This window comes from Nicotiana sylvestris, chromosome 7, assembly GCF_000393655.2.
Source record: "Nicotiana sylvestris chromosome 7, ASM39365v2, whole genome shotgun sequence".
Taxonomy (NCBI): Eukaryota; Viridiplantae; Streptophyta; class Magnoliopsida; order Solanales; family Solanaceae; genus Nicotiana; species Nicotiana sylvestris.
In genome coordinates, this window is record NC_091063.1 from 145407026 (window position 1) to 145479114 (window position 72089).

Below are 72089 nucleotides of genomic sequence, written 5' to 3' on the forward strand. Positions count from 1 at the left end.
CAATAGACTTAGTAGAGTTTGGAGGATCGTTGTGGAGACGTCCGTATTATCTTCCAGAGGCTATGAAGTTTAGGAACAAATTTCACATGTATTATTTTTCGTCGTGCGATTTTGTTCTCTCATTTCTAATTGAACTCTTCTACTCTTGTTCTCTCGCAGACGACGAGAACATGGACTGCATCTTCAGCTGAGCAGTAGCCAGAACCCCTAACAGTAGCTTCTACGAGGGGCAGAGGTCTAGGACGAGGCCGTGATATAGGGCGAGGCAGGGGAAGGGCTCAGCCTATAGCTCGAGCAGCAGCACTAGTAGCAGAGCCTCATGTGGAGTTTGATGATGAGGTTCCAGCCCAGACTGTTCCTGTCAGACCAACTTAGGTCCTGGAGGGGTCCAAAGCCACCCTAGTGCTTCAGGATGCTTTGGTCCGTCTAGTGGGCCTTATGGAGAGTGTTGCTCAAACCGGCACATTTCCTGTGACTCCAGCCATCTCTCAGGCTGGGGGAGGAGTCCAGACTCCCACTACTCACATTCCGGAGCAGATGGTGGATCGGGTCTAACCCTACACCACTATAGAGTGGCAACAGCGGTCGATGCAGCTTTTACCCGAGAAGGTCGGGATCGAATCCACATGGAGCTAATACAATGTTTAGAGTTGGATTTCTATCTAATCTAGTAGTGTGTAGTGCTCTTGATTACACTTCTAATCATGTCTGTTTTTTTGTTACTTCTAATTTTATACTAATGATGTGCGAAATTAAGCTAAGTATATATGTTTGTATGGTTTTCTAAATGGGTAAAGAGGCACTGGGGAAGTGACTTACTCCTAGGTGAGTATCTAATGGGATCTAGAACTTAGGGCAATAATGTTATAGTTGGGATCATGCTATAGCCAATGCACGAAGCTACTCCCTCTACACCTCTCGGTAGTAAGAGTGACTTTGCCCTAATTGGCTTTCTCAAGCCCAATTGGATGTTCAATTTGTGCAAGCAATGTTGGCTCAAGTCGGGTATTACTATCTCTAGGTTTAACCCTTTAATTTGGGCTACCAATATCTTGAATACACCCCAATTCCTTGTTGGCTTGAAATTCCTAGATTTAGTCTCTCTTTCTCAAGAAGAGCCTAAGTCAAAACGGCACAAATTAGTGTTTGCAACCACTAATTCAACATAAAAAGTATAAATCAGGCCAAATAACAATCACCCATACACATCTAAGCCCTAAAATAAAAGACCCATTAAATACCCACAATAGGGTTGAGCCACAACCCTAGCTAATGGGTTTAGCTACTCATAATTGAAGAAGAAATCATAGATTGAGATGAAGAATAAGCCATAAATTGTAATTACAAGATAAGATACTAAGATTAATTGCTAAGTAAGCTACAAAATTACTCAAAATGGGAAAAAGTCGTCGTTCACATGCTCACTCCTGATAAGATGACCTAAAATCTGAAAAGAAAGTATTTATGCACACCTAAATTTTTCAGACAAAAATGCCCCTGACGGGGGTAACACTGATAGCAGAAAATGGACTGCTGAAGCGGTGAGGCTATCGCGGCCGCAGTAAATCAACTGCGGACCGCGATCTTTATCTTTTGGCTCAACTGCAGGTTCTCTGAACTTCTTCTTCGCGGACAGCAATAAACTGACTGCTATCGAAGTGGAGGCACCACGGTCACATAAAATCACTGCGGACCGTGGTAGCTTGAATTCCAAAAATGCCAACTCTCTGAATCCTTGCCACCGCGGACCGTGGTGAGTCTACTGCGGCTGTGTGGATTTTATGCTGTAGTGGTGCTTTGACTTGGTTTTGAACTTGTGCAGGTTTCACTCCTTTTTTGAGCCGGTTATGACATCCTTAATTGTCCCTTTTTGACCAAACACTGCAAGCAAGCACAACAAGTTAGATTTTGGGGAATACTTGTACACATTTTAGTCCAAAACTCAAGCAAAAAGGAGCATAAACTAGACTAGAATCCCTAGTTATCAACTCCCACAAACTTAAGCTTTTGTTTGTCCTCAAGCAAATAAAGTAATTCCCACATCCTCAAGATAAAAGAAAGGAAATTCGGTTGTTCTAAAGTAACCTCATCAAGAATCAATAGGGACTAACAATTACCCTCAACTCGAATGCATTATCAACAATACACAACCTTTTAGTACCATGGCTATAGTGCTACACAAAAGCATCAAGGTTTGACTCAACTCATCAAGGAAACTCTTTCTGTTAAATTGGTCGCTGTGGAACCCAAACTCATACTCCTCAACTCTCCATAAGCAAACCTCACTTTTAGATTGTAGCACTCAGAACGAGAATTGTGGGAAACACACTCATCTCTCTCAAAGGAAGGTCAAAAGTTCGGCTCTAAGTACCATAGTTTGCCCCTTATGTGAGTCACCACTAATGTAAGCTTACTCAACTCAAGATCATATAGGAATTTTGTGGGAATATAATGAAGGCTTTTGGTTCAGGGTAGGATATATTGGTCTAAGAAGGTTTCATCTTCCCTTAAGCACTTCATTTTCTTTATTTTGGCACACATTTTCTTGACTCTTTGAGTCATTTACTTCTTCTTTAGGGGCTAGAGAGATACACTGTCACTCTTTCTTGTTCATTCCAATTCTCTGTCTCCTTTGTAATCTCTCCATGCCTTTCATCTTTTGCTTTTGTTGAAACCCTTCATTTCTTCTACATTGTTCATTTTCTTTTTGAATCTTTGGCTTCTTTCTTTTTCTTTTTCTTTTTCTTTGCCTTTCCTTTTCTTCATTTTGTACCTTTTATCTCTTTTGCCTTCCTCGTCTCTCCCCCCAAACTTATATTTTTTCCTTGTGCTAAGGAAAGATAGGGTGCCAAGAGAGGATCATTTTAGAAGGGATAAAGGTTTGTATCATGGTTATTGAAAGAATAAGGGCTAAGGCTCAACGGCGTTGACTAGGGATAACATCATTGGTAGGCTATAGATGTTTTCAAGTTTCAATTGGAATCAAGGAGAGCCTATAATCACTTCTCAAGCCGAGATACACTTAGGATTTCACTTAGACAAACATTCAGGGCAAGTTTTAGACCCATTGGCACGGGACTTGGACTTGTAAATCAATACCTCACCACACAATTTATAGGATTGCTAAAGAAACAGAGTCAGGGGCCCACAACAACCTTAGCTAAGATTTAAGCAACATAAATGGTTTCGAGAAACCACTTGATGATTGTTTAGCTAACACAAGAGTCTCAAGGTCACAACTATTACCATCCTATACACAACAATTTATTTTTAACCATAAGGTCAAAGGTAAATATGTTAGGACCAAGTGAAGCTTTTCCTGAGGCACCATTGCTTACTAACTACTATTTACACAAAAATCGAAAACAAACCCAGACTCAAACCCTTAAGAAGGTTGTCATGCCATCCATCATCGGGAAGAGCCACCCAGTTCACACAAACTCCACATTTGGAAAGAACCGTGGCATTAAGAAAACCAAAGGCTTATTGATCATTGAAACTTGAATACTAAGAACCTATGAACCAAAAAGAAGCTATAAAATGAAATAAGAAGCTATACTATTAAGGAAATTGCAAAAAAAGCTATGAAGTAAAATGCAGAAAGTACTGAATATGTAAAAAAGGGGGGTTTGGATGAATATACATAAGAAGGAATGAATATATACATGAGAGTAACTTTTATACAGACCAAACTAGAATCAATAACAAAAAGTAAAATAAAAAGTAAAGTTATATACATATAAAAAATGAAAAATAAGCATAAATAAAGAAAATAGTGTCATAATTACAGTCCAGCTATCAATTCAAAAATCAAAGTAGGGACACCCCCTCAAATGAAAGCTAGCATTGTCCTCAATGCTAACTAACCAAAAATAAGCTCAAAAAGAAAGATAGAGAGTGAAGAAAACTCCTTATGGATCCTCCGTCTGCATGGGGTCCTATGGTAGCATGGGATCATGTGGCTGTGCACCTAGATCAGCTGTCCCGGGAGCCTGTGGTTGGGCAGCTGGATCAGCTGTCTCGGGAGCCTGTGGCTGCTCAGAAGCAACACCCTCCGTCTTTGCCAACTCAATCTCAACATCGTCCACAAAGGGGATCCTCCTCCTCCTCTTTGGAGCTCTCTCAAGATCCTGCTCTGGAACTTGCTCTGTCTCAGTTGTTGGAGGATGATCATGCAATAGCAGCTCCAAAGGCAAATGATCAGTTGCCTTCATCTTCTCCACTTCGCCCCTCAATTATTTGACCGACTCCTTCGATGCCCGTGTATTCTTCAGCTTTGTTTGTGTATTTGCTCAACTTCTTCAGTGTTTTCCTTTGTTCAGCAAAAGCATCCATTATCAGCTTTTGGTTACAAGGAGCTTCTTTTAGTTGCCGAGAAGCTCCTTGAGAGTCTCTTCTACCAAAGCTGGCACATGTGGCTGTGAGGGCACTAACTGCGCTGCCATTGAACTAGAAAGTACAGACAACTTAAAAGTTGCTGCCTAGACCCAGTTGTTGATACTGGAGAGTGTTTGGTTTAATCTGTGGGCAATCAATGGTTTTTCTGAGGAGGATGGAATATATAGAGTGGAGGTATATAGTCCGGAGGCAATCTCTGGTGTGGTTGTGGGAGGCTGAGAATAAATGACTACTACTACTGGCTTTTCGGACTGGCCAATAGAAGTAGTGACTTTGCCTTTAGGATCTTTGGCTTTGGGGTTGTCATCAGCCTTGAGGCTATACCAGGAAAAGGGAATCTTGGGTTTTACCTTCACGTCAAAGTTCCTTTTCTCCACATTCTGGTCTTCCAAATACATTGTAAGAACATTTAGGAAGGGATATGATATGTCACCCTCATTGACCACCCTAGTGTTCACCCTAGACATGACATTCTCGACATTGATCGGGAACATCACCATAATAGAAGCCACTAATCGCCCGGGAGACCAACATGGAGTTTTCATGGGTAGCGGGATCCAGCCTGCTGCATACAAAAGTCTCTCACCCCTTCGTCTTAAAATTTAGAGTTTTCATAAAATTGCAACTCCTGATGTCAACCATGCTGGGGTGGTGCCCGAGAGAGCCAAATATGATGCTAACCATGGACGGGATGCCTATCAAGTGAATATTTCTACAAGTACAATGATTCATCTTTCTCAGGAAAGCCAAGGTACTCATTGATTGTCTTCCTATCGAACTTCAGTTTCAAGTTCCACACTTTAGTCACTTTGGTATCCTTCTTGATGTGGGAAGCATTGGCGTAAAACTCTTTGACTAAGTGCTCGTTTGCCTCTAATACCCTGTTGGTGAAGTAATCCCACCCCACTCATTCATTGAATTACTGTTTCACATTGGGGTTATGTGGCAGGAGATCCATCTCTATGAACTGGCGCTCTGGACACACCTCGGGGTTTCTAGTTCTTTCCACACCCCTGGTTGGGGAACACCCCTTCCCTCTTCATCTGGTACCCCAGCATCTACATCCTGTCTTGGTGACGAAGGTGTAGGTGAGGTTGAATCTGCACTATCACTGCTCTCAGCTGAGCCCTCAGACGGCTCAGAAGAAATCTGAACTAAAGCATGAGCACTAGGAGAGGCCGAAGGTGTAGGTAAATCTCTCAAACGATGCCTCTCCGGTAAGTTAGGTACATACTCCGGCACTAAATCAGACTCAAATGCCTCCCGGGATGGAAAGTACTCACTTCCCTCAGAATGGGAAGCAGCTCTATCTGCAGCTTTGATGAGTTTTCTAGTTTCCCCAATTGCTTTTTGAGCTACTGGGGTCAATTTGATCATGCCTCGTCCCCTACCCTAGGAGGACTCTACTCTACCCTTTTGTTTGTCACGACCTCCTATGGATTTAACCATTGTCTACAAGTATATCAGGTGAACTTATTAGTGCAAAGACTGGAAGAAGCAGTGTAGAAAAATAGTAGATAGTGTACATCAAAATTGTAGACCGCGGTCTGTGAAAAATACACTGCCGCTGCGAAGGCTGCACCGTAGACTGCAAAAAATCAACCACGAATCGCGGAGAGGTAGGACTCAAATTACCCACTCTCTAATTAAATGGCACTGCGGCCCGCAAAAAATGGAGTGTAACCGCGATAAGTGCACCGCGGACCGCAAAAAATGCCACTGCGGAACGCGGTTATCAAGACTTGAAAATCTCTCAAAATATAGGTGATCGTGGACCGCGGAAAAACTACTGCGGACCGCAAAGGTCAAATTTGGGCTCAACAATGAGGGTTTCCAATTTTTCGTCCATTTTAGCATTAATCAACATATTATCAACCCACTATGTAGTTAATCACCATTTCTGATGAATTAAAACCTAATCTAATTAACATTATAGAACCCTAAGGTAAAAATTTTAAAAAAAGGAAGAAGAAGAAGTAATAACTATCAAATTAAAAGAAAATAAAAACAAAATTAAGAACTAAGGATAGATTTGAATTACCTGAAGTGAGATGCAATACAGATGAAGCTTAGTTCTTCTGTTGTGCAAATTAGTGCGTGAGTGAACTACCGTCTATAGTGATTGAGAGTGCAAAGGGAGAAAAGTGTAAAAGGGGGCCTGAGGTCCTATTTATAGACAAGCCCTGGGAACCATTAATTCTTACCTACCACAGTCATGGTAAATGCACCGCGGAGCGCGATTGTGTAACTCACAAGGGTTGTTGCTTTGAGACCACCGCGGACCGTAAAAAATGCTTCGCGACAGCGGTAACCCATTGCGGTCCGCAAAAAATACACCGCGACAGCGGTCCAAACTTCAGAGAGCCTCCACTTTTGACCTTTTAGCATTGTGGACCGCAATCAAATTCTTCCCCCGCGATAAGGCCACCGCGGACCGCGAAAAATGGAGCACGATCGCAGTCCAAACGTCAGAGAGTGACATATTATTCCAGCTTAGTCCTTCACTTCATCAAACATCCCTATACATATCTCACAACCAGTTAGTTTAAAAGCAAATCCTATACTAAGAAGAAAATCAAAGAAAAACACATGGGTTGCCTCCCAAGAAGCGCCTGATTTAACGTCGCGGCATGACGCATGTTACCATCAATCATTTGAGATGATTATTACCACCACGTGACTGTCATCAAACTTTCCAAGATAGTGCTTGACTCTGTGTTCATTAACTCCGAAGATCTCACCATTTTTGTTTTTCGAATTAAGAGCACCAAACAGAATCACAAGCACCACCTCAAAAGGTCCACTACATTTTGGTTTAAGCTTACCCGGAAACAGTCGTAATCGGGAATTGAACAAGAGCACCAAATCACCCACTTTAAACTCTTTGCCACGGGCATACTTGTTACGAAGGTACTTAATCTTGTCCTTATACAAGGGCGAACTAGAGTAGGCATGAAACCGGAATTCATCAAGCTCATTAAGTTGCTCCACCCGAAGATTTGTTGTCACATCCCATTCAAGATTTAACTTCCTCAAAGACCACATGGCCTTGTTCTCTAACTCGATCGGTAGATGGCAAGCTTTCCCAAACACCAACCGGTACGGAGACATACCAATCAGAGTCTTATAAGTAGTCCTATAAGCCCAAAGAGCATCATCTAATTTCTTTGACCAATCGGTCCTATTTGCATTGACCGTCTTTGACAATATACTCTTGATATCCCGGCTGGAGACTTCAACTTGCCCACTAGCTTGAGGATGGTAAGGGGTAGAAACCTTGTGATTGACACCATACTTTGCAAGCAAAGTGTCAAATGACTTATTGCAAAAATGAAACCCTCCATCACTAATGATTGCTTTAGGAGTACCAAACCGAGTAAAGATACTCTTTTTAAGAAAGGCCACAACACTCCGGGCCTCGTTGTTGGGTAAAGCCACGGCCTCAACCCACTTTGAAACATAATCAACAACCACACGGATATACGTGTTGCCACAAGAGCTTACAAACGAACTCATGAAATCAATTCCCTACACATCAAATATGTCAAACTCGAGGATAGTGGTAAGAGGCATCTCATCCTTCTTTGAAATTTCACCCGCTCTTTGACATTCATCACATCTCTTCACTAGTTCACCTGCATCCTTGTAAAATGTGGGCCAATAAAAACCACAACTCAACACCTTTGAAGTTGACCTCGCCCCACCATGATGACCACCGTAGGGAGAGGAATGACAAGCATCCAGAATACTCAATTGATCCTCCTCCGGAGCACATCTCCAGATCATACCATCATTACAGATTTTGAACAAATACGGCTCATCCCAGTAGTAGTCCAAGCTATCCTGTTTAAGCTTCTTCCTTTGGTTAGAAGATAGCTCATACAGAAAAATACCGGTTACAAGGAAATTGGCAACATCCGCAAACCAAGGCATACTATTCACCGACACAGAGAAGTTTCTCATCAAGAAATGAATCATTAATCTCGAGGCCATCACGAGGCCTCCCCTCCTCTTCCAAGCAGGACAAGTGGTCCGCCACTTGGTTTTCACACCCTTTTCGATCCACAATCTCCAAATCAAACTCTTGAAGCAATAAGACCCATCTCATCAACCGAGATTTGGAATCATTCTTCGTCATCAAGTAGCAAAGTGCGGCATGGTCGGTATGAACTATCACCTTGGCACCCATGAGATAAGGCCTAAACTTCTCCATTGCGAACATAATAGCCAACAACTCTTTTTCTATCACCGTGTAATTCACTTGAGCATCATTGATTGTTTTGCTTGCATAATACACCGGGTGAAACATCTTATTCACTCTTTGACCCAAAATCGCTCCTACCGCAACATTGCTTGCATTACACATGAGCTCAAAAGATAAGCTCTAATTGGGTGCGGTAATAATGAGAGTGGTTATCAATTTGTACTTGAGGATTTCAAAAGTTTTCATACATTCTTCATTGAACATGAACTTGGCATATTTTTCTAATAACTTTCGCAAGGGATTTACTACCTTAGAAAAGTCTTTGATGAATCTTCAGTAGAACCCCGCATGCCCAAGAGAACCTCTTACCCCCTTGACTGAAGTAGGAGGAGGAAGCTTTGAGATCACTTCAATTTTAACCTTGGCCACCTCTATGCCTTGCTTTGAGATCTTATGGCTGAGGACAATTCCTTCTTTGACCATAAAGTAACATTTTTCCCAGTTAAGCACAAAATTGGTCTCTTCACACCGGGCCAATACCCTGTCAAGATTCTTCAAACGAGTCACCCACAATATTGAAGTCGTCCATGAACACCTCCAAAATATCTTCCACTATGTCGGTAAATATGGCCATCATACTCTGCTAGAATGTATTCGGTGCATTACACAACCCAAATGACATCCTAGAAAAGGCAAAGGTACCATACGGACATGTGAAGGTGATTTTCTCCTGATCTTCCGGAGCAATCAAGATTTGGTTGTACCTAGATTACCCATCCAAGAAATAGTAGAAGGCACGCCCAGCAAGTCTATCTAGCATATGGTCAAGAAAAGGCAATGGAAAGTGATCCTTGTGGGTCACTTTATTCAGCTTGTGGTAGTCCATGCACAACCTCCATACGGTGACAGTCCTAGTGGGAATCAACTCATTTTGTGCATTGGTAACCACAGTCATATCACCCTTCTTTGTTACATATTGCAAAGACGAAGTCCAAGAACTATCCGAGATAGGATACACAACCCTTGCATCCAACCACTTGATCACCTCCTTTTTCACAACTTCTTGCATAGCCTCATTCAACCTCCTCTGATGTTCCACAGAGGGCTTGGCATCTTCATCAAGAATAATATTTTGCATGCAAAAGGCTGGGCTTATCCCCCAGATATCAGCTAAAGTCCATCCAATTGCCTTCTTCCATTTTTGGAGCACCGTCAATGTAGCATCTACCTACATGTTAGTAAGACAAGAGGAAAGAATAACTAGAAAAGTTGCACTAGGGCCTAAGAATTCATACCTGAGATGTGGAGGTAATGGCTTCAACTCCAACACGGGAGGTTCCTCGATTGAGGGCTTTGTTGGTGGAGTCTTCCTATTCTCAAGATCCAAAGAGAGATTCCGAGGCTCATAATAGTAAGAGCCCATTTCGTGTAAAGCATTGACACACTCCACTCGGCTTTCATCCTCATTTTCATCAAGGTTCAAAAATACCGCTTCTAGAGGGTCCTCCACATTGATCATTGCACTAGTATCATCAACTATCACTGCCGTGACAAAATCCACAAAAGAGCACACTTCAGTACTGTTGGGCTGCTTTATTGACTTGCACACATTAAAGACCACTTTTTCATCACCCACCCGGAAGGTATGTTCCCCTGCTTCCACATCAACTAAGGCCTTCTCAATTGCAAGGAAAGGTCTTCCCAATATGATCGAAACCTCATAATCAACCTTACAATCCAAGATCACAAAATTAGTGGGCAAAATGAACTTGTCCACCCGAACAAGAATATCATCTACAATACCAAGAGGCCTCTTCATAGTTCTATCCGCCATTTGTAACCTCATTGAAGTAGCCCTCGGTTGCCCAATACCCAAAGTTTTGAACATGGAGTAAGGAATCAAATTGATATTTGCACCCAAATCGCACAATGTCTTTGCAAAATTAGCGCTCCCAATGGTACAGGGAATGGTGAAAGTGACAGGATCTTCAAGATTTGGAGCCATCGAGTGCACAATTTCACTTACTTGGTGAGTCATTTTGATGGTCTCACAATCCATGGATCTCTTTTTTATCACCAAGTCTTTCATGAAATTGGCGTAACCCGGCATTTGCTCAAGAGCTTCCACCAAAGGAATATTGATTGATAAGCTCTTCATCATGTCAATAAATTTTCTAAATTGGTTCTCATTCATTTGCTTCGTAAGCCTTTGAGGGTAAGGTGGAGGAGGCCTTGGCAAGGGAGCCTTAGCCTTGGGCACTACCATTTTTGGCATGTCTATTACGTATTCCCTAGACGGGTTCACATCATCTTGGGTCTCCACCTCTTCATCATGAACATCAATCCTCACTTCCATATTCACATTCTCTTCTCTCACTTGCTCATCAACTGAAGGAACATCATCATCTTGCACTTGAATCTCATCATTCACAATTTCCTTTTGCTTGGAGGTTTCACATCACCACCTCGACCACTTCTAGTAATCACTGCCATAGCATGCCCGATGTTGTTCACACCCTTTAGGTTTACTACCGTATCACTAGGTAGAGCCCCCTTAGGGTGAGTATTCAAAGACTATGAAATCTTGCCAAGTTGAACCTCCAAATTCCGGATTGAAGTATTATGGGATGCCAATTGGGCATCGGAGTCGGCGTTCTTCTTCATCATTTGTTCAAACATCATCTCGATCTTTCCCATCTCATTATTTGACTTGTTAGGACCTTGGGACGGAAATGGACGTGGGTTGTTTGGTTGTTGATACATCGAAAGCCTTTGAAATCCTTGCCCCTGATTCCCCTGATTGCCATTGTTCCAACCCCCTCGGTTGTTGTTTCCTCCTCAATTGTTGTTGTTGCCACTCTAGTTACCCTAATTGTTTTGGTTGCCCCAATTTTAGATTGTTGTTCTTCCAGTTGCTATTGACTTGTTGGCTTTGATTCCCCCAATTTCCTTGGGATCTCCATTGTTGTTGTTGATTAGGAGCATTGCCCCTTTGTCCTTGGTAATTGTTCATATATTGAACTTCTTCATTTTGCCCATCATAGCTCTCATCTTGATTGAAACCACCACTACCTTGGTCATATTGATATGGAATACCTTGACCTTGTTGACCTCTTTGTTGCCTCTTGTTGACCAACATGTTGATACCTTCCATAGCATTTACTTGTCTAGGAGATTGAACCTATTACAATTGAGCTTTCGCTAACTGGTTCATTGTGATAGTTAACTCTACTATTGCCTGGACATGATCATGGAGCTCTTTGTGCAAGTGGATGATAGTGGGGTCACCCTGTGGCATATTGGCTCGACTTTGCCAAACTGAGGAAGTATCTGCCATCTCATCCAATATCTCACATGCTTGATCATATGGTGTGTTCATAAAATTTCCCCCTGCTAGCTGGTTTACCACACACTGATTGGTTGTGTTAATGCCATGGTAGAATGTCTGTTGAATCATTACTTCGGTTATGTCATTGTTCGGACATTCTTTTACCATTGTCTGATATCTCTCCCAAATCTCATTAAGTGGTTCACTAGGTTCCTCTTTGATGGCCAAAATCTCATCTCTCAAGGTTTCCATATGCCCCGGCGAGAAAAACTTTGCTATAAACTTGTCCCCCAACGCATCCTAAGGAGTGATGGAATGGTTGGGAAACCTTTCAAGCCAGTCCAAAGCTTTCCCTCTAAGTGAAAAAGGGAAAAATCTCAACTGAAGTGCATCCTCTAACACATTTGTTTTCTTGCTTCCCCAATAGGTATCCACGAAGCCTTTAAGATAAGTAAGCATTCTGATGGGGAACACCTGTGAAATATCCTCACTGCTCCAACAAAGTCAACATCATATTTGTAATTTAGAAATTGCCCGCCTGGATCCAGGGTAGGACAATTGCAGTAGCATATCCTTGATTTGAAAGCACCCGAGGAGCCACTCTTGGAGGTGGCGGGGGAGGGTCTGGAACATTATCATTGGCCTGGCGGCCTCTCCTTTGAGCTTGAGGCACTATAGGTACCTCATCATCAATATTGTCATCTACCTCCTCCCCTGGCAATGATGCCAAAAAGTGATCGGGTCCAACCCTACACCAGTACAGAGTGGCAAGAGCAGTCGATGCAGCTTTTACCCGAGAAGGTCGGGATCGAATCCACAGGGAGATAATACAATGTTTGGAGTTGGATTTCTATCTAATCTAGCATTATGTAGTGCTCTTGATTACACTTCCAATCATATTTGTTTGTTTGTTACTTCTAATTTTACACTAATGATGTGCGAAATTAAACTAAGTATATATATTTGTAGGGTTTTCTAAATGGGTAAAGAGGCACTGGAGAAGTGACTTACTCCTAGGTAAGTATCTAACGGGATCTAGAACTTAGGGAAATAATGTTATAGTTGGGATCATGTTATAGCCAATGCATGAAGCTACTCACTCTACACCTATCGGTAGTAAGAGTGACTTTGCCCTAATTGGTTTTCTCAAGCCCAATTGGATGTTCAATTTGTGCAAGCAATGTTGGCTCAAGTCGGGTATTACTATCTCTAGGTTTAACCCTTTAATTAGGGCTATCAATCTCTTGAATACACCCCAATTCCTTGTTGGCCTGAAATTCCTAGACTTAGTCTCTCTTTCTCAAGAAGAACCTAAGTCAAAACGGCACAAATTAGTGTTTGCAACCAATAATTCAACATAGAAAGCATAAATCAGGCCAAATAACAATCACCCATAAACATCTAAGCCCTAAAATAAAAAACCCATTAAACACCCACACTAAGGTTGATCCACAACCCTAGCTAATGGGTTTAGATACCCATAATTGAAGAAGAAATCATAGATTGAGATGAAGAATAAGCCATAAATTGTAATTACAAGATAAGATACTAAGATTAATTGCTAAGTAAGCTACAACATTACTCAAAATGGGAAAAAGTCGTCGCTTACGTGCTCATTACTGATAAGATGACCTAAAAATCTAAAAAGAAAGTATTTATACACAACTAAATTTTTTGGACAAAAATGCCCCTAACGGAGGTACCGCTAACAACAGAAAATGGACTGCTACAGCGGTGAGGCTACCGCGACCGCGGTCTTCAGATTTTGGGTAAACAGCAGGTTCTCTGAACTTCTTCTCCGCGGACCGCGATAAACTGACCGCTGTCGCGGTGGAGGCATCGCGGTCGCATAAAATCACCGCGGACCGTGGTAGCTTGAATTCCAAAAATGCCAACTCTCTGAATGCTTGCCACTGCAGATCGCGATAAAAGGACCGTGGTCGCGGTGAGTCTTCTGCGGCTGCGGTGGATTTTATGCTGTAGCGCTTCTTTGACTTGGTTTTGAACTTGTGTAGGTTCCACTCCTTTTTTGTGCTGGTTATGACATCCTTGTCCCTTTTTTACCAAACACTGCAAGCAAGCACACCAAGTTAGATTTTGGGGAATACTTGTACACATTTTAGTCCAAAACTCAAGCAAAAAGGAGCATAAACTAGACTAGAATCCCTAGTTATCAATGGCTCCCCAGTTTTAGACACCAGCAGCTCAGCCAGTTAGGGTAGTTCCGCCGGGTTTTACAGCACATATTGTTGATAGGTCGGCCATGTCTTCTGAGGATTTGTGGAGGTTGGATATGTTTACCAAGTTTTTCCCAGTTCATTATGGAGATACATCTTCAGAGGATCCCCAGGACTATCTAGACAGTTGTCATGAGGTTCTTCGGAACATGGGGATAGTGGAGACCAATGGGGTCAACTTTGCTGCATTTTATTTGTCAGGTTCCGCCAAGAGATGGTGGAGGGATTATATGTTAACCAGACCAGCTAGGTCGCCTGCTCTTACTTGGAACCAATGCTCTCAGTTATTTCTTGAGAAGTTCCTTCCTGTCACTCAGAGAGAGGGTTATCAGAGGCAGTTCGAGCATCTTCAGCAGAGTTTTATGACTGTCACTCAGTACGAGACTAGATTTGTGGATTTGGCCCGTTATGCTATTATTATTCTTCCAACACAGAGAGAGAAAGAAAGAGAGAGAGAGTGATGAGGTTTATTGAGGGACTTGCTCAGCCTATCAGATTGCAGATGGCTAAGGAGACTGGGAGTGATATTTCTTTTCAGACGGCTGCCGATGTTGTCATGCGAGTCGAGATGGTTCTAGCTCAGGGGAGTGGTCAGGGATCTGACAAGAGACCTCATCATTCAGGTGGTTTTAGTGGTGCCACATCTGGAGGAAGGGGTACTTTTGATAGAGTCCTTCCTCCCAGGCCGTTTCATTCAGCACTCTAGACTTCTCACGGTGTTCCAGGTGGTCGTGGTCCCCATATGCATTATTCTGATTAGTTAGTTTACAGTGCACCACCAGCTTCTATTAGTGCACCACCAACTCTTATTTGTGCACCTCCACTCCAGAGTTTTCAGGGTGGTTACTTAGGCCGTCGGGGTCAGTTTTAGGGTTAGCAGTCTCAGCAGCCGAAGTTTTGTTATATTTGTTGTGATCCGAGGCACATTGTCAGATATTGCCCTCGAGCATCGAGCAGTTCTTAGTATCAGGGTTCTCGTGCCATTGTTTCGGCATCGGGTGCTTCACCGCTCGCTCAGCTAGCTAGAGGTAGGGGTCAGACAGTTAGAGGTGGAGGTCGAGGCATTGGAGGTGGAGGTTAGGCCGCTAGAAGTGGAGGCCAGCCAGACATGCCCGTCCTCGAGATGTAGTTCAGAGTAGTGTGGACCAGCCCCGATGTTTTGCTATTCCAGCCAGATCTAAGGCTGAGTCATCAGATACGTTATCACAGGTACGGTTTTAGTTTGAAGTAGAGATGCCTCAGTTCAATTTGATCCGGGTTCCACTTATTCATACGTGTCGTCCTATTTTGCTCCATATTTGGTTAAGCCTCATGATTCTTTGAGTGCTCCAGTATATGTGTCCTCGCCAGTGGGAGACTCTATCGTTGTAGATCGTGTCTATCATTCGTGTGTGGTTGTCATTGGAGGTCTTGAGACCAGCGTAGATCTTCTGTCACTACAACAAAAAGGGGATTTAGCGGCAATACAAAAGGTCATTAGTGACACTAACAATTGTCGCTGAAGCCGGGGTCGGTAAAGCCTTTAGCGGCCATTGTCACAAATGCTGGTAAATGGTATGAATTATTACCGCTAAAAACTATAAACTTTAACAACAATTATTTGCGGCAATTATTATGGCTGCTACATCCAATCCAAAATAGCTAATTATGCTCCTTTAGCGTCCATTTATATAGCCACTGAATTCAAAATAATTGTTGTTAATAGTTCGTATATTTAACGGCAATTGTGTTGTGGCAATTAGAATGGCTATAGTATTCCCTTTCAGCGTCTATTTTAATGGCTGATATATTCAACTAAATTACCACTAAAAGTTAATATATTTAACATCAATTATTTTCCAGCAATTATAATGGGTACAATATCCCTAGTAAAAATGTCTTTACTTTTCTTTATATTGTCCATTTAAATTAGCGCTAAAAGTCACAAGCTGTAATAGTAATAGTTTAGCCACCATTAATAATAGTTACTACATTCATCCAGAATATAATCCAAACAATAAAATATATTAATATTAATTCAAGAAATAGAATATATCTCAATAAATCTTAACAAGTAAATGTAAGTATTATTCAAAAATATTAGTGTCACAGTAACTTTAAAAATAAACTTATATTGTTTGAACTAAATAGCTAATGTCATTATATAACTAATTCTGACGAATGATAGTCTTCAAATAATTTCTGCAACTTTTCATCAGATTGAAATCTTCCACCTGCTAAATTATTGAACATCAGACTGTATGACCAGAAATTATAAATTAACTATATCAAAAGATGAAATATAATGTGAAAACAATATCTTGAAGACTCCATCACTATCAGATTCTTTTTCAGCCAACTTCTCACTTAATATTTATAAGCAGTAACAACTAGATGGATTAATAAAGGAGCACAATGGATGTACAAACTATGAAAGAGAGTTTCTTTCTTAGTTATGATAGAGAAGAAACCGAAAAAATCAAAAGCAGAGTATTAGCTTGGAGAAGTAAAAAGAAGCTACACCAAAGTTCATTAGCAAATGTTATAGTCGCCATGTCCTTTCCTTAAATATGGAAACTAGATTATGCTTACATGCTATTAATGAAGCTCCCAAATAAGTGACAGAAAATTATGCACATCAGGCCTTGACAAAACCTTGGGCATAATTATATTGTATGTATCACAAATAGTTGAAATTAAATATCTCTAGAAACTATAGCTAATTTAAGAATAATTATTTTCTGATAAGAACTTAAAAATAATTATAATTCCAAGAAATGCAAATGTATAAAGTTAATAAAATAACTATTACTGGGCATAATTAGGCCTTGATAAAACCTTGGGCATAATCATATTGTATGTATCACAAATAGTTGAAATTAAATATCTTTAGAAACTGTAGCTAACTTAAGAATAATTATTTTCTGATAAGAACTTAAAAATAACTATAATTCCAAGAAATGCAAATGTATAGAGTTAATTAAATAACTATAACTTTTTTCTGATAAAAACTTCAGTTCTGGGTGCACCAAGCATGCAAACAAAAGTATTCCATCAGAAACTTTTAATTTGAAAAAAGCATTTTCTTGGTTATAGGTGACATGTGATCATTAGTATTAGAGATTGAAAAAATATTTTTGTATTAACTGAAACAAGTGTATAAAATATGATGTTATTCGGAAATGAACTTCATCCTATAACACTGAAGTTCAACAATTCCACAAACATCATAATAGGTAGTAGTATCAGGAAAAAGGATGGGTAAAAACTCTTCCTTTTCAACAAATATTATGTGCTATTCAAATTCTATGGCAAAAACAACAGCACTAAATGTCTCTAAAGCCGATTCTAGTACAGTGTAACAAAGGTTTAAACAAGTTTTAATTTACATTACCTTATCAAAAAAGAATATTTACCAACATCTGGTCTCAAGAAATGCAAATACTTTATGCAGTTGGTGGAGATTCAAACTTACCCAACAAAGACTCAACACACTTGTTGTGATCGACTTTCGGGTTTAAGGTTATAAGTTTATCAACCATCCCAAGAATTCAAATATGCAAATATGAATTAATTTAAAGACAAAAAATGATGTCCATTAATCTGAATAAATAAATAAATAATTTTTTCACTATGTGTATATAAGAAGGATACAATTATATTACACATAATCACAATCATGAAAAATTTTGTCTTTAAAATTATTCATTACTATCACAACCTTACTACATCAACAACCGTGGGTATATATATATATATATATATATATATATATATATATATATATATATATATATATATATAAGTGAGAAGGATCCAAGGTAAGCCCAAATACAATAACAAATTAATAAAAAACAAAGGTAAAAAACTCAAATAGTAGAAAAATCAAACAGTAGTGCCAAATGTTTGTGTACCTGGGAAGCAGAATACTTTGCCGATGAAGTCAAGTAAGTGAAGGAGAAGAACGATGCCAGTAACAATATCGAAACCTACATGAAAAGAGAAGATGGACAAAAAGTAGAACTTGAACACCAAGCATGATAGTTTCTTATTAAGTTATAAGAAAAAACAATCCTAAGAAAGTACCACAAAAGTGCGACGTTTTCTTGGTCAATTTAAATGACGAAATAAACAACGTAGGCAACACAAAAAACTTTATATTATTATATTGCCAGCGTTTCATAAGTTTAATCTACCGCAAGCATAACTTAATTTTCTTAACAGTTAATCAGGTACTCTCAAAGACAAAATACTTAACCAATCAAATACTAGCTAAATCATCTTCTTAAAATTCGAATTGCATTAAGAAATTGCCTTTAAAAACTAACTAAATCATCTTCTTAATGCATAAATCTATAGCACAAAAATTTAAGATATATCAATAAAAAAAGAGCACTTCTCAAAAATAAAATTACATCAACTTATTATTTGAACTAGAAAAGAAGGAATAGCAAAGAAGATGGGTGAATAATACTGATTATAACAAAATTGGTAACTTTAATGAATTTTCCAATCAACTGTCTTCCCAGCTAAATAACTTAAAATACATGGATCAATTGCATGTTTATAAAATCTCAGGATATTGTAGTAGTATAAATAATAGTACTAGCAACAACTATGGTTGTTCTACTGGGGATTATGATAGTCCAGTCCAAAAAGATAATGAATATATCTCACAAGTTATGTCGCGATTAATTAGATGAAACTGGAACCTGAGACATGAAATTTTATGGGGAAAGGAAACTGGTTTGGTATTCAACTACCATAAAGGACCATAAATTTTACACATGCTTACTAAAACCTTGCAAAGTAGTAAGAACCATAAAACTTTCATCTCAAAAGGAATATATCTTAGATTTGAAGCATCACACTGTGGTATTTAGATTTGAAAAAAATTACATACCTATTGACATGGACAAAATAAACAAGACTTATAAATTGAACCTGAGTGCATGAAGTATGAAGAAGACAGCTAAACAAGTCACGCGAACACTGTAAGACATGGGTTATATTAAATACTACATTACTACTTAGTAGTGATTTCTTGGCATTCTCGTAACTGATTGAAGGAAAGACCATAAAAATTGGTGAACTTTTTTCTTAAGGTCAAATATCAGTATGTCAGACCTCACACACATGATTTGTTTTTTTTTTAAATTTTAGATTTTCTGAAAACTAAACTAGTATTTGTTCATGTTCAACCTATTCCTCCTTACACAGACAATCCAAGCTTTGATAAGTACAATTCTAATATATATATATATATATATATATATATATATATATATATATATATATATATTACAAAAAATTTAAAAAATAAAACTTATTCTGGCTCAATCCCAATTTTATCTTGAATTGCTCAAACCAGCTTTTCTATAAACAACTATAGATCTGGATTATAGGAACAATGAAGTTAACTACTATAAACCATGCCATAGATTCGTCAATTCCAAACTAGAAAGAGATACAAAGATACTCATTCAGTGAATAGATATTCGACAATCCAACCATAGACCCAACCAATTAGAAAGTTTTAATCAACCCAACACCAACAAGATCGAACGCTAAATATGGAGATAGAAACTTACTGACACTTTTGGTTGTTATGGTGGCCGACGAATTTTTGTTGTGGCGCTAACGGATGAGATTTGTGTAGTTTCGGCCTTTGGGGTTTTTCAATTAAGGTAATTCCAAAAAAAAAATTTGTAGTCTTGAGGTTAAATTGAGGGGTATATAGTTAGGCGGGAAAGATTTAGAGGAAAAAATAGAAATTGGAGGCGACATTAAAAGTAAAAACAATAATTTTACTGCCCATTCTTTTGAATGGCTACTAAAAATATACTAATTATTGGTTAATATTTATTGGCCGTTAATATTTGCCTTCCATGAATAAATTAGCGGCAATTAGTGTATTGCTGCTAAATAATTGCTGCTAAATCCCCTTTTTGTTGTAGTGTGCTTCTCAATATAGTTGATTTTGATGTCATTTTGGGTATGGATTGGTTGTCACCTTATCATGCTATATTAGATTGTCACGCCAAGACGGTGACCTTAGCCTTTCCGGGGTTGCCTCGATTAGAATGGAGGAGACTCCTAGCCATTCTACCAGCAGGTTTATCTCTTATATGAAGGCTCGACACATGGTCGAGAAGGGATGTCTAGCTTATTTGGCATATGTTCGTGATTCTAGTGTGGAGGTTCCTTCCATGGATTCAGTACTCCTTGTTCGTGAGTTTCCCAAGGTGTTTCCTGCAGACCTACCGGGGATGCCACCCGATAGGGATATTGACCTTTTCATTGATTTGGCTCCGAGAACTCAACCCATTTCTATTCTACCATACCGTATGGCCCTCCCAGAGTTGAAAGAATTGAAGGAGCAGTTGCAAGATTTGCTTGATAAAGGCTTTATTAGACCTAGTATCTCGCCCTGGGTTGCGCCTATGTTGTTTGTAAAGAAGAATGATGGATCAATGAGGATGTGCATAGATTATCGGCAGTTGAACAAAGTCACCATCAAGAACAAGTATCCATTGCCGATGCTTGATGACTTATTTGATCAGTTTCAGTGTGCCAAAGTATTTTCGAAGATTGATTTGAGATCTGTCTACCCATTAGTTGAGGATTAGGGCATCGGATATCCCTAAGACGGTTTTTCGGACTCGGTATGGGCATTATGAGTTTCTATTGATGTCATTTGTGCTGACAAATGCCCTAGCAACATTTATGGATTTGATGAACTGGGAGTTCAAGCCCTATCTGGATTCCTTTATGATTGTTTTTATTGATGATATCTTGATCTACTCCTGCAGTTGAGAGGAGCATGAGAAGCACCTTTGGATCGTTCTTCAGACCCTGAGAGACAACCAGTTATATGCTAAGTTCTCAAAACGCGAGTTTTGGTTAGTTTAGTTGCTTTCTTGGGTCACGTTGTATCGGTAGAGGGCATTTAGGTGGATCCTCAAAAGATTGAGGTAGTCAAGAACTGTCCTAGACCCATATCAACTATAGAGATCTGGAGTTTCTTGGGATTGGCGAGTTATTACCGTCAATTTGTGAAGGGGTTCTTATCTATAGCAGCCCCGTTGACCAGGTTGACCTAGAAAGGTGCCCCGTTCAGATGGTCAGACGACTGTGAGGTGAGCTTTCAGAAGGTCGAGACTGCTTTGACTACGGCGCCAGTGTTACTGTTGCCCATAGATTCAGGATCTTATACGGTATATTATGATGCATCTCGTATTGGACTTGATGCGGTATTGATGTAGGGTGGCAAGGTTATTGCATATGCTTCACGACAACTGAAGGTTCATGAGAATAATTACTCTATTCATTACTTAGAGTTGGCAGCCATTGATCATGCGTTGAAGATTTAGAGACACTATCAATATGGCGTGTCGTGTGAGGTATTCACGGATCATAAGAGTTTGCAGTATTTGTTCAAACAAAAAAAGCTCAATTTGAGGCAAAGGAGGTGGTTGGATCTATTGAAAGATTATGATATCACCATCTTGTATCATCCCAGGAACGCTAATGTGGTGGCCGATGCCTTGAATAGGAAGTCACCTAGTATGGGCATCCTTGCGTACATTCCATTCGGTGAGAGACCACTTACTTTAGAGGTTCAGGTTTTGGCCAATCAGTTCGTGAAGTTGGGTGTTTCTAATCCCAATCATGTTCTAGCTTGTACAGTCGCTCGGTTTTCTTTGTTTTAGCGTATCAGGTAGCAGCAGTATGAAGACCCTCATTTGCTTGCCCTTAGGGATACAATGCGGCAAGGAGATGTGAAGCAGGTTACGGTGGGAGATGATGGAGTTTTGAGGATGCAGGGTCGTGTTTGTGTGCCTAATATGGATAGACTTTGTGAGTTGATTCTAGAGGAGGCCCACAGTTCCCTGTATTCTATTCATCCGGGCACCGCCAAGATGTGTCAAGACTTGCGGTAGTATTATTGGTAGAGGAGGATGAAGATAGATATAGTTGCATATATAGCTCGGTGTCTGAATTGGCAGCAAGTAATGTATGAGCATCAAAGACCTGGTGGTTTGCTTCAGAGGATAGAGATTCCTGAGTAAAAGCGGGAGCGTATCACTATGAATTTTGTTGTTAGACTCTCATGGACTCAAAGGAAGTTTGATGCTGGTTGGGTCATTATGGACAGGCTGACCAAGTCAGCGCATTTCATTCCTGTGGCAGTTATCTATTCCTCAGAGCCATTGGCAGAGATTTATATCCGTGAGAACGTTCGTCTTCACAATGTGCCCGTGTCTATCATTTCTGATCGAGGTACGCAGTTCACCTCGCATTTTTGGAGGGCAGTATAGCGTGAGTTGGGTACGCAGGTTGAGTTGAGCATAGCATTACATCCTCAGACGGATGTACTCTCGAGCGTACTATTTAGATATTAGAGGATATGCTCTGCTCTTGTGTTATTGACTTCGGAGGCTCTTGGATCAATTCTTGCCACTTGCGGAGTTCGCTTACAACAACAGTTATGAGTCGAGCATCCAGATGGCTCCCTATAAGGCATTATATGGTAGACGGTGTAGGTCGCCGGTCGGATGATTTGAGCCGAGGAGGCTCGGTTATTGCGTATAGATTTAGTACATAATGCCTTGGATAAGGTCAAGATCATTTAGGATAGACTTCGCTTAGCTCAGTCTAGGCAGAAGAGTTAGGCCGACCGTAAGGTCCGTGATGTTGAATTCATGGTTAGAGAGAGAGTATTGCTCCGTGTGTCACCCATGAGGGGTGTGATGAGATTTGGAAAGAAGGGCAAGTTGAGCCCTAGATACATCGGGCCTTTTGAGATTCTCCAGAGAGTGGGTGAGGTGGCTTACAAGCACGCATTGCCACCCAGTTTATCAGCAGTGCATTCGGTATTCCACGTGTCCATGCTCCGAAAGTACCATGGTAATGTGTCTCATGTGTAAGATTTCAGCTCTGTCCAGTTGGACAAACATTTGAGTTATGAGGAGGAGGTGGTGGCTATTCTAGCCTGGCAGGTTCGTCAGTTGAGATCAATGAGTTATCCTTCATTTCGTGTGCAATGGAGAAGTCATCCTGTTGAGGTAGCTACCTGGGAGTAGATATCCCTACTTTTTTCCCAGCTCAGGTACTTTTCTATGTCCGTTCGAAGACGAACGGTTGTTTTAGAGGTGGATAATATGATGACCCAAAAGGTCATCTTATGTTTTAGAAGTCGATTTTGTGCTCTTAAGCTCAGGGCGTATTTCCGAAAAGCGTTTATATTGAAAGTTGATGAAAATAATAATTTTTACCTTAAAAGTTAATTTTAGTTGACTTCGCCTAACATTTTTGGTAAATGGGCCTGGACTCGTACTTTGACAGTCCCGATTGGTGTGTATCAAAATATGGGACCTGGGTGTATACCTGGAATCGAATTCCGATGTCCCTAGTTCAAGATATGAATTTTTTGTTGAAAATTGAAAGACTGAAAATATAACGGTTTTAAGAATTTGATTAATATTTGATCTTGTTAGTATCGGGTCCATATTCTGGTACCGGAGCTCAGTACAGGTTCATTATGATATTTAAGACTTGTTTGTAAAATTTGGTGAGAAACGGAGTTGTTTTGACGTGATTCGGACGTCCGATTATGAAGTTAGAAGTTTTAAAACTTTCTTGAAAATTTCATTTAATTTGGTGCTAAATTCGTAGTTCTAGGTGTTATTTTTGCAATTTGATCGCGCGAGCAAGTTCATATAATGTTTTAGGACTTGTGTGCATGTTTGCTTTGGTGCTCCAAGGGCTCGGGTGAGTTTCGGATAGGCTACGAGAGGTTTGGACTTAGAAAATCTGGTTTCTTTCTTCAGCTTCAGTGCCTTCTGGTTTTCTTCTTCGCGTTCGCGAAGCTACTCTAGCAAACGCGAAGAGTGAACTGGAGCTGGGTGGATTTTTTCTCTACGTGAACGCGAAGGCTTGGTCGCGAACGTGGAGCGACATGGGCTTTACCCTTCGCAAACACGGCTAGCCCAATGCGAACGCGATGCTTTAGGGACCTGTGGGAGGGGTCAGTCATCCTTCTACGCGAACGCGAGTTCGGGGTCGTGAAGGCCAGGGGAAAATCCTTTGCGAATGCATCGTAGATTTTGCGATCGCATAGGCCTAATAAGGAAGCTCTTCGCGAACGCGGCAGGCCCTTCACGAACGCGAAGAAGGCCTGCCCAGTATTTTAAATACAGAACTCAAATATGGAATTTTCTCAAAATTTCACAACTTTTGCATTAGAATTTGACCTATAAGCGATTTTGAAGAGGGGATTCAACATCAAATCGTAGGTTTGCATTCTTTTACTTATTTTCTTTCATTTCTAACATCAACCATTAAATTCTTAGCCTAATCTTTGTTCTTCCATGGTAGAAAACTAGGAATTTAGGAAGAATTGGGGATTTTTCAAATTGGGGATTTAGATCTCGATTTGAGGTCGGATTCCAAAATCAATTATATATTCGGGCTCAGGGGTGAATGGGTAAATGAATTTTGGTCCAAACCTCGGGTTTTGACCAAGCGGGCCCGAGGTCGATTTTTGACTTTTGGGGGAAAAGTTTGAAAAATCTAAATTTATGCATTGTAATGGATTCCTTTAGCAATAATAGATGTTATTGAGTTAATTGTGGTTAGATACGAGTGGTTCGGAGATGGATACTAGAGGAAAAAGCAGTAATTGAGCATTGAGTGGCCCGTGGAGAGAGGTAATTGTTATTTCTAACCTTGGTTTGAGGAATTAGGTATTGTTTGCCTATTTGCTACGTGTTTGTATGGTGTGTATAAGGTATAGGTGCGGTGACGATTACCTATGCGTTGTTGTCAAGTCATAGCACGCGAGTGAGTCTTATTCTTGTAATCGTTGTATTCTTTGATCATATTGTTCATGCTTAGACTAGTTATTCTTTATGTTGAGCAACTCTTATTATGTTTTACGGAATTTGATATTGATTGACTATTGATTCAAAGTTGAGATTGATATTGTGGAACTAAATATTGAAGTGAGACTTGTTATTGATAATTCTATCTCTCTGTTGTAATTGTTCTTTGTTTTGGTGAGGAAAAGTGTAAAGCACGAAGGGTGATGTCGTGCCATTTTATATTCATTATCATGTGAGGAAGAGTGTAAAGCACGAAGCGTGATGTCGTGCCATTTGTTTTTGCTATGTTTAATACTTCCATTGGTGCAAAGCATGTTGTTTGTTGTGTTTTTTTATTGTTATCATTTTCATGATCTTGTACTCTCCTCAGCATATTTCCCCTCCTGTTATTTTCTGTTTAGCTTCTATTAGTTGTTATTTCTCGTATATTGTTTATCTGCACATGTTTACGTTGTTGTCTTGTCCTAGCCTCGTCACTACTTCGTCGAGGTTAGACTCGGCACTTACCAGTGGATGAGGTCAGTTGTACTGATACTATACTGCACATTGTGCAGATTTTGGTGTGGACCAAGTTGATCCCGAGTTAGCTGTTTGCTACATCTGATCAAAGACCCAAGGTAGTGTTCTTGGCGTCTGCAGGCCCTGACGTCCCCTTCAATAGCTCATACTTTACTGTTTTCTTTATCTCGCAAATAGTTGTACTTTCTTTCGGACAAATACTTGTAGAAAAAATCTTAGAATGTTCGTGAATTGTGGCTCCAGATTCGGGTAGTGATAGTACATAATCAAAATTGTTATTTATTTACTTCCGCATTTATTTGACATGTATAGCTTGCTTATGATTAATCACTGAAATGTAAAAGGTTTGGCTAATACATCTCTAACATTGGCTTGCCTAGCAAGTGTGATGTTAGGCGTCATTACAATCTCGATGGTGGGAATTCCGGATCGTGACAAAAAAAGAAATATTTTCAAAGTTTGTCAAATCTACAATAAGGCAAAGACATTTTGTGTAACTAACATCAGTAACTATAAATCATTTCATTACGCGTAAAATAAAAATTTTAGAGTTAAATTATTTCTAAATAAAGAATATGATATGTTGAGATAAACAAAAAAAGATAATATGACACACAAATTAGGACTAAGGGTGCATTACAATATGTTGAAGTGAAAAGTAGTTTGCTTTGACGTACATGCATTTGTTTTTGGTATAATCATCCCTTATATGGTATTCATTAGCTTGACTAATAGGACCTATTAAAGCAAAGAAATGCTCCCTATAGAAATTTTCTTCGTTTTCGAGTGTTTGAACACGAAACCTCGCATTAGAAATTTCTTTTCTTGTAAAATCTCTAAAGTAGCATAACGTGTGCTTGAGAGAATCTCTGAGTACAACAACAACCCAATAAAATTTCACAGTTGCATTGTTTGGAGAGGGTAGTGTGTACGCAAACCTTATCCCTACTCCGATGGAATAGAGAGGTTGTTTTCGATAGACCCCCGGCTCAAGAAAACGAAAAAGAGGAAAAGAGAGACAATATATCAATACCATCAACAGAAGCCATAGGAATAATAACAGCATCATAAGAACCAGAAAATAGATGAAACGCAATAACAATAACCAGTAAAGAAGGCCCAATGCTATAAAAAATAGAAGAATAGTGTGAACACAACATAAACAGCTGGCAGTCTAAGACAAACCCCAATCAGACTAGGCTCTCACCAGGTACGAAGTAGAAAAATGTTCAACTACCTCCTAACCTACCACCCTAACGTTCGATCTCCCCACCTTCCTATTTTATAATCATTAGTCTTTTCAAGTCTTAGAAGTAACATTTTATTTTGGCGCCAGGCATACAAAAATAAAATATAAGAAGAAATAAAAAAGAAAATAGTAAAAGTAGGAACCTTCAACCACTCCCTCATATTTTGAGACTTATGCTTATTATAAGAGTATTCGGCCAATATGGAAACATATAATTAGAAAATTGTATTCTCAAAGAGGAAACATCAAATCATTTACTTGGTTTCCGAAGGCACTTCACTGATTTTTCCTTCTATAAAAGAAGACCACAATGATCAAGAGAGAACCACCACTGAAAATTCCTTAACATAGTAAATTAGCAAAGAATTGAGAACCAAAGTTGTGATATGGCACAAGTGAAGTTGCTAGGTTTTTGGTATAGTCCATTTACTCACAGAGTTAAGTGGGCTCTAAAGGTAAAGGGCGTGAAATACGAATACATAGAAGAAGATCGAGCTAACAAGAGCTCTCTACTTCTTCAATCCAATCCTATTCATAAAAAAGTCCCTGTTCTCATTCACAATGGAAAACCCATTGTTGAGTCTATGGTCATTCTTGAATACATTGATGAGACATTTGGAGGTCCTTCCATTTTGCCTAAAGACCCTTATGATCGAGCTTTAGCTCGTTTCTGGGCTAAGTTCCTTGACGACAAGGTAAATTCTTATCTGCATAATTTAATAAACTTTTAATTGAGACTAAATTAATTTTGAACGTTTTATTCCATAAATGATGGTTTAGTCATGTCATGTGTCAATGTTCAGATCTACATATCCGTAAGTTTGAAACTATTATAGTGGAGGTGTTAAAAGGGCACAAGATAGACTTAAAATCGTACGGGAAGAAGTTGCTTCAAAATACCTACAATATGGCATAATAAAACACAAGATCTCTATATAAGTTGTATCAATTAGTTGAGAATATATTTTAGTGATGTTCGTACGTTTACTTGGGTCTTATATTTTCTAGAAATTTTTTATTCGTATCATTTCTATATGTCGGTAAAAAATATAAAGAGCTTGGAATACTTTTCATAATTTTGTATAGCAGTAGTGCGGATTTAAATGGAGCCGACTCTAACTTACTTGTGATTGAGACATAGTATTATCGTTGTTGTTGTTAAGTTAAGAGCGTTTTGCAGGTGACTGCAGTACCGAATATTTTCCGTCGCAAAGGGGAGGAGCAAGAGAAAGCTAAAGAGGAAGTACGTGAGATGTTTAAAGTTCTTGACAATGAGCTCAAGGATAAGAAGTTTTTTGTGGGTGACAAATTTGGGTTTGCTGATATTGCTGCAAATTTGGTAGCATTTTGGCTAGGAGTTTTTCAAGAAACCTCTGGAGTTGTTTTAGTGACAAGTGAAAAATTTCCAAATTTTTGTAAGTGGAGAGGTGAGTACATTAACTGCAGCCAAATCAAGGAATCTCTACCTCCTCGAGATGAGTTGCTTGCTTTTTACCGAGCTCTTTCTCAAGCTGCATCAGCTTCTGCGTCCGCTCCCAAATGAATACATTCTCAATATCCATCTTATGAAGTTTCGAGATTTTGTGTCAAAATAAAATTGCGATACGTATGCAAAAAAAATTTAAATATATGTTTATATAAGATTAAGCTTCTTCAACATTAATGACTCTAGATTCTGCATTCTCTTGATCCTAATAAAACTACTTGTTAGATAAAGCTAGCTTAGTCCCAACTAGTTACATACAGGAAGTGTCTCGAGTTACTGTTTTAATTTGTTTGTTGGTCCGTTATTATACAATAATGTGACGATCCGGCCAGTCGTCTCATGAGTTTCCGCTCCGTTTCCTCCATTTCTGTTTTATTATGCTTCATTATCCGTGTTTTATGTGAACGAATTGAGTAGTTTGCGTTCGGAGTGGATTTGGTAAGAAATGAGACACTTAGTCTCTTTTAAGAAGATTTAAGTTGGAAAAGTCAACCGGATATTGACTTATGAGTTAGAGGAGGCTCGGATGTGAGTTTCGATGGTTCGTTTAGCTTCGGGAGGTGATTTATGACTTAGGAGTGTGATCGGAATTGGTTTTGGAGGTCCGGCGTAGAATTAGGCTTGAATTGACGAAGTTAGTATTTTGGCGATTTCCGGTTGGTATGTGAGATTTTGATCCGAGAGTCGGAATAGAATTCCGAAAGTTGCAGTAGCTTCATGGTGTCATTTGGGATGTGCGTGCAAAATTACAGGGCATTCAGACGTTGGTTGGTTGGGTTTTTGATCGAAAACGTATTTCGGAAGATTTCTCAAAAACTAAGCTTGAATTCGACGTGTTTCGGGTAATTTGATGTTGTTTGAGGAGCTTTGATTATTGGAACAAGTTTGAATAAGGTTGGGTCATGTTGGTGCTTTTGGTTGAGGTCCCGGGGGCCTCGGGGTGAATTCGGATGGTTAACGGGAAGATTTTTGGACTTAAGAGATCTCAGAAGTTGCTGCTTCTGGTATTTTCGCACCTGCGGATTGGGGACCGCAGGTGCGGTGACGCACATGCGGGAAAAGAGCCGTAGAAGCGGTTTGGGAAGGATAGCCAGGGACCGCTGTTGTGCCCCCTTTTTTTCTCGCGAAATCGGGTTTATGACATTCGAGAGGACAACTCGTTCCCTTTTGGGAATTGAGTTTGGATTGAAGAGTCACCACCTAATGATTAAAGTGCATTAGGACACTAAGAAGGATTTTGATTTAGAAAACTAGAGATTGGGTAAGGGCTAGAAATTATCTCGAGGGGAAGGTGTTAGGCACCCCTCGAGATCTACTAGTGTGGTTCCCGGCCATGCTACAATTGTGACTTTAAGTGCGAACAACAAATAGACACGTAAGGGTTTCCAATACAAAGAGGGTTTTCACATAATGGTTGCAAGTAGTTGAAGTTGAGAGAAAATAGAGAAAAGCTGAAGTTGAAGTAGTTAAAAAAGTTCTGAAAATAAAGCAAACAAGTAACAAAAAGAAGGGGGTCCTAGGTTTACAAATAATATGGATCACATCAATGCAATACCCGGTAATCACTCCTCAGAAGAGGGGTTACACGTGGTATTAACGCACGGGTCATCATATCCATATCTACCCTTTCCCACCCTGTTAAGGTATTAAACAGAATGGTTTCGTTACTTATTGCATGCTATTACCCGCCCCGATGCTATCCGTCCCGGAGGCATTTGGGACTACTAGTCCTAAAGGGAAGCGAGATTTGGGTTTTGGGTTTAAAAGGACAAAATCTAAGGCGACAATCAAAAACACGTAGAGCAGGTATGGGGAAACATATATCAGTTAAAGGCTCAAACATGCCTCCTCAACTTAAATACAAATTGTTTAGCATGCCTTGCACGTACTGATTATGGTCTAATTAAACTAAAAAGGGTGAGGCAGATTGATTTATTACATACTTCAGATAAGAAATCTGAATCACACCTGCCTGCTAGTTGTAATTAACGAAGTCTGATTCAGCTAGCTAATTTACCTTATGTCTTGCTTAGGTGAAACCTATAGGCATGATATCTATTAATGCAGAAGTATACTGATTCTAGAGAGAAAGACTTATTAGTTACAGAAAACATAAGTTCTGCAAATATTAAGCAATGCTACTTCTGATTTTTAGACTTATAAGCGAGATAGACGATTCAGATTTGGTTGATTACTCCTATAGGCATGCTCGTTATTGATTTTTAAACGTTTATAGAAGTGCAAAAGTCCTATAGGCATGGTATGCTGATTGTTATTTAAACCTATAAACCGTTTTCCTAGTGATAGATGCATATGCAGAATTTAAGAAGTCCTATAGGCATGTTATCTATATGATATGCAGCGTTTGGGAATGCAGAACCTATAGACATGTTTTCTATATAAAATGCAGATCCTATAGACATGGTTTCTACGTGAAAATGCAGATCCTATAGACATAGAATCTATATGAAATGCAGAAACCTATAGACATGATTTCTATGAAATGCAGAAGTGCAGAAACCTATAGACATGATTTTTACATATGAAATGCAGAAGCGACAGCTGTAAGCGGGACATGAGTGCAGAAATATAACAACTCCCTATGAACATGATATCTACCTCTTTTGCATGCATGATTGACCCTCCCCTTTTCACTAAAAACCCCATAAGTTATTACAAATTATTACAACCCGAGAAAATGAATAAAAATTACATCAGAAACTCAAAATTCCAACCAATGAGAGCCTGATTCAGACTTCTGTCTGAAGCATGAAGTAAACCAACTCCGAAGATCAAATTTCCAAAGCCTTTCTCTTATTTGGGATGTGTCAGAGTTTTCTAAGAGTCTCAAGTGGACTCCGGGCAGTGCTTACACCCAAATATATTGCAGAATTGAGTTATAGTGCAGTGTGGAAGGGCCAACCCTCGAATGTCCAAGTTCAGAGGGAACTCAAGGTCCCAAAGCAAGGCTCAAAGGAAAGGGAAGAACTTAGAATCTAAGAGGGAGTGTAAGTGCAAAGAGGGGATTCTGGGGGAAAGCCAAGACAAGCTAGTAGTCATACCTAGCAATTGGAGTGCCGGCACACCCCAACCAGCATGTTAGCCACATTGTTTGGGAGTTAGGATCCCCTAAGGGATCAAGTCCAGACATGAGCAACAACTTGGATGTTGCCATGTTCTAAACTTCAACTCAAACACATAGAAGGGGACAAAGGCACAGGGATTCACAGTAGAAACATATGCTAATTAACGTTAAACACAGGCAGTAAAGCAGACAGGGGTGTCGAAGCTGTAAAATAAACACATTGGGATGAGGCTGAAAATCTAACTAGAACATACCAGTTTCAGGGAAACAAGAAAAGAAAGCAGTAGTCTTGTGAAGCCAAAGTGCAAGCAAATAGTCAGAATGCTATGATTAGAGAACTATGATACTTGAGTAATATAAAAGTGTTAAATTGAGAGTGTGTTGGTGAGAAAGGAGTCGTGCCCCTTTTATATTGTAGAAGGCAAGCAGAATAAGGTAGGAGAATAGTTTGAAAATCAATTACAAAAGGTTTCCCCCTAATTAAGGGATTCTGATTTCAAACGGGCAAAACTAATTAAAGAAAGGGATTCATCAAACACTTTTTCAAAGCAGCATAAAAGGGGTAAATACATAAAGGTCTATTTAAGGATAGGGTCTTGACAGCACATGGTTTGTGCAAATAAGGAAAGGAAATCACTTAACAGTCAAGAAAATCGAAAATTGAAGATTTTGTATGAATGAACCAAGTCAGAAAGATGGGAAAGATTTCAACTTAAGGAAAATCAGTACCAATCAATTAGACTTATTAAAAGGAATTATGAATCAATCGCAAGTTGGAAAACCATTCTGAAGAAAGATTCCTCATATATAAAAGCATACAGACACGTTAAACATGAAGAAATTTACCATGCTATTTAGAAGAGTCTAGTGTAGGAGAATCAGAATTGTGTGCAAACAAAAGAAGTTCACACTTAGTTCATAGATTTAGAAATTAGTCTAAAAGAGTCAAGGGTTCCAAAATAGAACCCTAGTCCAAACACAAGATCAAAACTCGCCAAAACCCCTAAATTCTAGGGTTTCCTGACTCGAATCAGACATAGAGATGAGGAGGCAAATAATTGAAACAGGCTCAGAGGTCTCTTTCAGAGACTTATGAGAAAACAAACATATACAATAGCAAGTTTGAAGCGACAGAGTGAAGAAACTGATTCGAAGCATAGTGAGAGTAGAGGGAATATATTTAAGAAAAACCTTTTAGAAGGGACTTAAACAGGGTTCAGAAGAGAAAAGAGATAGTATAGCATTTAAGAAAACAGTAGAAGAAACATGTTTAAAGGGAACTCAAACAAAGGTCCAGTAAAAGGCAAACAAAGAACTTAAGAACTCAGTAGGAAATACATACAGTAGGAGAATACAAAATACCAGAAAAGTATATCAACAAGACATATAGGAAAACACAGCAGGATGAACATGCGAGCATGGTATAGAAACACAGTAGAGAGACAAGGCATAGAAGAACATATATAGTAGAAAAAAACATAAGAAAGCAATAGAAGCACATGCGTGACAAATACACACAAAGAAAAGGAACAGAAAAGTCGGAGAAACATTTTGAACTTTTCAGAAACCCTAAATCGAGGAGAAGTAATTTTTAAAAGAAAAATTGGGGAAAACGTTTAAGAATTCAAGTAGAGCACAGATATAGAACCGATTTAAGAAAATAATCAGAGAAAACCTCGAATAGCTAGGATTTCAGAGGAACCCTAAAGCGAGAAAGGCTTGGAAAAGGTCCGATCTGAGTCGGATAAGTCAGACATAGGCTCTAAATGCTTGGATATGCCGGAGCAAGGTCGGAGGGGCCATAGAACCTTGAATCGAAGAAGATATGAATGGACACCATCGAGGTCAGACCTCGAAACTTCGAACACCAAGCGTTTAAGAGCGGAGGGAGGTAAGTATAAGTCATCCATGACCTGAGAGGCCATAGATTCTAGTGAGATTGAGGTTGAAAATGGTAGAAGACGATTAGGATTTCAAGAACCTTCGAGAGAGCATGAGAGAGGGAGGGTATTCAGAGGCGGCTGATAGAAAGAAAATGAGGTAGGGTTAGGGGTGTGGGCGGATTAAAAAAGGAAAGGAGAATTCGTGGCCGTTGATCAAAATGATCAACGACCTGGATTAAAAAGAGAGCCGGGCGGGTTGGATGAATGGGTCAAGGGTTGAGTTAGATAGAAATTGGGCCAGTCCATTTAGGATTCAAAATTGGTTCAATTATGGGGGATCAATTTGGGCTATAATTGAAATGAAATAGGGCTAGATTTTAAATAGCAAGTTTTTCCCCTTTTATTTTATAAAAATAGTAAAAATGACTTCTGAAAATAAATTGAAGTACTGAGTCAATTAATAATATATAAATATTAATTTAAAAATATTGGAACCTATTTCATAATTATAAAATGCTATTAATCTTAAAATAGGCTAAAATTGCAATTTAGCTTTTAAAATACCAAATAAATTTGTAAAAAATGTATAAAAATTATCCTATCTATATTTTGGTATAAATATGAGAATAAAGTAAGTTATTCACCAAAATGATAATTTTGAGAATAATTATTGATTTTTGTACTGCTAAAATGGGCAATAAATCAGTTTAAAAATCTTTTAGAAATTAGGAAAATTATTGAAACACTTGGACATACTTATATATGCATATATATGTTATTTTCAAAGTATTTTCATGTAAAAATACATAGGAAAAAATTGGGTATCAACAGCTGCCCCTCTTTACCCGGGAAGGATGAAAGAGTTGTCGGGTAAAGATATGATGGCCAATTTGACCGAACAAAACGGTTTGAAGAACTTGACCGTGATATAGTTCCTGAGCTGCCTACATATCCCTGATCTTATAGGAATCAAGCCTTATGTAGTTCAGGATCCGTCGGCGGAATATGCCGATGGAGATTTCTTCAAAGACGGATGCGATATTTAAGTTGGGATGGATGGTTAAAGTCTAACAGGGCTGCGGGAACTGGAGTGAGATCGCTCCTATTGGGACGGCTGTTTCTAGCCGGTTTACCTGCAAATAATCAACACAAGTGTATGTTGTGCAAAAAATTAAACATGATGCAAGTTCCCGTCGGACCATGAATGTTGTCTTTGGATGGTTAGGATGACGTCCTCAGATTTCTGGGCCATGAAGCGTATGATAAGGATTTGCAGGCCATGAAATGATGTTCTCGGGCTATGAGAATGATGCCTCCGAACCGTGATGCCTTTGAATAATGATATGCAAAAGATAAATGGGGTCCTCAGGTCATGAAATGGCATTCTCGAGCTTTGAAAATGGTGCCTCTGAACAATGATGCCTTTGGACAATTTGGCGATCTTTCAACCCATAAGATGCAATAGGTGGCGATCTTTCAGCCAATGAAATGCAATAAGTGCGTTCTTTCAGCCGATGCAAGGTATAAATGAAACGGCAATCTTTCAGCCGATGAAATGCAATAAGTGGCGATCTTTCAGCCAATGCAAGGTGTAAATGAAGTGGGGATATTTCAGCCATGCAAATGAAGCGGCGATATTTCAGCCATGCAGATGTAAATAAAGTGGCAATATTTCAGCCATGTAAGGTATAAATGAAGTGGCGATATTTCAGTCATGCATATGTAAATAAAGCGGCAATCTTTCAGCCGATGCAAGGTATAAATGAAGCAGCGATATTTCAGCCATGCAGATGTAAATAAAGCGTTGATCTTTCAGCCAATGTAAGGTGTAAATAAAGCGGCAATCTTTCAACCGATGCAAGGTATAAATGAAACGGCGATATTTCAGCCATGCAGATGTAAATGAAGTGGCAATATTTCAGCCATGCAAGGTTTAAATGAAGTGGCAATATTTCAGCCATGCAGATGTAAATGAAGTGGCGATATTTCAGCCATGCAAGGTGTAAATGAAGTGGCGATATTTTAGCCATGCCGATGGAGGTAGAGCTTAACCTCGGAAGGTAGTATGGTAGCCTTATACAATGCAGAGAATGCAGATGGAGGTAGAGCTTAACCTCAGAAGGTAGAATGGTAGCCTTATGCAATGCATAGAATGCAGATGGAGACAGAGTTTAGTCTCGAAAGGCAGAATGGTAGCCTTATGCAATGTAGAGAATGCAGATGGAGGTAGAGCTTAACCTCGAAAGGCAGAATGGTAGCCTTATGCAATGCAAAGAATGCAGATGGAGACAGAGCTTAGTCTCGGAAGGCAGAATGGTAGCCTTATACAATGCAGAGAATGCAGATAGAGACAGAGCTTAGTCTCGGAAGGCAGAATGGTAACCTTATGCAATGCAGAGAATGCAGATAGAGATAGAGCTTAGTCTCGGAAGGCAGAATGGTAGCCTTATGCAATGCAAAGAATGCAGATGGAGGTAGAGATTAACCTCGGAAGGCAGAATGGTAGCCTTATACAGGAAGTAAAATGTCAAATAGCAATAGAGTTTTCTTAGCTGATAGCGGATTGCGATATTGAGACTGCTAGGGATACTGTGTCTGCTGCAGACACTGCATGCGGATAGCAGCTGTGAGTAAGTGCAACGGTTCTGAGAGTAGTATTTCCAAGTAATGTGAGTTTTGTGAGTGTATAGTATATTTGATGATTTTGCAACTCAAGTGCCTGCATCCAAAGAAAATCGTGAGTTTTGTAATGGGGGGAGGTTAGTTCGTATTCCCACTGGCTCTGCTTGACTTGCTCGGCTCTGTTCCGGTGATACTTTGCGTATCATTGGGGTAGCGTTGCTAAACAAAACAACTTTGGTAATAGACATGCATGATTTAGTAAAAAAATATAACATAAATACATATCGAGAATAGTTTTCCTTAGATGAACCTACGACTGCAACGTGGTTCAGGACATTACAACTTCTCTTGCTCCGGAATTTTGAGGGTCCTCCTTAAAATTCTGCCCCAGTTTCCAATAGCGGGGAAATGAAAGTTTTATTGCATTGTGACCGAACCCATAAGGCTGCCTACGTATCCCCTCTTAAACGGGAATCAGGTCAGGCGTAGTTCAAGTTACATCATGAAGGAAAGCATAAAGGTTACATATAGTATCGCTTCACTGCATCTCAATTGATCGGCTTCGGCCAAACTTCTCCGTCCATTTCTGCAAGTATGAGGGCTCCTCCTGTTAGAATGAGGTGGACCATGTACGGACCCTGCAGTTGGGAAAGAACTTCCCTTTGGCCTCGTCCTGATGTAGGAAAATCTTCTTTAACATTAGCTGCCCTAGTATGAACTGTCTCAGCTTGACTCTTTTGTTGAAGGTTCTGGACATTCTGTTCTGATAAAGCTGACCATAGCAAATTGCGTTCATTCTTTTTCCATCTATAAGAGCTAGCTGCTCATAACGACTTTTCACCCATTCTGCATTGTCAAGTTCTACTTCCTGTATGATCCTCAAGGAAGGAATTTCTACCTCGGCAGGAATGACCGCCTCTGTACCATAAACCAGCATATAGGGCGTCATCCCAGTTGATGTGAGGACTGTGGTGCGATACCCCAATAAAGCAAATGATAACTTCTCGTGCCACTGCTTATGCTTCTCTATCATTTTCCTTAGTATCTTCTTAATATTCTTATTTGTGGCCTCTACGGCTTCGTTCATCTAAAGTCTGTAGGTTGTAGAATTCTTATATTTGATCCTGAAGATTTCACACATGGATTTCATCAAATCCCTATTGAGATTGGAACCATTATCGGTAATGATTGATTCTGGAATTTCGAACCGACAAACGATACGGTCGCGGACAAATTCTGCCACGACTTTCTTAGTCACTGCCTTGTACGATGTTGCTTCAACCCATTTGGTGAAATAATCAATTGCCACTAGGATGCACCTGTGCCCGTTTGATGTGGTAGGTTCGATTGGTCCAATAACATCCATTCCCCAAGCGGCGAATGACTACAGTGAGCTTGTTGCATTAAGCTCATTTGGAGGCACCTTTATCACATCTGCATGTATCTGACAGCGGTGGCACTTTGGGACATACTGGATGGAGTCCGTTTCCATAGTCATCCAAAAATAACCAGCTCGGAGTATCTTCTTGGCTAAGACAAAGTCGTTCATATTCGGACCGCAGGTTCCGGCATGGATCCCTTCTAGCAATTTAGATGCTTCCCTTGTGTCGACACACCTTAGTAATCCCAAATCAAGAGTCTTCCTGTACAGGATTCCTCCGATGTGAAAGAAATTGTTGGATAACCTCCGAAGCGTGTGCTTCTGAATAGAGTTTGCGAGCTCTGGGTATTCCCTTTTTGCCAAGTATTCCTTGATATCATGAAACCAAGGCTTTCTGTCTACTTCTTCTTGACACGAGCACAGTAAGTTGGTTGATCATGGATCTTTACCAGAATGGGATCAATAAAGTTCTTATCTAGATGTTGTATCATAGATGATAGGGTAGTCAATGCATCGGCAAATTTATTCTGGACCCTGGGGACATGCTGGAATTCTGTCTTTGTGAACCTCTTTCTCAACTCCTGCACATGATTTAGATAAGGGAGTATCTTGGAGTTCTTGGTCGCCCATTCTTCTCAGACCTGATGTATAAGCAAGTCTGAATCCACGATCACTAGCAATTCTTGGATGTTCATGTCAATGTCCATCTTGAGCCCCAAGATGCAGGCCTCATACTCAGCCATGTTGTTGGTGCAAGGGAATCTAAGTTTGGCAGACACCGGATAATGTTGACCGGTTTTTGACACTAGGACTGCTCCTATGCCAACTCCTTTAAAATTTGCTGCTCCATCGAAAAACATTCTCCAACCGTCATAGGATTTTGTAATGTCTTCTCCTATGAATGATATCTCTCCATTAGGAAAATACGTCTTTAAGGGTTCGTATTCTCCGTCCACGAGATTCTCGGCAAGATGATCTGCCAAAGCCTGTCCCTTGATTGCTTTCTGAGTTACACAGACAATGTCGAATTCACTCAGCAGGATTTGCCACTTGGCTAGCTTGCCAGTGGGCATGGGCTTCTAAAAGATGTACTTTAACGGATCCATCCTTGATATGAGATACGTGGTATAGGCACAGAAATAGTGCCTCAACTTCTAAGCTACCCAAGTCAGAGCACAACAGGTGCGTTCTAACAGAGAATACCAGGCCTCGTAAGGGATGAACTTCTTGCTAAGATAGTAGATGGCTTGCTACTTCCTCCCCGTTTCATCATGTTGCCCAAGAACACAACCGAACGCTCCATCTAGCACTACAAGGTAGAGTAATAGGGGTCTACCTGGTTCGGGTGGGACTAAAACTAGCGGTGTTGACAGGTACTCCTTGATTCTTTCGAAGGCCCTTTGGCAGTCATCAGTCCATCTGGTAGCGGCGTCCTTCTTCAACATCTTAAAGATTGGCTCACAAATGATAGTAGATTGAGCTATGAACCGGCTGATGTAGTTGAGTCTTCCCAGGAAACTCATCACGTCCTTTTTGTTCTTTGGCGGTGTCACACCTAGAATGTATTCCTAAAAATTAGGTTATACTAGGTTTATCCTAGGTGTTGGTTCTAGACCTGGCTTACCCCAAACCTCTTACCTAAAAAATCTCTTTTTGTTAGTTGAGGTTGGATATCCTAAATGTAAAGACTGAAATGTATTCCTCTGTTATGTGGGCGGGCTCCCAACCTCAACCAACAACTTTGAAAATAAATCGCCATTCCGTTCTTCAGGCGGGGCTCTTGACCTCAACAACAACTTCAAAAAATAAATCGTCATTCTGTTCTTCAGGGGGGTCTCCTGACCTCAACAACAACTTTGAAAAATAAACCGCCATTCCTTTCTTCAGGAGGGCGAGATTTCAACAACTTCGAAAAATAAATCGTCATTCCGTTCTTCGGGAGGGGCTCCTGACCTCAACAACAACTTCAAAAAATAAATCGCCATTATATTCTTCAGGGGGGGCTCCTGACCTCAACAACAACTTCGAAAAATAAATCGTCATTCTGTTCTTCAGGGGGGCTCCTGACCTCAACAACAACTTCGAAAAATAAATCGTCATTCTGTTCTTCAGGGGGCTCCTGACCTCAACAACAACTTCGAAAAAATGAAAAATGGAAGAAGGGGGGGTGTTTGTTTGGGTTATGGGGCGGACTGGGTCGGGTCGACCCGGTGGGTGTTATTTGGTTTGGGCCTGGTTGATTTAAATTAAAAAGTGGCCCAATCCGATTTTCTTCTTATTTCCAATGCTTCTTTTTTCTTCTTTTATTTTTTCTTAAATTAAAACTAAATTTTAAAAATCTTAAATTATCCTATAGAACTAAATTAATTTATAAAAGTGCAAATTAACTCTTAATAACAATTAACACACAATTAAATAGAAATTACGATAAAATCACACAATTTGGACATTAAATGCTAAAAATGCAACGTACATTATTTTTATGATTTTTTGTTCTTGTAAAACAAACTTAATTTCTCCTAATTGTAGAATTAAATCCTATAAATGCGACATATTTTTGTATTTGTTTTATTAATTTAACAAATAAACATGCACAGACAAATACAAATAATTATCCAACCACCATTGATAATTATTTTCTATTGTTTTCCGCCATTGTCTTTTGCGTTTGTGTTGCACGGAAGCGTTACTTTCAGGACCACAACCAACCACCTTTCTAAAGATTGAAAAGGAACAAAAATGAGAAGCAACCTGTTAGCGTTAGGGTTTTCAATAGATAAGAAAACACACATTAAGGATGCAATGCAACTAGGCAATTAACCCCAGAGTTGTCACACCTCCTTTTTCACCTACACCCCCGCTAAGGGACGTAAAGGGAGTTTTTCCAATTAAAGGACAATCAAAACAGGATTTTATTTAAAGGTTCAGAGTCGCCACTTGGGAGATTTGTGGCGTCCCAAGTCACCGGTTGAATCCCGAATCGAGGAAAAGAATGACCCTGTTTAACAGTCAGCGCACCAGAAATCCGGATAAGGAATTCTGTTAACACGGGAGAAGGTGTTAGGCATTCCCGAGTTCCGTGATTCTAGCACGTTCGCTCAGCTTTGAGCCTTTCATACAGTTGGTCAATTGGTTCAGCAATGGCAGTATATTGTTAGGAAGGTCTGCGGTCGAAATTTGGTCAGGGTCTAGGAAAGCTTTGGCGAGTGGGAGGTGATTGATAGTAAGAGGGTTGAGTATTGTAGGCTTGGTAGACATGTGCGGGTTGGGAATATCTGAGTGAAGTAGGCTGATATATGGGCGGTGGAGGTGATGGGTAAGTAGGTGGTGGAGTTTGGTAAGAGGGTAAGGGTGCTTGGTAATTTGGAGTAGGTTGATATGTGAGTGGAGGCATCGGGTAGGTTTGGTATTTGATAGGGGATTTGGTTCTTTGTGCGACCATTACGCCCCTTTTCTTGGACGTGCCACCAGGCTGTAGAGCCTTATTGGTAGACTGCATGGCTTCAAAGTTTTTGACCATACAACTTTTGATGCCTTCCTCGATCCTTTCACCTAGCTTGATGATGTCGGGAAATTTCCGGCTTTCAATCAGCATCAACCTTTCATAGTACTACGTGTCTTGAGCTCGGATGAAAAACCTGTTCATTTGTTCCTCTTCTAAAGCCGGTCTGACCTTGACAGCTTCTGATCTCCAGCGAGTAGCATACTCGCGGAATGTCTCTGTGGGTTTCTTCTTTAGATTCTGGATGTAGAACACATCAGACGCATTTTCTATGTTGAACCTGAACCTGTCCATGAAATCAGATGTCATACTTACCTAGTTCGACCACATCTTCGGGTCTTGGCTAATGTACCAAAATAGAGCATCTTCTTTCAGGCTTCTAATGAAAAGTTTCATTCGAATCCTTTCATCCTTCCCTACTCCGACCAATTTGTCGCAGTATGTTCTCAAATGAACTCTAGGATCCCCTATGCCATCAAACATCTCAAACTTTGGAGGTTTGTACCCCTCAGGCAGTTCGACATCTGGTTGTATGCAGAGGTCTTCTTAGTTCAACCCTTCAATCCCCTTGCTTCCTTCAACGCCCTAAATTTGGCTAGTCATTTTCTTGAGTTCCTCTACAGGGTTCCTGATAAGTGAGTCTTTATCATCAGACTCGGGTGTGCTTGAGATGGGTTGAATGGAATGTGATATGGTTTCCACATATATGGGGATGTTATGGTGAGTGTGGAGATGGTCGTTTGTGGGGTTCAGTGGTTCAGGGATGAGCAGTGGAGTGTTGTTGATGGGGAGCGGGATGGTTTTGTGGTTTTAGAATATTTTGTGGAGGTGTGAGGTTCTAAGAGTTAGGAAAACTGACGTCTGAGGTTGTGAGGGAAAATGATAAGCTTGCCAAATTTCGGACCTGATCAAGTTCCTCTTAAAATTTCAACAGTTTCTGCTCGAGTTGGGATGCACTTTCTTTGGAGGCCTAAGTACCCTGAGTGATTTCTACTCGTTCAATCGAGTTTTCCTTTTTGACGCTACTCAAATCTTCCATCTTTCTCTTGTTCATGTTTCTGACGGGACTAGGGGGAGGAGTGGGTGGAGGGCCCTTGGATCTTGTGGAATATGATGACGATGCCAGAGTGCACGAACTAACCTTGGGGGAGGGGAATAAATAAACAAAAATAAAAATAAAAAGGTAACAAGTCAGTGAGGATTATAAGAAAAAATGTTGCGATATTTAAACACATAGTGCAAGAATGTAAATCGTGTCCTAATTTGGGGAACCTCTTTGTGCCTGAGGTAGTCCTAGCAACAAGTCGATTTGGAGATCTTATAATACTAAATGCCTCATTTTATTGATAAAAAGTAGACAAATCCCAAAACGATGCTAAATAACAGAAGATAAAAATGTCACTAATGGCCATTGGCCTTATTACATTCATAAAACGAAAAGGTAAATTACTATTTATTTGGTCCCAGAAGGACCTTCCCTAGACTCGACATCTTTGGCTCCATCGAACAACTGCACCAACTCGCGAAGTCCCAACAATAGGTAGGCTCTGGCCAAGTGCCCACCTTTGTTTCCCTCAGCATTCTGGTAGTCCTCGATCCTCTTGATGAATTTCCTTTCCAGCTCCATTAATCCCCGCTCCAAGTGTCCCAATCATTTGTTGGCACTGACGGCCATGTCTTTCCACTCTTCGATCAGCCTTTTGTTGGCTTCTTGTATTTCATGGTGCTCACTTTCACATTCCCGAATCCTCTTGCGCAGTTGGTTGTACTTGACCTGTGCTTCAGCCTTTTCATCGATGATCCTGTGACCTCGAACAAATTCGAGTTAATCCAAACCATTATGATTGTCCTCCAGCCAGCTTGGATAGTATGGAGTATAATCGGCATGGTATCTATCTTGCTCGATGCCTTCCCTTCTTAGGATGATTTTGCAGTGCCATATGTGTTGAGCTTGGCACTTGTAAGGACTATCATCATCCTGAAATTCACCCCGGAAGTGACTCATCTTGTCGACCCTTGGTATAACATGTTTCCTACCAGCCCGCTTATAACTCGGAGAGGGACATAAGGGTAGGTCCCTCTCAGACCGATCAGTATTAGAAATGGTGCATCCCGGGATCGGACGATGAATTCTTCAGTAGGGAACCACTCGAACATCCATTGTATTTAGTTTTCTGTCAGATTCTCAAATAGCTCCACCCATCCCTTAGCGTCTTCCGGCTGGGCAAACATATTGGGCATGTAGTTCATTCGCATTGGGTGATGGAAGGTTATATGATCATCCTTGTCCCTACGCTGAATCTTTTGTCGATACTCGCATTTTTGGAGGTGCTCCATGAGCTAGAGTTAGAGAAGCAAGTTGCAACCCTCGAAGTGTTTGGCTCCTTGTTGACATTTTTCCAGGGCTCGACACATTTCTGTAACGATCATGGGCACTATGCTATATGGTTGCCTACCAATTCCCTCCATTATGGTTTTGGTGACCATGGCTAGTCTGGTATGGATCCTAGCCTTCTTCATTGGAAATACTATCATCCCCAAAAAGCAGAACATGAAGACAAAGACTTTTCGATGAATATGACCCAACGACGTGAGAGCGAACTCATCAGGATAAGTACGGTAAGATTTGTTGTGACCGTTCCTCTCATACAAATAATCAAAGGGATTATAGGACTCCTTCAAACAGGTTAAGTTTGGATTCTTCTTTAGACCCATCATCTTGAGAAAACCTCTACCTTTGCGATTTTCTGGCATTAACAAACCCAGAGTTTCCCATGGTATACCCGCTAGTCCTCCTATTTTCTCTAGCAGAGGTGTCATCTTAATCTCCCCGAAGTGAAACACAGACCTATCGCAATCCCAGAACAGGGTAGCAACTTCAATAATCTTGTTGTTGGGTTGGATCTCCAGGAGGGAAGGTAGATTTCCTAGGTATTTCCAAACAAGCGTCTGATCACTGGAATGAAGATCTCTCCACTAGCTTAGCAATCTTGGGTGGATGTTGGTTACCATGCCCAATCTGGGGACTTCGTACCTCATTTTCTGCTAGACAAAAGTGTTAGGCCCTTAGACCCACCAGACTCGACTATTAAATATCAATAATCGGCATAAGAAGCATTTAGTTCTCCAAATAAATGCACAGAATGTGGTAGTGTCCATTTGGATTTCAAGGAAACTCAGTGGACTTTGGACAAGGCTATCTTAAAGAGTCATTATGCGGACAACATAACTGACTCGGCTAGGTTTGACAATGATGCATGAATAATTAAACAGAGTAGGGTTTCTATAGGGTATTAGACTGGTACCCTTGAGCGGACAACTAAAGAGGGAAAGGCACGAAACCGCTAACTACACCGTTGATCGACTGGTTTTACCGCAAATATGTCTTTGCCGGATTTAAGGGGTGATAATATCGGAAGGGCGCAACCACTCATTATAAGTGTTGCTATGGTATTTTATTTGGCACGAGTGGTATATGATGTTGAATATGCAGTTACAATAATTAAATAAGTTGTCACGTATTTGCACGTTCATAAAGTAATAATTACAATAATTCCTCAGAATTTACAACGGTAATGAAGGAAAGCAGTAAAGGAAAGCAGTAAAGAAATAAAGGAAAGAAACAAAGAGCCAAGTCAGTTTCGTAGTAGAAGAAGGGAAATAAATATTTAAAGGCATTAAATAAAGACATGTAAAGTAGCATAAAGTCCCAAATAGCATGAAATGGTAAAAGCCTAAAAGGTATCCCCAACAGAGTCATCATGCGGTCGCGCCCCCTTTTTTCTCGCAAAATCGGGTTTATGACATTTAAGAGGATAACTCGTTCCCTTTTAGGAATTGGGTTTGTATTGAAGAGTCACCACCTAATAATTAAAGTGCATTAGGACACTAATAAGGATTTTGATTTAGAAAACCATAGATTGGGTAAGGGTTAGAAATTATCTCGAGGGGAAGGTGTTAGGCACCCCTCGAGATCCACTAGTGTGGTTCCCGGCCATGCTACAATTGTGACTTTAAGTGTGAACAACAAATAGACACGTAAGGGTTTCCAATACAAAAAGGGTTTTCACATAATGGTTGCAAGTAGTTGAAGTTGAGAGAAAATAGAGAAAAACTGAAGTTGAAGTAGTTAAAAAAGTTCTGAAAATAAAGCAAACAAGTAAGAAAAAGAAGGGGTCCTAGGTTTACAAATAATATGGATCACATCAATGCAATACCCGGTAATCACTCCTCAGAAGAGGGGTTACAAGTGGTATTAGCACAAGGATCATCATATCCATATCTACCCTTTCCCACCCTATTAAGGTATTAAACAGAATGGTTTCGTTACTTATTGCATGCTATTATCCGCCCCGATGCTATCCGTCCCGGAGGCATTTGGGACTACTAGTCCTAAAGGGAAGCGAGATTTGGGTTTTGGGTTTAAAAGGACAAAATCTAAGGTGATAATCAAAAACACATAGAGTAGTTATGGGGAAACATATAACAGTTAAAGGCTCAAACAGGCCTCCTCAACTTAAATATAGATTGTTTAGCATGTTTTGCACGTACTGATTATGGTCTAATTAAACTAAAAAAGGTGAGGCAGACTGATTTATTACATACTTCAGATAAGAAATCTGAATCACACCTGCCTGCTGGTTGTAATTAACGAAGTCTGATTCAGCTAGCTAATTTACCTTATGGCTTTCTTAGGTGAAACCTATAGCCATGATATCTATTAATGCAGAAGTATATTGATTCTAGAGAGAAAGACTTATTAGTTACAGAAAACATAAGTTCTGCAAATATTAAGCAATGCTACTTCTGATTTTTAGACTTATAAGCGAGATAGACGATTCAGATTTGGTTGATTACTCCTATAGGCATGCTCGTTATTGATTTTTAAACGTTTATAGAAGTGCAGAAGTCCTATAGGCATGGTATGCTGATTGTTATTTAAACCTATAAACCGTTTGCCTAGTGATAGATGCATATGTGGAATTCAGGAAGTCCTATTGGCATGTTATCTATATGATATGCAGCGTTTGGGAATGCAAAACCTATAGACATGTTTTCTATATAAAATGCAGATCCTATAGACATGGTTTCTACGTGAAAATGCAGATCCTATAGACATGGTTTCTATGTGAAAATGCAGATTCTATAGACATAGAATCTATATGAAATGCAGAAACCTATAGACATGATTTCTATGAAATGCAAAAGTGCAGAAACCTATAGACATGGTTTCTACATATGAAATGCAGAAGAGGCAACTGTAAGCAGGATATGAGTGCAGAAATATAACAACTCCCTACGAACATGATATCTACCCCTTTTGCATGCATGATTAACCCTCCCCTTTTCACTAAAAACCCCATAAGTTATTACAACCCAAAAAAATGAATAAAAATTACATCAGAAACTTAAAATTCCAACCAAGGAGAGTCTGATTCAGACTTATGTCTGATGCATGAAGTAAACCAACTCCGAAGATCAAATTTCCAAAGCCTTTCTCTTATTTGGGATGTGTCAAAGTTCCTTAAGAGTCTCAAGTAGACTCCGGGTAGTTCTTACACCCAAATATATTGCAGAATTGAGTTATAGTGCAGTGTGGAAGGGCCAACCCTCGAATGTCCAAGTTTAGAGGGAACTCAAGGTCCTAAAGCAAGGCTCATAGGAGGGGGCAGAAGTTATAATCTAAGAGAGAGTGTAAGTGCAGAGAGGGTATTCTAGGGGAAAGACAAGACAAGCTAGTGGTCATACCTAGCAATGGGAGTGTCGGCACACCCCAACCAGCATGTTAGCCATATTGTTAGGGAGTTAGGATCCCCTAAGGGATCAAGTCCAGACATGAGCAACAGCTTGGATGTTGTCATGTTCTGAACTTCAACTCAAACACATAGAAGGGGACAGGGGTGCAGGGATTCACAGTAGAAACATATGCTAATTAACATTAAACATAGGCAGTAAAGCAGATAGAGGTGTAGAAGCTGTATAATAAACACAATGGGATGAGGCTGAAAATCAAACTAGAACATACCAGTTTCAGGGAAACAAGAAAAGAAAGAAGTAGTCTTGTGAAGCCAAAGTGCAAGCAAATAGTCAGAATGCTATGATTAGAGAACTATGATACTTTAGTAGAATAAAAGTGTTAAATTGAGAGTGTGTTGGTGAGAAAGGAGTCGTGACCTTTTTATAGTGTAGAAGGCAAGCAGAATAGGGTAGGAGAATAGTTTGAAAATCAATTACACAAGGTTTCCCCCTAATTAAGGGATTCTGATTTCAAACGGGCAAAACTAATTAAGGAAAAGGATTCATCAAACACTTTTTTAAAGCAGCATAAAAGGGGTAAATACATAAAGGTCTATTTAAGGACAGGGTCTTGACAGCACACGGTTTGTGCAAATAAGGAAAGGAAATCAGTTAATAGCCAACAAAATCGAAAATTGAAGATTTTGTATGAATGAACCAAGTTAGAAAGATGGGAAAGATTTCAACTTAAGGAAAATCCGTACCAATCAATTAGACTTATTAAAAGGAATTCTAAATCAATCACAAGTTGAAAAACCATTCTGAAGAAAGATTCCTCATATATAAAAACATACAGACATGTTAAACATGAAGAAATTTGTCATGCTATTCAGAAGAGTCTAGTGTAGGAGAATCAGAATTGTGTGCAAACAAAAGAAGTTCACACATAGTTCATAGATTCAGAAATTAGTCTAAAAGAGTCAAGGGTTCCAAAATTGAACCCTAGTCCAAACACAAGATCAAAACTCGCCAAAACCCCCAAATTTTAGGGTTTCCCGACTCGAATCAGACACAGAGACGAGGAGGAAAATAATTGAAACAGGCATAGAGGTCTCTTTCAGAGACTCATGAGAAAACAAACAGATACAATAGCAAGTTTGAAGCAGCAAAGTGAATAAACTGATTCGAAGCATAGTGAGAGTAGAGGGAACATGTTGAAGAAAAACCTTTTAGAAGGGACTTAAACAGGGTTCAGAAGAGAAAAGAGATAGTATAACATTTAAGAAAATAATAGAAGAAACATGTTTAAAGGGAACTCAAACAAAGGTCCAGTAAAAGGCAAACAAAGAACTTAAGAACTCAGTAGGAAATACATACAGTAGGAGAACACAAAATACCAGAAAAGTATATCAACAAAACATATAGGAAAACACAGCAGGATAAACATGCGAGCATGGTATAGAAACACAGTAGAAAGACAAGGCACAGAAGAACATATATAGTAGAAAAAACATAAGAAAGCTGTATACGCACATGCATGACAAATACACACAAAGAAAAAGGAACAGAAAAGTCGGAGAAACATTCTGAACTTTTCAGAAACACTAAATCGAGGAGAAGTAATTTTTGAAAGAAAAATTGGGGAAAATGTTTAAGACTTCAAGTAGAGCACAAATATATAACTTATTTAAGAAAATAATCAGAGAAAACCATGAATATCTAGGATTTCAGAGGAACCCTAAAGCGAGAAAGGCTTGGAAAAGGTCCGATCTGAGTCGGATAAGTCATACATAGGATCATATTGCTTGGATACACCGGAGTAAGGTCGGAGGGGCCATAGAACCTTGAATCGGAGAAGATATAAACGGACACCATCGATGTCGGACCTCGAAACTTCGAACACCAAGGTTTTAAGAGCGGAGGGAGGTGAGTATAGGCCATCCATGGCCTAAGAGGCCATAGATTCTGGTGAGACTGAGGTTGAGAGAGGGATGGTATTAAGAGGCGGCTTCGAGAGAGCTTGAGAGAGGGATGGTATTCAGAGGCGGCTGATAGAAAGAAAATGAGGTAGGGTTAGGGGTGTGGGCAGATTAAAAAAGGAAAGGGGAATTCGTGATCGTTGATCAAAATGATCAACGACCTGGATTAAAAAGAGAGTCGGGCGGGTTGGATGAATGGGTCGAGGGTCGGTTAGATAGAAATTGGGCCAATCCATTTGGGATTCAAAATTGGGTCAATTGGGGGGATCAATTTGGGCTATAATTGAAATGAAATAGGGTCAGATTTTAAATAGCCAGTTTTTCCCCTTTTATTTTATAAAAATAGTAAAAATGACTTCTAAAAATAAATTAAAAGTACTGAGTCAATTAATAATATATAAATATTAATTTAAAAATATTTTAACCAATTTCATAATTATAAAATGCTATTAATCTTAAAATAGGCTAAAATTACAATTATATGCAATTTAGCTTTTAAAATACCAAATAAATTTGTAAAAAAATGTATAAAACTTATCCTAGCTATATTTTGGTATAGATATGAGAATAAAGTAAGTTATTCACTGAAATGATAATTTTGGGAATAATTATTGGTTTTTGTACAACTAAAATGAGCAATAAATCAGTTTAAAAATCTTTTAGAAATTAGGAAAATTATTGAAACACTTGGACATACTTATATATGCATATATATGCTATTTTTAAAGTATTTGAATGTAAAAATACATAAGAAAAAATTGGGTATCAACAACCGCAAATGCGGCATATGGACCGCACTTGCGGAGTCACAGATGCGGCTTGTGGACCGCAGATGCGGAACCTGGCCCCCTAAGTGATTTCCGCAGATGTGGAGGAATTTTCGAAGGAGCGGTACCGTAGAAGCAGTGGTGGGATCGCAGATGCGAAAACCCCTGGGCAGAAAGTTTATAAGTCATTTTATCCGCGATTTTGAGCCATTTTTCCTCCATAGCTGAGTATTTTGAGAGCGTTTTGAAGGTGATTAAAGAGGAATTCAAGGAGAATTGATTTGAGGTAAGATTTTTGAACCTAAAACTCGAATCTATTGTGAAATTAACCTAGAAATTCTTGGAACTTAAGCTAAAAATGGAAGAACTAGGGCTTGGGATTTTGAACTTTTGAATTAAGATTTGAAGGACCATTTGAGGTCGGAATTGAGAACTTTTGGTATGTATGTACTCGTGGGGTGATAAGGAATCTAATGATGTGAAAATTTCTGAGTTTCGAGAAGTGGGCCTGAGGCTCAGGTTTTGCTAATTTCGGGATTTTCGATATTTTTCGATTGTTTTTGCTTGGGTTTTGTTCCTTTAGTTTATTGTGATGTATTTGTTCTGATTTTGGATAGATTTGATGCACGTGGAGGCCATTCGAGGGGAAGAGGCATCGCGAGCTAGAGTTGTAGCCGGTTCGAGGTGAGTAATGATTGTAAATGATGTCCTGAGAGTTTGAAAGCCCGGATCGCACATCGTAGTGCTATATTGAGGTGAGACACGCGCTGGATGATGAGCGTGAGGTCTTTTACTACTTGGGATTGCAAATTGGTCCGTCCCGATCGATGATATTTACCGCGTATTTGACTGAAGCTTATTTGTTATCATATGATTTGGGCTGATTGCCATATTTGGGCTTCATGCCAATTATTTGAATCCTTCGGGGATTTTTATCACTCTTTCCTCACTGTTTTGACTTATTATTTGAACTCAGTCCTGTTGGTATCTACTATTTTACGAACTCAGCCACTTTTACTCAGATTTAAAACTTAAATGATATTTCTAAATGATTTTTTGGGCTGAGAACTACTGTTTTACGAATGCCCGAGGGGCTTGTGATGATTTTCGGACTGAGTGAGGCCGAGGGCCATATGTGAGGATATGTTGAGTGATATAAGGCTGAGGGCCTGAGATACTTTATATGCCACGAGGTGACTCGAGTGATATGAGGCCGAGTGCTGAGTGATGTGAGGCTGAGGGCCTAGAGATAATGCCATGAGGTGGATTGATATAGCGCTTGGGCCGTAAGGGGTCCCTCCGGAGTCTGCACACCCATAGTGAGCGCGAGTACCCATCATGATCTGAGAGTGAGCCCGAGGGGCTGATACTGTTCTGAGCGATTGTTACTGTGCCCGAGGGTCATATTTCTACATGTTATTTACCTGCTAAATTACCTGTTTTACTTGGTTTAAAGGAAGTTCATTTGACTTCTTCATGGATTTACTTCTTTAAGTGATCTTATTGTTTGATATAGAATTGATTTGTGCCATTACGTGTTTTCTTGCTTTCAGCCATTATTTATGATTATTACTCACTGAGTCGGATTACTGACATTACTCTCTGCACCGTGTGTGCAAATTCAGGCATCACAGAGTTCACTCCTGAGTGCTGATCCTCCCAGTCCAGGCAGTGTTTTTCGGAGACTACGAGTTGTTGGCATCCGCTGCCCCCGTGCCTCCCATATCTTACTATTTTTATGTTTTTGAACTTCTGTATTGGATTTCATATCTAGTGGACTGGTATCCTGATTTATTTGTTGCTCATGACTCGTGACACCCCGGTTTAGGCTGTGTCGGGATGGTTTCTACTGTTGTTATCATTATTTCCGCAAATTATGGCTATTATATCATGTTTTAGAACTATTTATGGTATTTAATTGTTTAAATGAGGTGTTCTCTTTTGGTCTGGCTGGCCTTGTCTTCACGAGAGGAGCCATCACGACCGGGTTCGGGGTCAGGGTCGTGACAAGTTGGTATCAGAGCCTAGGTTACTTAGGTCTCACGAGTCATGAGCAGGTTTAGTAGAGTCTCGTGGATCGGTACAGAGACGTCTTTATTTATCCTCGAGAGGTTGCAGAACCTTTAGGAAAAACTTCATATTCTTGAAACTCTTGTCGTGCGAACTTGTTGGTCCGAGTACTAAATTTTTGTTATTCCATTCTCTCACAGATGGTGAGGACGCGAGCTACCGGATGAGGTGGATGACCACCAGTGCCACCAGCTGAGACCACTAGAGGCCGTGGACGCGGTTGTGGTCGTGGCAGAGGCAAAGTAGCGAGGGCAGCACCTGTAGATCCACCAGCTACCCTAGCTCCGGATCAGGCTCCAGCTATGGATGCTCCAGCAGCACCAGTTCAGGCACCAGCTATGCCCATCGTGATTCCGGGTCTTCAGGAGGTCTTGGCACAGATCTTATTAGTTTGCACTAGCCTGGCTCAGGCAGTTTCAGCCACTACAGTAGCAGCTATTTCACAGGCTAGGGGAGGCAATCAGACTCCCGCTACTCGCACACCTGAGCAGGTAGTGCATGGATTTTAGATGTTGGGGGCACCTCTAGCCCAGCCGGGTGCACCAGCTCAAGAGTTTGTGGTGCCAGTTATGCCGGATGATGAGGAGCGTCGTCTTGAGAGGTTTGGTAGACTCTAGCCTCCGTCATTCAGTGGTGCTGAGGGGGAGGATGCCCAGGGTTTTCTAGATAAGTGTCAGCGGATGCTCCGTACAACAGGGATTCTTGCACCGCCTTCACTTGGTGGGAGGCGTATGAGAGGTGTAGGCCAGTTGGTGCAGCGACCCTTACTTGGCAGCAGTTCTCCACTCTCTTCTTGGAGAAGTATGTACCGCAGTACCATAGAGAGGAGCTGCGTAGACAGTTTGAGTGGTTGCGATAGGGGGGATATGACTGTGTCACAGTATGAGTCGAGGTTTTCTGAGTTGGTTCGTCATGCCATTTGGATGGTTCCGACAGATCATGAAAGGATCAGGAAATTTGTTGATGGCTTTAACTATCATCTCCGTATTCTTATGACCCGAGAGAGGGTGTTGGGTGCTACATTCGAGGAGGTAGTTGATATCGCTCGCGAGATTGAGACGGTTCGCCATCAGATCGAGAGGAGAGGGAGGCCAAGAGGCCTCGAGGATCTGGTAGTTACAGTGGTGCTCCTTCGAGGGGCCAGTTCCAGTATGGTAGAGGTCGTTCTTTCAGTCCTGCTTAGTCAGCCCATCCAGAGTATCACGGGGCATCTTCAGGTCGTAGTTATCATGGGTCTCAGCAGGGCCAGCCTTCACTCAACGCCCTTCCATCTCAGAGTTCATCTCGTGCCCCGTCGGCTCAAGGTTCTTCTATGCGGAGTGCATCAGCTAGTCACTCCGGTGCGAGGGGTTCCCTTCAGTCCCCTTCTCCAACACCTGGGAGTTGTTTTGAGTGTGGAGAGTTTGGGCATGTGTGGAGGCAGTATCCTCATCGTGTTGCTAGTTCGTCCCAGCAGAGGGGTCAACCCTCGACTTCTGCTCCAGTTACTTTACCACCCGCCCAACCAGCTAGGGGTGGAGGTCAGGCAGTCAGGGGTCGCCCCAGAGGGGGAGGTCGATCAGGGGGCGGTCAGGCTCATTTCTATGCACTTCCAGGCAGGCCAGATGCCATTGCTTCAGATGCTGTCATTACAGGTATTGTTTCAGTCTGCCATGAAGATGCCTCTATATTATTTGATCCTGGTTCCACCTTTTCTTATGTGTCATCATACTTTGCTCGTTATTTGGGTATGCCCCGTGAGTTTCGTGCTTTACTTGTTCATGTATCTACCCCGGTGGGCGATACTATTGTTGTAGACCGTGTGTACCAGTCATGTATGGTGACTATTGGGGGTGTGGAAACCCGAGTGGATCTATTGCTATTGAGCATGATGGATTTTGATGTCAATTTGGGCATGTATTGGTTATCTCCGTATCGTGCTATTCTGGACTGTCATGCTAAGACAGTCACCTTGGCTATGTCGGGTGTACCGCGGATCGAGTGGCGTGGTGTGACTGATTATGTTCCTAGTAGAGTGATATCTTTCTTGAAGGCCCAACATATGGTTGGTAAGGGTTGTCTTTCATATCTAGCACTTGTAAGGAATGTCGGAGCTGAGACTCCCAGTATTAATTCTGTTCCAGTTGTGAGGGATTTTCCCGATGTGTTTCCTGTAGACCTGTCGGGCATGCCACCAGAGAGGGATATTGATTTTGGTATTGACTTGGTGTCGGGCACTAAGCCCATTTCTATTCCGCCATATCGTATGGAACCAGCGGAGTTGAAGGAATTGAAAAAACAGCTTCAAGATCCTAGATAAGGGGTTCATTCGGCCTAGTGTGTCACCTTAGGGTGCACCAGTCCTGTTTGTGAGGAAGAAGGGTGACACCATGAGAATGTGCATGGATTATAGGCAATTAAACAAGGTAACAATTAAGAACAAGTATCCTTTGCCTCGCATTGATGATTTATTTGATCAGCTTCAGGGAGAGAGAGTGTTCTCCAAGATTGATCTCCAGGGAGCGAGAGTGTTCTCCAAGATTGATCTCCGTTCAGGTTATCATCAGTTGAAGATCAGGGATTCAGATATTCTTAAGACAGCTTTCAGGACCAGATATGGTCATTATGAGTTCCTAGTGATGTCTTTCGGGCTAACCAATACCCCAGCAGCGTTCATGCATTTGATGAACAGTGTGTTCCGGCCTTATCTTGATTTGTTCGTTATAGTCTTCACTGATGATATTCTGGTGTACTCTCGTAGCCACAAGGAGCACACGAAGCATTTGAGAGTTGTGTTGCAGAGATTGAGAGAGAAGAAGCTTTATGCAAAGTTCTCCAAGAGTGAGTTTTGGCTCAGTTCAGTGGCTTTCTTGGGGCACATAGTGTCCAGCGAGGGTATTCAGTTTGGTCCAAAGAAGATAGAGGCAGTTCAGAGTTGGCCCAGACCGTCCTCAGCCACAGAGATTCATAGCTTTCTTGGTTTGGCAGGCTATTATCGCCGGTTTGTTCAGGGATTCTCATCTATCGCATCGCCCTTGACCAAGTTGACTCAGAAGGGTATTTCATTTGTATAGTCAGACGAGTGTGAGGAGAGATTTCAAAAGCTCAAGACAGCTTTGACCACAACTCCAGTGTTGGTTTTGCCATCAGCTTCAAGTTCATATACCGTGTATTGTGATGTTTCGAGAGTTGGGATTGGTTGTGTATTGATGTAGGAGGGTAGAGTTATTGCTTATGCTTCTCGTCAGTTGAAGCAATGCTTCTCGTTAGTTGAAGCCCCATGAGAAGAACTACCCCATTCATGATTTGGAGTTGGCTGTCATAGTTCATACATTGAAGATTTAGAGGCATTATTTGTATGGTGTATCTTGTGAGGTATTCACCGACCATCGCAGTCTTCAGCATTTGTTCAAGCAAAAAGATCTTAATTTGAGGCAGATAGTTGGAATTGCTTAAGGATTATAATATCACTATATTGTACCATCCGGGAAAGGCCAATGTGGTGGTCGATGCTTTGAGCCAAAAGGCAGTGAGTATGAGGAGTTTGGCATATATCCCAGTTGGGGAGAGACCTCTTGCAGTTGATGTTCATGCCTTGGCCAATCAGTTCATGAGGTTGGACATTTCGGAGCCTAGTTGGGCGTTGGCGTGTGTGGTTTCTCGGTCTTCCTTATTTGATTGCATCAGAGAGCGCCAGTATGATGACCCGCATTTGCTTGTCCTTAAGGACAAAGTTCAACATGATGATGCTAGAGATGTGATCATTGGTGATGATGGGGTGTTGAGGATGTCGGGCCGGATTTGTGTACCCAATATGGATGGGCTTTGGGAGTTGATTCTGGAAGAGGCCCATAGCTCGCGATATTCCATTCATCCGGGTGCTGCGAAAATGTATCAAGATTTGAGGCAGCACTATTGGTGGATAATAATGAAGAAAGATATTGTGGGATTTGTAGCTCGGTGTCTCAATTGTCAGTAGGTGAAATATGAGCATCAGAGACCGGGTGGCTTGCTTCAGCAGATGGTCATTCCTGAGTGGAAATGGGAGAGGATCACTATGGACTTTGTTGTTAGACTTCCACGAGCTTTGAAGAAGTTCGATGCTATTTGGGTGATTGTGGATCGGCTGACCAAGTCCGCGCACTTCATTCCTGTGTGTACTACCTATTCTTTAGAGCGGTTAGCAGAGTTATATATTCGAGAGATTTTTCGGTTGTATGGTGTTCCAGTTTCTATCATTTCAGGTACTAAGTTTACTTCCCAGTTTTGGAAGTCTGTTCAGCGAGAGTTGGGTACTCAGGTGGAGTTGAGCCCAAATTTTCACCCTCAGATTTGGTTCAGGATGCCTTAGAGAAGGTGAAGGTGATTCAGAAGAGGCTTCGTATAGCACAGTCGAGGCAAAAGAGCTATGCTGATAGGAAGGTTCGAGATGTGTCCTACATGGTTGGAGAGAAGGTTCTGCTGAAGGTTTCACCTATGAAGGGTGTTATGAGATTTGGGAAGAAAGGGAAATTGAGTCCTCGGTTCATTGGGTCTTGTGAGGTGCTTCAGAGGATTGGGGAGGTGGCTTATGAGCTTGCTTTGCCACATAGCTTGTCTAGTGTGCATCCGATATTTCATGTTTCTATGCTCCGGAAGTATATTGGGGATTCGTCTCACGTTTTGGACTTCAGCACAGTTCAGTTGGGTGATGATTTGACCTTTGATGTGGAGCCAGTAGCTATTCTGGGTCGTCAGGTTCGGAAGTTAAGGTCAAAGGATTTAGCTTCAGTGAAAGTGTAGTGGAGAGGTCGACCCGTGGAGGAGGCTACCTGGGAGACTGAGCGGGAGATGCGAAGCAGATATCCTCACCTATTTGAGGCTTCAGGTATGTTTTTTGACTCGTTAGAGGACGAACGTTTGTTTAAGTTAGGGAGGATGTGACGACTCGGCCAGTCATCTCATGAGTTTCCGCTCCGTTTCCCCATATCTACTTTATTATGCTTCGTTATCCGTGTTTTATGAGAACGAGTTGAGTAGTTTGCGTTCAGAGTGGATTTGGTAAGAAATGAAACACTTAGTCTCTTTTAAGAAGCTTTAAGTTGGAAAAGTCAACTGGATGTTGACTTGTGAGTTAGAGGGATCGGATGTGAGTTCCGATGGTTCGTTTAGCTTCGGGAGGTGATTTATGACTTAGGAGTGTGATCGGAATTGGTTTTGGAGGTCTGGTGTAGAATTAGGCTTGAATTGGCGAAGCTAGTATTTTGGCGATTTTCGGTTGGTATGTGAGATTTTGATCCGAGAGTCGGAATAGAATTCCGAGAGTTGCAGTAGCTTCATGGTGTCATTTGGGATGTGCGTGCAAAATTACAGGGCATTCAGACGTTGGTTGGTTGGGTTTTTGATCGAAAACGTATTTCGGAAGATTTCTCAAAAACTAGGCTTGAATCCGACGTGTTTCGGGTGTCACACCTCCTTTTTGCGCGCCCAGCCCCGAAGGGTTAAATGCGCGGGTGGAGTTTTTCCAATTTAAGTGACAATATTCGAAATGGGATTATTTATTTAATTCAGAGTCGCCACTTGGGAAAGGTTTGGTTTTTGGTGTCCCAAGTCACCGGTTTATCTTGAATCCCAAATCGAGGAAATTTTCAACTTTTCCAAATGAAGTCTGCGAACCAGAAATTCTAAGTAAGGAATTCTGTTGACCCGAGGGAAGGTGTTAGGCACCCTCGAATCCCGTGGTTCTAGCACGGTCGCTTAAATTGTTATAATGGCTAAGTATCTGATTTAAATACAGGTTGTGACTTATGTGCTTTTATTAAGTTTAAACCGTTTATTATTATCATTTATTTTATAGAATTGCAACGTCGTGAAAATGCATCTCGAACCACGTCACAGTCAATGCACCCGTAGTTGTTAATACATTTTGACTCCGTTGAGACTTGGATTTGGGTCACATCAATGTGCACCCGATTTTAAGAATATAATTTACTTAAAGTCGCGCCTAAAGAATCTAAACGCGTTATTATCTTTGGGGAAGGCAGTGGAATTCACTAAAACAGTCCGTCCCAAATTCTAAGTATTTATCATGATCAATTGTTGAGGGCCCCGCAATTTGCATTTTTATTCGGCGAGGCTCGTCTCATTATTTTAGAAGGGTACCCTACAGTGGCTACATTTCTACTACGTTTATCTTTAAAGGGAAGGATGATACCGAACTTTGCTTGTTTGAGCAAATACAGACTGAATCCTTATTATGTTTGCTGAACCTAAATTTGTTTGATTACCTGATTGATTGTCCATGAGGTGAGAGTTACCTCATGCTTTGTCTTCATCGAGTGAATACGCTTATTAATCTGCTAAGTGAGATTGCAAACAAACTAACAACATGTATTGAGTTATGTTTAACAACCTCCAAATTCTATTTTAACACTCTAACCTATTTGAAATTGATAAACGAAATCGGCTGTTTATTAGGAAAATTACTACTAATTGAACTCAAGATGACTATTAGTTTTTCTCAACAATCATCACATTATTTCGAAACAAAGAATCTATACCGAAACCCAATATCGAACCTGCATTGGAACAAATAAAACTGACAGGAGAACTGGCATTCATAGCCAGACTCTTAATGTGAATGCGTGAGAGTTTGTTTGGGATACATTTATCCCAGACCTAATACCACAGATTTGTCAATTCAGTGGTCTAGGCAAAAATACATACAAGTGCCTGCCATGACTCTATGTTATACAGTTATAACTAAGCCAAACAGAGCGTTATACTGAACTGAATGTATACTAAATCAGACATGCTGTCTATGTCATACTGTCATTACTATTGAACAATGTTATCTAACAGTCCATCTCAAACAGAATGTATGCTAGTTTATACAAAGTATTTGCAGTTTGCAGTAAAAATACAATCCCAACTAACATTCGACCTATTTTTAACACCCATGTTATAACATGAACAGCTGTTCGTTTCTTTATTTCTGTTTCAACTTCAAACTTTCAACAATACAAGGTTTCAGAGGTTGTGTACCTGGAAATATTTGACAATTGAAGAAAAGGGCAGTCAGCAGAGTACAATGACAACAAAATGCAGCAGCAATCACAGCACTATCAGTAGCAGCAGGGCAGAATAGCAGCAGGCAAAGCAATACAGCAAGAAACAGGCTCGAGTGCAGAATTGCAACTATGGCCAATAGAAAGCAATAGCCAAATAACAGCAACACCCAGTGGAGTAGAATCAGAACTCCAGACAGACCAAACCAGTAGTAAACCAATGAAAACACTCGATTAATAGACACAAACTGGAATTTCAAAGAATCAGAATTGATTTGAACAATTTGAACAACTGAAACCCAATAATAATAGGAGGAAAAAGTTTCTGATTGTTGGTTGTATACCTTCTATCTCTTAACCTCTCTCTATCTATGTTTTCCTAAAATCAGCTCTATCCTTTCTCTGTGTGTATCTATTTGTATGTATTTCAGCTCTCTTTTCAAAAATTCCTCACAGTCTGTCTATTTTTCTTTTTCCCCTCTCCAATTCTGTATATCCCTCTAATTCTCCCTCTTTGTATGTCTTTCAAGCTCTCTCTTTCAAAACTCCTCACAGTGTGTTCCCCCTTTCTTCCTGTATTTTCTGATCTCCCTTTTTATCTCTGTATGTCCTCCCTTTTATAAGCCTTCGTATTACCCCTTTTACAGCCTGATAGATTATCACCAATACCCCTCCCATGTGCCTCCCATTTTCCATCCCAACTTTAGCTAATTAAGTATTAGACCCCATTCACATTCCCTGGCAGATTCAACTTTTCCATTTTATTAACTAAAAGCAAGTATGGGCAGTAGAATATATCTGACAGCATATGCTGTCAAACCATTTTAAAATTGAAAGCCCTTTTATGCAGGAAAACAGGCTGTGCACAAGGCACATGAGGTGCACCAATGCACATGCTGTGCTAAGTGCACATGCCCTCCATTTCAGAACTTTAAACAAAACATTCCTTTTACATTACTGATTCAAATTGACAGTTTTCAGGTTGGGGGATACAGGGGCGGCTCTAGGGTTTGAAGGGGATGAGGTTGAAGACGAAGGCTGGGGTTCGGATAGGGGGGCAGGGTAGGATTATGGGCTTATATAGTTAGTGGGTGGACGGATCTCGACCGTTAGATCAATTTAGATCTACGGTCTGGATCTGATGGTTAAGTGGGACGGTGTCGTTTCAAGTGTTGAGGGTTTGGGTTCGGTCCGGGTGTGAACGGGTCGGGTTTGTTGGTGGGTTACGGGGAATTGATCTTGGCCGTTGATCACTCTGAGATCAATGGCCCAGATCAGGCACAATCCAAACGACGTCGTTTGGACACCCTGGGTACTAAATGGTCTGGACCGGGCAGGCCTGGGTTTTGGGCATTGTTTGTTTGGGCCAATTTTATTGAATTGGCCCAATCCGGAAGAAGAAGGGGTCCTTTCTCTTTTTTTTTTTATTTTTACTTCTTTTTTATTATTTATTTTTTTATTATAAAAATACAAAAATAAGTAAAATCAAATTAAAAATAAACACCTAGTACAATTATTTGCACACACATTACAATAATTCAAAACAGGTAAAATTAAATAAAACAAAATCACGGACAAAGATGCTTGTTTATGCTTTTCTATTTAAACCGTGTTACGGTTCAGATTATGCATGACACGTACACACATTTTTTTGAATTTTGTTTTAATAAAGTAAATAAATAAAAACGGGCCAAAGTCACAAATAAATCAACAAAGTGCCGCACAGAAATCCAAAAATTGTACAGCAGGACCAATTTTATTCTTTTGGAGCGACTGTCGCGCAAAAACAAAAATCACGTGCTCACAGCTGCCCCTCTTTGTTCGGAAACACGAAGAGTTTTCGTGCAAAGATAAAGTGAGCGTATATGAGCGATTTTTGCCTATGGACCACTCCGTATGAAGCATGTTTTTTTGAAAGATCTGACCGAATCTTGCTTCAAAGATTTCCTACATATCCTGGGCTAAACAGGAATCAGGTCAATGTAGTTCGAGAAGTTTTGGTAGCTGGGACTACCATGGGATTGCAATGCTTGCTGCTACTGCTGTTGTTGTTGTCACTGCCGCGTCACTGACCGCCTTATTACAACCAAACGAAAATTAGAAACTGAACTAAATACTTATATGTATGTCAACTGCTAGTTACAAGATTCCTATCTATGACTCTTTTATGACTTGATCTTGAGTCTTAGCTGATTCTGCTTGTAGACTCCGATCTGAATCTTGATGCTCGCTCGGCGACTTGTTTAACCTCTGGGATACTGAGTGAGACGCGATTGGCAGGGTTCAGGCCCTTAATCAAACGTTGGAGTTAATCCTCCTTGCATTTACTCCGATATCTCGGGGCATTTTTTTTCTTTTTTTCTTCTTTGATTCCGAACTGGGATTCATCTCGTGGGTCATTTCGATCCATGTGGCTCGAGGTCAGACCTGCGGGAGAAAACAAACGAACGAAATTTTCTGCCCCAGTTTCACTAGGAAAATTTCGTTAATTATTCACCAGGAAGTTCATAAAATTAATGAAAGAGGATATGCATGCTCAGTTCAGGGTTGGAGCCCTAATACCGACTAGCTGGGAAAGGTTCAGTTCAGGGTTTAAAACCTTAACGCCGAACAAAGGAAGAATTCAGTTTAGGGTTTAAAACCCTAATGCTGACTAAAAGGAAAATTCAGTTTAGGGTTTAAAACCCTAATGCTGATTGCATGAAAAAGCTCAGTTTAGAGTTTAAAACTCTAATGCTGGCTGAAAGGAAAAAGTTCAGTTTAGGGTTTAAAACCCTAATGCTGACTAAAAGGAAAATTCAGTTTAGGGTTTAAAACCCTAATGCTGATTGCATGAAAAAGCTCAATTTAGAGTTTAAAACTCTAATGCTGGCTGAAAGGAAAAAGTTCAGTTTAGGGTTTAAAACCCTAATGCTGACTAAAAGGAAAATTCAGTTTAGGGTTTAAAACCCTAATGCTGATTGCATGAAAAAGCTCAGTTTAGAGTTTAAAACTCTAATGCTGGCTGAAAGGAAAAAGTTCAGTTTAGGGTTTAAAACCCTAATGCTGACTAAAAGGAAAATTCAGTTTAGGGTTTAAAACCCTAATGCTGATTGCATGAAAAAGCTCAGTTTAGAGTTTAAAATTCTAATGTTGGCTGAAAGGAAAAAGTTCAGTTTAGGGTTTAAAACCCTAATGCTGACTAAGAGGAAAATTCAGTTTAGGGTTTAAAACCCTAATGCTGATTGCATGAAAAAGCTCAGTTTAGAGTTTAAAACTCTAATGCTGGCTGAAAGGGAAAAGTTCAGTTTAGGGTTTAAAACCCTAATGCTGACTAAAAGGAAAATTCAGTTTAGGGTTTAAAACCCTAATGCTGATTGCATGAAAAAGCTCAGTTTAGAGTTTAAAACTCTAATGCTGGCTGAAAGAAAAAAGTTCAGTTTAGGGTTTAAAACCCTAATGCTGACTAAAAGGAAAATTCAGTTTAGGGTTTAAAACCCTAATGCTGATTGCATGAAAAAGCTCAGTTTAGAGTTTAAAACTCTAATGCTGGCTGAAAGGAAAAAGTTCAGTTTAAGGTTTAAAACCCTAATGCTGACTAAAAGGAAAATTCAGTTTAAGGTTTAAAACCCTAATGCTGATTGCATGAAAAAGCTCAGTTTAGAGTTTAAAACTCTAATGCTGGCTGAAAGGAAAAAGTTCAGTTTAGGGTTTAAAACCCTAATGCTGACTAAAAGGAAAATTCAGTTTAGGGTTTAAAACCCTAATGCTGATTGCATGAAAAAGCTCAGTTTAGAGTTTAAAACTCTAATGCTGGCTGAAAGGAAAAAGTTCAGTTTAGGGTTTAAAACCCTAATGCTGACTAAAAGGAAAATTCAGTTTAGGGTTTAAAACCCTAATGCTGATTGCATGAAAAAGCTCAGTTTAGAGTTTAAAACTCTAATGCTGGCTGAAAGGAAAAAGTTCAGTTTAGGGTTTAAAACCCTAATGCTGACTAAGAGGAAAATTCAGTTTAGGGTTTAAAACCCTAATGCTGATTGCATGAAAAAGCTCAGTTTAGAGTTTAAAACTCTAATGCTGGCTGAAAGGGAAAAGTTCAGTTTAGGGTTTAAAACCCTAATGCTGATTGCATGAAAAAGCTCAGTTTAGAGTTTAAAACTCTAATGCTGGCTGAAAGGAAAATTCAGTTTAGGGTTTAAAACCCTAATGCTGATTTCATGGAAAAGCTCAGTTTAGACATGTACCTTCTTCATTGGGCGACACCTGCTTCTTGCACGGTTGTCTTGGATTATACCTGTTTCAACTTTTCAGACAAAGAACAATTGTTAGTTTGGAAATGACGGTCGGTTCGGTGACCTTGATCGTTCCCAATTGCTTTGTTGCGTCTCTATTTCTGTTGCGAAGTCCCGCCACTGATTTGATTCGAATGGCGAAACCTTTAGACTGCTCAGGCTAGTATTTCCGGATTCTGTGATGACTTGCTTCGTAAGACTCTTTTTTTTTTTTTTGTGTGTCCCGTTTTGCTTGGAGGTTCTCAACGGGGATTTTATTGGAGGTATTTTGTGAGAATTTGTACAAAAAGGAAGCTCTGTGGGGAATATTTACAAAGTGGATTCTTTGTGTGGATCTTTGTACAATGGGGCATGCTGGGGATTTATTTCAAAGCGGGATTTCTAGGATTTGTTGGGGTAAGCTTGCTGGGGAAGTTTTACAAAAGGACTCGCTGGGATGTGCTGGGGGAGATTCCATTTTTTTTTTATATTGGGGAGACTTTGTGGGAGATTGTTCAAAAGGAGAAACTCTGCGGGGATTTGTACAGGGGGGAGACTCTGTGGGGACTTGTCCGAAGGCGGACTTGCTGGGGAAGATTTCAAGATTTCTCTCTTTTCCTTTTTACTCTGAAACACCACCAAACGTCATGATTCATCATGCTTGGGCAATCATACCAACGAGATGAGGCGCTTTCCTTCGTGAGACGGGATTCCGTGCAAACAAACCACGCCACCTGTCATTTCCGGTGTGTCCTGAACTCGGGGTTAGAATGCAAAAAGGGATTCGAAAAGAAACAAAGAAAGGGGAAAACAAATCAGAAAAGGAATACCCTTTTCGGGACGAGAAAGACTTATCTGAGGAAGATAACGATGGCTTTAAATGACATGACATGCTCTTTGGACTGGACGTCTGACCTTCTAAGAGCTTGCGTTTTCCTGAACCAGAACGGATCTGTGATTCCAAGCTGGTGGCATTCTGCCGAAACTTTCTTGGGGTGGCGTCATTCTTTTTCGGCCAACAGCGCCCTTTGCGGGTTTTCGCTGGCTGACCTCTCTCATTTCTCTTCCTGTCATCGCTTGATAGCACTCTTTGCGAGTTTTTACTAAACAAGCTCTCTCATTTTGGTTTCTCTACTCCCGTCGCCTCGTGGTGCCCGAAGGTTTTCACCGCCGAGACTCTCTCATTTTATCTCTCTCAATTCAGAGTGTGCTGGTCTCCACTCGTGACGCTTATTGGTTCCCTACCATATTTGGTAATTGATTTGAAGGCTTGTGCTTGGTAAGGAGAGGTAGTGATACCAATTTCTCAACTACTCGATGTGCCCCGGTTTCAATTTCAGGGTGGATGGGATTTTATTGTTGGTGTGACTGAACCTCAGGGAGAGGCTGCCTACGTATCCTTTCGGAATCAAGTCAAACGTAGTTCAGGCCTTAATCAAATTTTGTTTTTGTTTTCTTTCTTTTTTTTTTCTTCTTTTTTTTTTCTTTTTGTAGAGAGGATTGGGTAGTGTTTGGGGAGTAGTGGGGAATAAAACCTTCGCCATTTTCAAATGTGTCAGGACCACTGGAGTATGATTTAGACGTAGTACCTCTTGACTGCATCTGCATTTACTGCTGTGTCGGGGTCATTTCCTTCGATATCACCTAAATACAATGCCCCTCTCGGCAATATCTTCCTTACGATGTATGGGCCTTTCCAATTTGGGGCGAACTTTCCTTTTGCTTCTTCATGATGCGGCAGAATACGCCTTAGTACCAGCTGACCTACTTCGAAATTCCGGGGTCAGACTTTCTTGTTGTAAGCACGGGCCATTCTTCGTTGGTATAACTGTCCGTGACAAACCGCGGCCATTCGCTTTTCATCAATCAACGTCAATTGCTCTAACCGAGTCTTAACCCACTCGCTGTCCTCGATTTCTGCTTCGACAATGATTCGAAGTGAAGGAATCTCTACCTCTGCCGGTATTACGGCCTCGGTCCCATAAACCAAAAGATAAGGAGTCGCTCCCACCGATGTGCGTACCGTAGTGCGGTACCCCAATAATGCAAAAGGTAACTGCTCATGCCACTGTCGGGAACTTTGTATTGTTTTCCTCAAAATCTTCTTGATGTTTTTATTTGCAGCTTCCACAGCACCATTGGCTTTCGGCCGATAAGGAGTAGAATTCCTATGCGTTATCTTGAACTGCTCGCATACATCTCCCATCAAGTGACTGTTCAAGTTTGCTGCATTATCTGTAATGATAGTCGCAGGAATACCGAAACGACAGATAAGATTTGAGTGCACAAAATCTACTACAGCTTTCTTAGTGACCGACTTGAGAGTGACAGCTTCTACCCATTTTGTGAAGTAATCGATGGCAACCAGTATAAACCTGTGTCCATTCGAGGCCTTTGGTTCAATTGGTCCAATGACGTCCATGCCCCAGGCGACAAATGGCCAAGGCGCAGACATGGGATGCAGTTCCGTGGGAGGTGCATGAATCAAATCACCGTGCACCTGACACTGATGACATTTCCGAACGAAGCTGAAGCAATCCTTTTCCATGGTCATCCAGTAATAACCTGCTCTAAGGATTTTCTTCGCTAAGACATACCCGTTCATGTGAGGTCCGCACACACCTGCGTGTACTTCGTGCATGATCTTTCTCGCTTCCTCGATATCGACACATCTTAGGAGATTGAGGTCCGGGGTCCTCTTATACAACAATTCGCCGCTCAGAAAGAAACCACTTGCATGTCGCCTAATGGTCCTTTTTTGATCTCCAGTAGCGTGCTCGGGGTATTCTTGTGTCTTCAGGAATTTCTTGATGTCATGGTACCAAGGCTGCGTATTTGATCCCGCCTCGATTACACTGCAGTAACCGTGTCTTTCCTTGATTTGGATTTCCAAAGGATCGACGTGGGCGTTGCCCGGGTATGGTAGCATTGAAGCCAAAGTAGCAAGTGCATCTGCCAGTTCATTGTGACACCTCGGAATATACCTGAACTCTATTGATGTAAAGCGCTTGCTGAGGTCCTCCACATGTTATCGGTATGGGATAAGTTTGACATCCCGAGTTTCCCATTCGCCTTGAACTTGCCGGATGATCAGGTCAGAATCTCCCATAATCAGTAAGTCTTTGACATCCTGATCGATTGCCATATGTATGCCCATAATGCAGGCTTCATATTCAGCTGTATTATTTGTGCAGAAGAAACGAAGTCTAGCTGTGGCGGGATAATGCTGACCGGCAGGTGAGATCAAAATTGCCCCAATCCCTATACCCTTGGCGTTCACGGCTCCGTCAAAGAACATCTTCCAAACATGAGCTTCCTCCGAGATCACTTCTACGGTGTTTACCTCTTCATCTGGAAAGTAGGTATCCAATGGCTGGTATTCCTCATCAACCGGATTTTCGGCCAAATGATCTGCTAACGCCTGGGCTTTCATCGCCGTGCGGGTGACATAAACTATGTCGAATTCCGTAAGCAAGATTTGCCATTTAGCCAGTCTCCCAGTAGGCATTGGTTTCTGAAATATATACTTCAAAGGATCCAACCTGCTTATGAGGAATGTAGTGTGGGCTTGGAGATAATGTCTTAGCTTTTGAGCAACCCATATGAGAGCGCAGCATGTCCTTTCCAGCAGTGTGTATTTGGCCTCGTAGCCAGTGAATTTCTTGCTCAAGTAGTAGATCGCTTGCTCCTTCTTTCCGGTTACGTCGTGTTGCCCGAGGACGCAGCCGAAAGAGTTTTCCAAGACTGTCAGATACAAGAAAAATGGCCTCCCTGGTTCTGGAGGGACCAAGACCGGGGGATTCGAAAGGTATTCTTTGACTTTATCAAAGGCTTCTTGACACTCAGTTGTCCACTTAATCGCCGCATCTTTCCTTAACAGCTTGAATATGGGCTCACACGTGCTCGTCAGCTGGGCAATAAACCGACTGATGTAGTTTAACCTGCCCAAAAGACTCATCACGTCTTTCTTTGTTCTTGGGGGAGGCAGATCTCTGATGGATTTTATCTTAGTTGGATCTAGCTCGATACCTCTCCTGCTTACGATGAAACCCAAAAGTTTGCCCGACGGAACTCCGAAAGCACATTTGGCTGGGTTTAGCTTCAAGTCATACTTCCTTAGCCTCTCGAAGAATTTCCTCAAGTCTTGGATGTGATTATCCTGCGTCCTGGACTTGACTATCACGTCATCCACGTACACCTCTATTTCCTGATGCATCATGTCATGGAAAATGGCAGTCATGGCCCTCATGTAAGTAGCCCCAGCATTCTTCAAACCAAATGGCATGACCCGGTAGCAGTAGGTGCCCCAAGGCGTGGTGAAGGCAGTTTTCTCAGCGTCCCCTTCATCCATCAGTACCTGATGATACCCAGCGTAACAATCTACGAAAGAATGTATCTCGTGTTTGGCGCAATTATCAACGAGGATGTGGATGTTGGGCAGCGGGAAATTATCTTTAGGACTTGCTCTATTCAGATCTCGGTAATCTACACATACCCGAGTTTTCCCGTCCTTTTTCGGTACTGGAACCACATTCGCCAACCATGTTGTATATTGGACTACCCGGATCACTCCCGTTTTCAGCTGCTTGGTGATCTCCTCTTTAATCTTGTCACTGACCTCCGTTTTGAACTTTCGTTGCTTCTGTTGAACTGGAGGACAATCAGGATGAATCGGCAATTTATGAACCACTAGATCAACACCTAGTCCCGGCATGTCATCATATGACCAAGCAAACACGTCTTTGAATTCAAAAAGAAGTTGAATTATCGCCTCTCGCGTTTTCTTGTCCGTGTGAATGCTTATCTTGGTCTCCCGGGTTTCTTCCGGGGTTCCTAAATTTACCGGTTCAGTGTCATTCAGATTTGGCTTAGGTTTATTCTCGAAATATTCCAACTCTCGATTTATCTCCCTAAAAGCCTCTTCCGCATCATATTCTGGTTCTGGGTTCATTAATTCGCAGTTAAATAACTCATTGTGATCCGGGCGTGAAGTCCGCAAGCATGTCATATTTAAAGCCGCATTATTAGGACTGAAAAGGAAAATAAAAGGAAAAATGATAAAAATCAGAACAAAAGAAAGAATAGGAAAGCAATGATGATTTTTTTTATATATTTTCTTTGGAAAGTTGGAAGACAACAATGTTTACAACTAGGAATTCAAAGCAACAATTGAAAAGAAGAAAACGTTCAAGTTATGTCCTGGAGATAACTTGTGACACAGGAAAGGTGGCAGGACAGGTCTACCCGGACTTCCGTCTAGTCGGGAATGGCGTAGCCTCCCAGTTTTGAAGTTTGGCGTTCGGCCCCATGTACATCATCTCAGCAATGCTTGTGCCTTCACCTGGTTGAACCATGTGGACCTCGTAGAGCATTTCTCTCATTGCCCCACATATCTCCTCGATTTCCTCAGCCGTGAAGACCTCATCATCTTCTTCTTCTTCAGTGTACCTCGTCCTGATGAAGGTTGCATATAAATCCGGCAGTGGTTGAGGTAACTTCCAACCCTCATTTCTCCTTTTCTTTGCCCATTCTTCGTCTGCTGGAGTAGGTTTGAAGCCTAATCCAAAAGGTTTCTTGATGATTGGCAAAGTAATAGGTTCTGTTATTCCCTGAAGGGTTCGTCCAAGCCCCTTCCCTGGCCTAAATCTATGCCGGATCATCTCTTTGGCTACCATAAACGAAGCGTTAGACAAGAAAGGCTGGGGCAGGGTATTCCCTCTTCGCGCTGCTCTGCCAGTACAACCTCGAAAGCTTGATAGACCGTATGTTCGCTTCCTTCTCTTGGTTCAAGGTACGGGATGGATGGATCCCGATAAATGGCATGCTCATCTTCCCCGTGGACCACGATCTCTCGGTCTTCGTACTCGAACTTCACCATCTGGTGAAGAGTGGAAGGAACGGCTCCTGCCGCATGGATCCAAGGTCTGCCAAGGAGAAAATTGTAGGATGTGTCCATGTCGATCACCTGGAAGGTTACTCGAAATTCGACTGGTCCTATGACCAACATCAGGTCTATTTCTCCCATGGTATCTCTTTTGATGCCGTCGAAAGCTCTTACGCAGACATTGTTGGGTCGGATTCTTCCGGTCCCAATTTCCATCCTTTGTAGCGTGGAGAGCGGGCAAATGTCAACGCCTGAGCCTCCATCCAACATTACCCGCTTGACATAGTAGTCCTCGCATTTAACTGTTAAATGCAAGGCCTTGTTGTGTGCTGCTCCTTCCGGGGGTAAATCGTTTTTGCTGAAAGAGATTTGGTTGACAGCGAAGAATCTTTCTGTCATCCGCTCTAGTTGTTCCACCGAGGTTTCAACTGGTACATATGCTTCATTCAGGGTCTTCAGTAAGATCTTTTGATGCTCGGCCGACCTTATCAATAATGATAGCATGGACACTTGCTCAGGGTGCTTGCGCAGCTGATCTATCACTTCGTAATCCGGCATCTTCATTTGTTGGAAGAACACTTCCGCTTCTTCAACACTCACAGGCTTCTTTGGAGGGAAGCGCCTTTGTGTGGCGTTGTTCAGTTCTTGGGTATTTGAGTACCCTCCAATTGAAAGTATTTTCTGGAAGTTCTCCCATGACCTCTTTACCTTTGTACATCACCAAAGTCTTTTGATAATTCCACGGCACTGTGGACGGGTTGGTCATTGGCTTTTGTGGCACGCGTCCGATAACCACTGGCTCATTCAGCCGAGGTGGTTGAATCGTCCCCCGGACCACATAGGCCCCTTTTGGCACGTACATAGGTTTTGTCTTTTTGATCCCGAAGTTCTGCGCCTTCTCAGCTCGACCTCGTGGTATGTAAAGAACTTCATTTTTTACAGGTACCACTTTCTTCTCTACCTTCTTTTCAGGCTTGTTCTTTATAGCTTTGACCTCTTCCCCCTTTTCTGGCTTCTGGTCTATTTCAAACCTCTTCCCCATGTCGACAATGGCAATTATGGCTTTCAAAGCAGGGTCGAACTCTTTGTCTTCACAAATCATTCCGATCAGCGGCCCATTATTGTGAGCGGGCAATGGATTGTTAGTCACATTTGGGATCTCTTCGTCCCTTAGCACTATTTTCCCCTGCTCTATCAAATTTTCGACCACTCTTTTCAATGACCAACAGTCGTTTGTATCGTGTCCCTCGGCTCCTGAATGATAGGTGCATCTGACTCCGGCTTTGTAAGAAGGCGATGTTGGGTTTTGCCTTGTTTGGGGAATTGGTTGCAAGAAACCCAACTGGACTAGCTTAGGGAACAACGTAGAGTATTGTTCACCGATGGGCGTGAAAGTCCGTCGTCGGGGTGGCTCCTGAGGGCGGTAGTTATTCTGCGGGGGATGTGGGTTATAGTGGTTGCGGTAAAGAGGCTGACTTCTGGGAGGTGGAGCTGGGCCTCGGTTGGTTTGTTGTGGTGGATGGTTATAAGGTTGGGCATTCATGACCATATAAGGTTGATGAGCATATGCCAAATTTGAGTGAGGGTAGTAGTGTTGTGGGGCTCTTTCCGGAAAATGGGGCCTGGGATGACGATACTCCCTTACTTCAGAGGCTGCCATAGTCGTTTCTTCCTTCTTCTTCCCCCTCGTCGTTCCTCCGGACCCGCTTTGGACGGCCTGGGAGGTTGCCCTTATGGCTGCTTGACTCAAAATCCTTCCCGTTTTCAACCCATTTTCCACCATCTCTCCAATCTTGATCGCTTCCGCGAATGGCTTACCCATGGCCGACATCATGTTTTGGAAATAGTCAGACTCTTGAGCCTGGAGAAAGGTAGTGACCATTTCCACTTCATCCATGGGAGGCTTCACTCTCGACGCCTGTTCACGCCACTTAATAGCATACTCTCTAAAGCTTTCCGAAGGCTTCTTCTTCAAATTCGACAGAGAGTTTCGGTCTGGCGCAATGTCGATGTTATACTGGAATTGTTTTACAAAATCTCTGGCGAGATCATCCCATATATGCCATCGGGACATTTCCTGATCCATATACCATTCCGAAGCTATCCCTACTAGACTTTCCCCAAAGTATGCCATTAGCAGTTCTTCTTTTCCGCCTGCTCCCCGCAATTGGTTGCAGTATTTCTTAAGATGTGCGATGGGGTCACCGTGCCCATCGTATTTCTCGAACTTGGGGGTCTTGAAACCCGTTGGCAGGTGCACGTGAGGGAACATGCACAGGTCGGCGTAAGAAACGCTCTTTTGTCCGCTCAATCCTTGCATATTCTTCAAACTTTGTTCAAGGCTTCTCATTCTCTTGGCAATCTCATTTTGTTCTGCAATTCTGGGGTTCTGATCCTGCCCGGGTGCAAGCTCGCACTGAGGCGGTAGAGGATTAGTACTGGTAGCGAACCTAGTTGGTTCCATTGAGAACGATGGGGCTTGGAATGTAAAAGAGGATGAGTCAAAGCTTGGCTTGTACGTGGTAGGTTGTGCCGTAACCGGGCAAGTAAAGATGTTCATGCTTGCATCAGTGGCCGACATTCGGGGATGAGGCTCAAAAGGCGATCCAGCGGAGAAGGCTGAGGTGGCTGGGTACCCGAATGGGGTAGCAGGGTAATTTATGGGGATATTAGAAGTCCCACTTGACCTGGAGAATAATTCGGAGAATCCGGGGACGACACTTGGCGGCTCTTTCCCATTGTTCCAGTCGTCCAGCATTTCCAACATGCGGAGCCGTAGGATTCTATTTTCCTCCGCAGTTGTGGATTCAGGTGTGAGGACGGCTGAGATTGAGCTCTCCTCAGAAACAGGGATCGTTTGCAATGGAATTTCTGAAGACATTTCCACACTTCCTTTCGACCTGGTGAAGTAAGTGTGAGTACTGCTTCTGGCCCTAACAACAGGTGGTTGAACACTTTTCCTTGACCTCGTGAAATATGAGTGCGAGGCCAGACTTTCACCAAACCAACCGTCTTTTCAAAAACCCTGAAAAAATGCTCAATGACAAACGCACGGTTAATTTGTAGCAAATAACAGATAGTTAATCTCACGTTGGGCATGATGCACCTATACAGTTAAGTGGATTACTATATGTTTGCTACGAGAGCATGCGTCATTCCGGCGTTTCTTGTTAGTTTTTTTTTCTCTTTTTTTTTTGCAGTAAAAGAAATGCGACCGGATCCGATGAGGATTGCCTACGTATCACGATGCCTACGTGAATCAGATCATTGCGTAGTTCAAAAAACACAAATGAGCGTGAAAGAAGCAAACTCTTTATTATTGAAGCAGTCTATTACAAACTACATTCTGCAAAAGAAAAATCAAACTTTGAAAATAAACCTAGACTCAAAAAATAGACTAAAAATCACCCTGATGGAAAAACAAACAGAAGACGCTAAGATAGAGGCTTGACTTATGAGTGCATTATGGTTTTGAAAATTGGTGTCCGCGGGGAATCGTTCGGCCTCGCCGCGGTCCTAGGCGTGAGATCCCTCTCAAGTTGCTCCAGCTCGTGCATAGTCTGCTTGACATAAACCATTACTGCCGAGGGGAAGGTAACACTGGACATGTTCTCACATC

General features: G+C 41.0%; 4 protein-coding genes across 4 annotated transcripts; 1 reads left to right on the forward strand and 3 right to left on the reverse strand.

Annotated features, from left to right (window-relative positions):
* Window positions 1-7926: 7926 nt before the first annotated feature.
* LOC138873900 (uncharacterized) lies at window positions 7927-8376 on the reverse strand. Its single transcript, XM_070152388.1, has one exon. It carries the CDS (start codon window positions 8374-8376, stop codon window positions 7927-7929), a length of 450 nt encoding a protein of 149 aa, XP_070008489.1.
* A 559-nt stretch (window positions 8377-8935) lies between these two features.
* On the reverse strand, window positions 8936-10958 carry LOC138873901 (uncharacterized). Its single transcript, XM_070152389.1, has 4 exons — window positions 10337-10958; window positions 9933-10144; window positions 9496-9830; window positions 8936-9143 (listed from the first exon to the last, which is right to left on the reverse strand). Exons 1-4 carry the CDS (start codon window positions 10956-10958, stop codon window positions 8936-8938), a joined length of 1377 nt encoding a protein of 458 aa, XP_070008490.1.
* A 16073-nt stretch (window positions 10959-27031) lies between these two features.
* Window positions 27032-28639, forward strand: LOC104219098 (probable glutathione S-transferase). The gene is made up of 2 exons (XM_009769729.2): window positions 27032-27495; window positions 27981-28639. The coding sequence occupies exons 1-2, from the start codon at window positions 27187-27189 to the stop codon at window positions 28341-28343; spliced, it is 672 nt and encodes a 223-aa protein (XP_009768031.1). The 5' UTR covers window positions 27032-27186; the 3' UTR covers window positions 28344-28639.
* Window positions 28640-36486: 7847 nt separating this feature from the next.
* LOC138873902 (uncharacterized) lies at window positions 36487-36963 on the reverse strand. The gene has a single exon (XM_070152390.1). It carries the CDS (start codon window positions 36961-36963, stop codon window positions 36487-36489), a length of 477 nt encoding a protein of 158 aa, XP_070008491.1.
* Between the last annotated feature and the right edge of the window lie 35126 nt (window positions 36964-72089).

Coding starts and splice junctions, on each gene's coding strand:
- LOC138873900 (XM_070152388.1), bottom strand. CDS start 8,376: ATGATTCATTTCTTGATGAGAAACTTCTCTGTGTCGGTGAATAGTATG.
- LOC138873901 (XM_070152389.1), bottom strand. CDS start 10,958: ATGGAAGTGAGGATTGATGTTCATGATGAAGAGGTGGAGACCCAAGAT. Junction 10,145..10,336: donor TAATTTTGTGATCTTGGATT/GTAAGGTTGATT, acceptor TTGTCACGGCAG/TGATAGTTGATGATACTAGT. Junction 9,831..9,932: donor CCTCAATCGAGGAACCTCCC/GTGTTGGAGTTG, acceptor ACTAACATGTAG/GTAGATGCTACATTGACGGT.
- LOC104219098 (XM_009769729.2), top strand. CDS start 27,187: ATGGCACAAGTGAAGTTGCTAGGTTTTTGGTATAGTCCATTTACTCAC. Junction 27,496..27,980: donor CTAAGTTCCTTGACGACAAG/GTAAATTCTTAT, acceptor AGCGTTTTGCAG/GTGACTGCAGTACCGAATAT.
- LOC138873902 (XM_070152390.1), bottom strand. CDS start 36,963: ATGAACGAAGCCGTAGAGGCCACAAATAAGAATATTAAGAAGATACTA.